At 46.5% G+C, this 72,089-nt stretch overlaps 1 protein-coding gene across 2 annotated transcripts; it reads right to left on the minus strand.

Annotated features, from left to right (window-relative positions):
* Window positions 1-6,806: 6,806 nt before the first annotated feature.
* Window positions 6,807-33,339, minus strand: MXRA5 (matrix remodeling associated 5). Of its 2 annotated transcripts, XM_059157710.1 has the most exons (8): window positions 32,666-33,339; window positions 31,444-31,618; window positions 30,479-30,694; window positions 24,721-24,850; window positions 24,112-24,502; window positions 16,833-21,785; window positions 13,312-14,212; window positions 6,807-9,857 (listed from the first exon to the last, which is right to left on the minus strand). In XM_059157710.1, the coding sequence occupies exons 3-8, from the start codon at window positions 30,664-30,666 to the stop codon at window positions 7,949-7,951; spliced, it is 8,472 nt and encodes a 2,823-aa protein (XP_059013693.1). In that variant the 5' UTR covers window positions 30,667-30,694; window positions 31,444-31,618; window positions 32,666-33,339; the 3' UTR covers window positions 6,807-7,948. The 2 variants fall into 2 exon arrangements, with proteins under 2 accessions (XP_059013693.1, XP_059013692.1); XM_059157709.1 differs by lacking the exon at window positions 31,444-31,618 and having other exon boundaries at window positions 32,666-33,338.
* Window positions 33,340-72,089: the final 38,750 nt, after the last annotated feature.

Raw genomic sequence — 72,089 nt, forward strand, 5'->3', positions numbered from 1 at the left:
AAAAATCTTTTAAAAAAGAAAATTTTAATATATGCCATGTTTAAACATCCACCTGCAATTTTTGACCTGGACTGCAGGCAATCTTTCTGGGACTCACAGAGGAGAGAAATGTGGGATTCCCCCCTCCCACCAGGAGTTCCTTGATCTAGAAGAAATCCTAAATGCTTAAAGTCCTACCATACATTTTAGATTACAGCCTGTAACAGAGTTTGAAAACCATGACTCATGTTTGCACTTGAGTTATCCTATCTACCTGTCAAAAGGATCATAATACCGGTAAAAGTCAGAGTAGCTGGTTTTTCCGCATTTCCATAGAAAGGTCTTTCCAAGTATCAGCTCATTTAAACATGGTGGTGTTTTTATGGTTCATGAGCTAATGTGGGGCTATGCCGGGGGTAAAATAAATGGTTTCATCTCTTTTGTGGGACCCTCCTATGGGTAGAATATACCCCAGGTTTGCAGAGGCATAAACCTAATAAGTATGGATCTCTGCTTTCAAGATGGAAATGGTTCTCAAGACCTATGGTGGCCATGAGACGAAGGATTTCAGAAGACAGGAGTACAACAGAACCTGCATGTTAGCCCATGCCATTTTCTAGATTTGTCTTATCATCTCTATTGCATCATTTCAGTCTGAAAAGGAAACACCTGATTGGTGAGAATTGGTCACATGATTGGATCTGGAGGCAAGGAAGTCTGGAAAAGGTGGTGTATCCGTTCTTCACCAGCTTAGACTGAAAGGAGACCTCTGATTGGTGAGAATTAGTCCCATGACTGGATCAGGAGGCAAGGGAGTCTGGGAAAGGCAGTGTATCCTTTCTTCGTCATCGGTTGAACCTGGAAGGGAGACATATCATTGGTGAGAATTTATGGTATGACCCCATTTGGATGCAAGGGAGTCTGGGAAATGTGGTCCATCCTTTCTTCATCAGCTTAAACTGAAAGGAGACACCCGATTGGTGAGAATTAGTCACGTGACTGGATCTGGCGGCAAGGGAGTCTGGGAAAAGTGGTGTATCCTTTCTTCTTCATTATCTTAGGCTGAGAGTGGGTCTTCATCATTGGTGAGAGTGGGTCACATGCCCCTATCTGGAGGCAAGGAAGCCTGGGAAATGTAGTCTGTGCCTGGAAATGGCACCTCACCAACAATATGCAATTGCAATATGACTGCGGATGCTTGACGCTTCAGAGATAGCTAATTACCTTCGTGGTCATGGAAATCACGTTTTTTTTTTTTTTTTTTAAGATTTTGTTTATTTATTTGACAGAGATCACAAGTAGGCAGAGAGAAAGGAGGGGAAGCAGGCTCCCTACTGAGCAGAGAGGCCGATGCGGGCTTGATCTCAGGACTCTGGGATCATGACCTGAGATGAAGGCAGAGGCTCAACCCACTGAGCCATCCAGGCGCTCCTGGAAATCACATTCTCATGGACGTCTTAACAAGGGAAGGGACTCAGAGACTAGGAACTGTGAGATAGATTCAGATCCAGGCTATCATCTGTGGTAGGGCTGCTTTTTAAAAATGCCTTTTATGTACCAAAATGGGAATGCCATTCAACAGATGAAAGGTTAAAGAAGATGTGGTCCATATATGCAATGGAATATTATGCAGCCATCAGAAAGGACGAATACCCAACTTCTGCTTCAGCATGGATGGAACTGGAGGAGATGATGCTGAGTGAAATCAGTCAAGCAGAGAGAGTCAATTATCATATGGTTTCCCTTATTTGTGGAGCATAAGGAATAGCATGGAGGACATTAGGAGAAAGGAGAGATGCAGGGGTAGACATCAGAGGAGGAGAAGAACCATGAGAGACTATGGACTCTGGGAAACAAACAGAGAATTTTAGAAGAGAGAGGGGTGGAGGGATGGGTCAGCCTGGTGATGGGTATTAAGGAGAACACACACTGCGTGGAGCCCTGGGTGTTATACACAAACAATGAATCATGGAACATGACATCAAAAACTAATGATATACTGCATGGTAACTAACATAACACAGTTCAAAAAAAAAAAAAAAAAAGAAAGAAAAAGAAAAGAAAATGGGAGTGACATACCAAATAAAATATCACCAAGATTTTTTTTTTTTTTTTAATTCATGTTTTCGGGATTGAAAATTTTTACCGAGTGAGGCATTCCCTCCTCTGTGTGACTTTTGAAATTACCCAACTCTGCACTTGGTATCCCATCTCTTCATTTCTTCATCTCTTAATATGTATTCTAAGAGAAAAAAAAGACTTATAAAATAAGAATGACTGAACCTATATTAAGATGTGAGAAAGGGACTGGATACCATTCAGGATTGTGGCATTTTATTTTGGCTTTTCACAGATACATAACACTTACCTGGCCAGATGAAGTACAGTCAGTGTGGCAAAGGGTCATGAAAGCTCAGGTATGATATTTTAGGAGCTGCTAGGGCATAGTGCACCCACTGTGAGATTTATGTGGACATTTTGGGTAGTAAAAGATTTAGCAGGAAATTTAAGATTTGATTTAATCATCTGTTAAAATACGAGTCTTTGAATCTTGAATCCCAATATAGCCATACATATATAATTTTATATTGATTTGTATATATGTTGTACATGTATATATTATATCCTCTATCTGGCCATCTACCTACCTCTCTCTCTCTCTCTCCTGCTTTTTTATTTTTTTAAAGATTTTATTTATTTATTTGACAGAGAGAGAGAGATCACAAGTAGCAGAGAGGCAGGCACAGAGAGCGGGGGGAGTAGGTTCTTCGCTGAGCAGGGAGCCTGATGCGGGCCTCGATCCCAGGACCCTGAGATCATGACCTGAGCGGAAGGCAGAGGCTTAACCCAGGCTCTCTCCTGCTTTTTTGTTTGCATACCTTCACTGCTTTGCTCTCACATCTCAATGTGTTTCTGATAGTCTAGACCAGGACTGGACTTTCTTTTTACACAATCAAAAGGTGTCATAGAGTTTCTAAAACAAACAAAAATGTATATTTATCTTTCAGATGATTGACACTACCCTAATATGTGGTAGGCACAGCTGCAGGATTTTTGTTTTAAATAGGAGTTTTGACCATTGTCCCATGATCTGCATGTTATCTCAGTGGTTTTCCTAATAATCCTATAAAATGAGTGATGTCATTGTCATCTAAAGGACAAAGAAACAGAAGCTCAGGTAGATTCCACCTAGGTTCTCATAGCTGATAAGGGACAGAACCTAAATTCATGCCCACCTCTCATTGATTCAAAGCCTTGTTTGTCCTGCTCTATTTTAATAAGCCTCATGGTTGAGCCAAGTCCAACCTAGTACATAGCTTACTTCTGTTCTGGTTCTGGTTCTGCTACATGGTTCTGGGTGGCCAGGTCACAGCCAAAGTTGCATGATGTGGGAGCGGACTATATCATCACTAAGAACTCTTCCTCAGAATTCAAGTCTTCCAACAGCGTTTGTGAAGCCTAAATTGAATATAGTGTGTGAACATGCTTTGAAAACCACAGCTAGTTTAAAATCTTTGGAAATAAAAGCACCAAGTATGGAAATAACAATGCATACCAAGTACGTTCAGTGGGTAAGTCTCTGTTCTAAGCACAGTATTTTCTACCTTAACAATGACCCTATAATGGTTAGGGTTAGGGTTAGGGTTAGGGTTAGGGTTGTTAAGGGTTTGTTTTGAGCTTCCTCTTTCTCTCAAGTCTGGAAACAGAAGCACAGAAGCTAAAACAATTTAACTTAAATAAATAATGAGGTTCGAATGTTTATACGCGGAGGACACACCCTGCAACTTGGTGGAAACGATCATATTAGATCACCCCACAGAGCGTTAAACCATAAGGAAATGCACGGTGCGCTGTGGTATATATTCACTGCACAAAATCCTGGGCTGTGGTATAAATTTTCCAGACCACCTGTTGCCTCTTAGCACTAAACCTGCCACTTGATGATCTCAAACCTTGACATAGACTATAGTCACAGGGGCTTCTCCCTCAAAGACTCTCGTTTAATTGGTTAAAGATATGGGTTGGTGTGTTGAGTTGATCGATGGTCCCACAAAAGATATATCCGCTTCCTAGACCCTGAAACCTACAAATCAATCTTATTTAGGAAAATAATCTTTGGAGACATAATTAGGTAAAACATTTCTACATGAGTTCATCCTTGATTAGCCAAGCGGACCCTGAATGCAATGGCAGGTCTCTTTATAAAAGACAGAAGAGGAGACACAAGCACAAAGAAGAAGCCATGTGAGGACAGAGGCAGAGGTGGGGGGAATGCGGCCACAAGCCCAGCCATGCCTGGAGTCCCAGAAACTGGAGGAGGCAGGAAGGAGCCTCTCTGGAGCCTGTGGAGGGTGCATGGCCTTGTCCCGCCTGGATCTTCCTGGTCTTGCCCCGCCTGGATCTCAGCAGCCCTGCCCCGCCTGGATCTCAGTCATCTGGTCCCCAGAACTGGGAGAGCATAAATTTCAATCCTTCTAAGCATCCTCCCAAATTTGTGTTGATCTGTTACGGCAGCCCCAGAAAATGATCACACCAGGACGTGAGGAATTTTTAATCCCCCCCAGGTGACCCCAACACAAAGTCAAAGAGGAGACCTACTGGCTTCTTAAGATATAACAAGGTTAACTGTTAAGAAGGCTGAACAGCCAGACATTTGGGATGTAGTCAAAATGACGTTGGGCTTTCCTTTCCAGAAATATCAGCTCCTCCTGGACTCCAGAAACTCCCACACCACCCGTCTGTTGTTCGGTCTTACTCAATAAAAGTGGAGGAAAGGCCCCCATGGGATGCAGCATCCTGTGGTCTGGATTTGGTCTGGTTTTAGTGGTCAGAGGGAGGCCTCCCTCCCCACATCTAGACTCCAGTCCTGCTTCCCTGGCATGAGAGCTGCATATGCCATTAGAAACCTAATATTAAAGAGAATTACCTGGGTTGGATTTTGTTTTCCAGTGGAACCCTGAGAGCAATCAAAGGTGGACGACTGAGGCTACTGAGGGTTTTGTTTCAGTGCACAGATTTACGAGCCCATATACTAGATGTGAGAAGTTGTGGAGGGCAGGGGTGGGGAGAGATGCACTCTAAGTTACTATATTATCTACAGATCATAATAGAACCATGAGCGATTCCAATTAATGATCTGGAATCACACACATCCCCTTTCTGGGCAAACTGATTTAAGTGCGTTTGCTCCTGGGGGACCAGTCCTTGTCTCCTACCCATCTCATTCTGCCCCACCACCCATCTTATGACTTCTCAGTCATAAAGATGTCCCTTACTCTTCCATCTGATGTGGCCTTTGAGTCCCCTAGAATCTGAAAGCTCTCTGAACCCCCTGTGATGATTCTGTATGTTTCAGGCTTGGAGTAAGCAGATTTGTACAGTTGTTTTACAACATTTGACAAGACATTGAGTGCAGAGGACCAAATGCCTCTTCATGCCATCCTATCTTGCCTACAGCAGGACATGACAAGTCTTTAAGGATGTACATTGAGCCCACCCATGAAAGTATGTCATCAATCCATCTATCATCTATCTATCCATCCATCATATGTATCTATCTATCTATCTATCTATCTATCTATCTATCTATCTATCCATCCATCCATCTGACAATCCTTATCTCCCTTCTTCTCTCCCGTCATCCATCCATCCATTCATCTATCCCTATATCTCTCATCCACCCATCATATCTATCTATCAATCATCTAACGACCCATTCATCTATCCATCCACTCATCTATCCTTATATCTGTCTGTCTGCCTATCTATCTATCATCCATCCATCCATCCATCCATCCATCCATCTATCCATCCATCCATCCATCATATCCATTTATCCATCTATCTATCTATATATCATCTATTTATCTATCTATGTATCTATCATCTGTCTATCATCTATCTATCTACCTACCTATCTGTCTTCTTCATCTTCATCATCATCATCATCATCATCCTTCACATTTCTAGCATCTTGGACACTGGTTCTGACCTGGGGACAGTTGAGCAGTAACATCTGACAATATCTGGAGCCAGCTTTTGGTTGTCACACCTAGAGTGGGATGTGCTACCTGCATCTGTTGGGTAGAGACCAATGATGTTGCTCAACACCTTATAGGGCACAGGATGCCCCACTCACCCAGATGAGTACAGACATTGAGAAGCCCTCTAGCCGAACGTCCATGTGTGGAGCATGAACTCTTGAAGCAGGATGTGTTTCCTACACATCTGGGTGCTTGCAGGGCTCCTCCCTGTGCCAGGCACATAGTAAAGGTTGTACTGCATGAGGAAATGTATGGGTTAATGAGTGAGACGTCCTCTGTGCATACCACAGCATCACGGAAAGTCACATACTCTGACTTCAGTGACTGCCATTCATCAAAGGTGGACAGCACTGTTCTTCTGTTAATGCTACCCTTCATGTATTTCCCAAAGCTTTCTCTTGATTTTTGTCTTTCTTCTTTGGGGAATGACCATTTTTGCATGTTTCAGGAAGGCTAGTATATATCCCCCAGATGTGGCTTTCCTAAAGAAAATTTCATGAGCGATTGCTAAGGAACCACGTTCCCATCTCCAACCCCAGACGGTCTTGCTCCATATTGGACCTGTCACGCTCCAGGACCAAAAGATACCACCGTATATTCCTATCAAATACATCTTTGGAGCCACTGCCTTTGCCTCTGTTTCCTTGCCTGCTACACCCTTGCAGAGAACAGAATAATTCTAATGTGGTGGGGGAAAAAGCAGTTTTTCAAGAATTGCGCTTTACCTGCAAAATCACTCAAAATGCTCTTGCCCTGGAAAATAGGACTATTATCATTGACCAGTTACTTGGAAAATATTATTTTATTATCAAATGTACATTTTATTGACCTTAAAAATACAGTAAAGCAGTCATGGGGATAACATGTGTCCTAGTTTCCAGGAGCACACATTGATAGGGGGCTGGATGGGGGAGATAGTTCCGGACTTTTCCAGGAGGCTTTGGATTCACCATGTAGGGTCACGGCTTAGCTCTCTCTTGCCCTCTCCCCCAACTTCAGCTCTCAAGATAAAACCACAAACAAGGAAATCCAGCATCCCAGCCTCCAAAACCATAGGGCTGCTGGGGAAGGTAGTAAAATAGCAGTTACTGAATTTGCTCAAGGCAGTATAGGGGATTTGCTTTTACAATTATATTTCCATGCCTGCTCTCGTGTATCCAAGTCTTGTAAAGACCAATAATTTATTATTTTTAATGAGACAGAAAGCATTGCTTTCTTTCTAGCCTCATCGTCTGATTAGAAAGAAAATATAAAATGTCTTTATGTAAGACATTATATAAAAAGTGAGTTCCAGGGAGAGTGAGTTCCATTATATATTTAAAAAAAAAATGAGTTCCGTATAAAATGGTAGCTGTATTGTATGGAAGTCGTATGTTACAAAAACATCAGTCCCTGCGGTTCTAAGCCCTCAGAGGGCAAGCTGGAGTTCTAAAGGAACAGGAAGTAAGTGAAAGATGGGTAGTCATTCTAGAACATTCTATCATGTTAAGACTGCAACAGGTTAGCTAGGGGACGCATCTTCAACAAGGCAGCAAGGCACCGGTCATCTCTATGGTTTATGTGCAGTGAGTGCTCCTTCGGTCAGCTACACACGCCCATATGGTGTCTTCAGGATGAGCCCAGCTCCTACGAAACGCCAGACGGGGGTAGGCATCCTGCTGTAAACCTGAATGAAAGTCCCCGGAGAGGCTAAACCATCCTTCCCATGTCTGCATTGCTTCCTTTTGCTGGCAAGCAGAGGTCAAAGTCAATATGAAACCCAGCTGAAACCCAGAAACCCTGAAACCCAGCCAGGGGCCCCCGTGCACCATGACAGATCAGTTAAGAGTTCTGACCAACAGGACGTGGTGGCTTTCTTACAAATGATGCTTTGTTCTAACTTCCCAAGCAATGGCGATGGAGTCCGTGTCCTGGGAGGAGGCATTTCAGTAGACGTGGATATAAGTAGTCTTTGAGTCAGTGCCTAGGATGTTCTTTGCAGTGCACTTGTAGAAGCCTGCATCTCTGTGCGTGGCCTGCTGGATGGTCAAGGAGCCTTGGGGGTGAAGGAATCTGTTCCCATAGAGACGGGCCTGTGCCCCGGCAGTCAGGTGTGATTTGTCTGGCAGGTCCCAGGTGATCTCGGCTTTGGGAATCCCCATGGCCATGCAGTTCATCTTGACGGTGTTGCCAGGCCGTGTGTAGATAACGGGTGTTGGCTCGCTGGTGATCCGGGGAGGATATGCTATCACAATAACTGGAAAGTTCATGACAGAGGGGCCATACTCAGTGTCCACCTTGCACATGTAGGTCCCCCTGTCAAACACGGAGGCATCACGGACCGTGAGGGTACCATTTTCCCAGAGGGAAAAGCGTCCCCGTGTTTGGGGGCCCTCTAAGAGCATGGTGTTGGGAAGCGTCCAAGAGAAACGAGCCGGCCGGCCCCTTGGAGGGACGCAGGACAGCTGCAGGGTTTCCCCGTTGATGATGCTCACCAGATTGTGGTACTGGTTGCTGACCTCGGGTTTCATGCCCACCTTCAGAGACACCAGCCTCTCCGTGTAGCCGGCGGAGTTCCGGGCCACACAGCGGTAAGCCCCGGCATCCATAGAGGAGAGGCCACTGATGTGCAACATGCCATCACCCTTATGGTAGAACCTCTGTAGCTGTTGGCCGCTCTGGAGCTCCGTCCCGTTGGGAAGGACCCACAGCAGGGTGGGCGTTGGGGTCCCTGCGGCCGAGCAGTTGAGACTGATGGTGTGGCCGGCCATGGCGGTGATCTTCTCACTGACTGGGTCGTGGAAGATGGGCTTCTCCACTGGCTCCAAGACCGTGAGCTGCACAATCAGCCTGGCTTCCCCACCCTCATTGCGGCCGATGCATGCCAGTTGCACAGAGTCGCTCTTCCTGAGACTCCTGATGTCCAACGTGCCATTGCGATGGATGGTGATCCGGTTCCCATAGTACGGGGCTGGCAGAACCACGCCCTCGGGAAAGGCCCACAAGACTCTTGGGGTGGGGATGCCTTCTGCCTGGCAGTCAATGAGTTTGCGGCTCCCGCCAGCAGCGATCTCCCGCACGGTGGTGATGGCGTTGGGGTGTCCATTGATGGTGGGCGACTGGACGTTGACGTGAATCCAGACGGTTTTCCTGTCCTCCCCGGCGCTGTTTCTGACCACACAGGTGTAATTGCCGCTGTCTGAGCGCTGGGCTTTCTGAATGAGGAGAGTGCCATCCTGATAAATCTGATACTTATCAGAGGAGGCGGGAATCAGCCTGTTGGTTGGAGAAAGCCACGTCACCCTGGGCGTGGGCTCCCCTTTGGCTTCACAGGCGACCGTGACCACATCACCGTAGGGGACCTGGACCACGGAGTATGTCTTGTTCCGGATGGCGGCGGGCTCGGTCACCACCTTGACCCGCACCCTCATCTCATCCTTACCAACCTGGTTTTCGGCAAAGCAGGTGTAATCCCCTTCCTCCCGCATGCCCACCTCATTGAAGTAGAGGGTCCCGTTGTTAAAAACCACGTAACGCTTGGTACGGCCACCGCCGTCATCAGACTGCATAAAGGAGTTGACCAGGCTGCCATCCGGGAGGCTCCAGGAGATCTCGGGGTTGGGCAGCCCAGTGGCCACACAGTCCACTTTCAGGTCACCCCCGTAAAAGACCTTGTGGTCATTCTCCTCCTTGTGCTCAATCTTGGCTGGTTTCATGACCACGTTCACCTTGAGCACGACAAAGTCATCTCCGACCTTATTCCTGGCAACGCACAGGTAGTCTCCCGCATCTTTGTCCGTGACGGATTTCACCACCAGGGTCCCGTTGGCGAACACCTTGATTCTGGTGTCAAAGCTGACCAGAAAAGAAAAAGAGAATGTTAGTCTCTTGTACATTCTATTCTGGCTTTTGGTCACTGGAATGAGACGAAAAAATATGGTTCTCAGAAGCTATCTGGATACATGGTTGCTACTGCAAAATGTCACATCGGTTCTGCAGCCTGACCTGGACACTGATTCCAGGATGTGAAATGCAGTCAAAGACTTCTACCCTGTTAGTGTGGGTGTACATCCGTCGCATATTTGCGTGGCGGTCAGGGCACAGCTTGTAGTAATGATAAAATCAGGCAAAATGCGACAGCCATGGGGAGAATGAATCTGAGTGAACCCAATAAAGAAATGCACTTCTCCCTGAATGAAACGGTTCAGACGCAATGTTCACCGTTGGCCATCTTGTATTATGTCATCTCCCATTATGAGGCAAGAGACTGCCAAGTGGCTACTGTATGCATCATGTGATTGGAGTTATTTCCAGAGTTTTAATACTAACATTGGGTTCTTGAGAACATGACAAGATCAGTGGGATGTGTTCTTCCCTAGAACTTGTACCTAAAGCTGGAAGACATTCACCAGCTAGCACCCCCAGTGCCGTTGCATTCCCCCACATGAAAAGATGACTGTGCACCTCTGGGTTAACTGAAAATTAAAAGATTTTCAGTTCAAAGGAGCCAATCATGGGGAGAATGATAGGAAGGTCTTCGTTATGCATATGACCTTTTTCTAAAAGTTGGGGTGCCCTTGAGTGTCAGAATTCATGTTTTGAATAAGAGGTGGAAAGACTTGGGAGGTTCTTCCTTTGTACGGGTCCTGATTGAAAAATCGGAATGACCCATCATTTATGACGGTGATATTGGGGAAGGAGGCGGTGGAATTTAAATCCACAAAGAGTTCCTAAACATTGCATTATTGGAACAGCATGGGTGGAACTGCGTTGAAGAGCTGCAGAAGAAAAAGGAGGAAGAGGAGGTGGAGGAGGAGAAGAGAAGAAGAAGTCGGCCTATGGTAGAACCGACCTGATTACTGTACCTAAAACACAAACAACTACGAACAATGACCACATAAACTGTTTTGTTGGTTGACAGTGCAAACCAGGTCCGCATGAATCAGTAGGAGAGGAGCAGACACAGATATTTCAATGTGTCTTAGCATTTAGGATCCAAAACTGTGTTCAGTAGTTCATGTCTGCCAGCGTTTTGAAACTTCAGAGTGGTGATTCCAGCCTGGGCTGTAGTCACTGTCCGTGGAGTGACCCAGCATGGCAGACGTGCCTACCCAACCCTAGGGATCGGCCTTCAAGAAAAGATCCAAAAATCTGTATTTTTAAAGAGTCCCGATGTGTAGGCACGGCATAGAGCCCACCCTTTTACAAAACCCACATGCGTGGTTTAATCACACGTTCCTAAGAATGTCATTAGTCAAAATTTATTAATAACGAAGCAGCAGAGACAGCGATTTATGACTTATGGGGAGTTACTAGCCGAAAGGCTCGCATTCGTAATGAGATCACATTCTTTTGCTGCCGTTCATTCAACACTGCCTGAGCCGTGCCAAGAAGAGCTGAAAACAGTTCTCCCGCACATGGCAGGACATCTGCTGAGCTGGGAGATGGTCCAGGGAAAACTGCGTACGTGGTATTCTGGACGGAGCCTGCGAGGTTCACCAGGCACCACCCAACTGTCTAACGTTACCACTCGGGCTGCGAGAAGGCACGTTTGCCTTGTTCCTGCATTCGGAAGAGACGGGGGAGGCCGGGTGCTGCTGCTCAGAGCCCCTGAGTGCTGGCTTCCCTCATTGTCTCCTGGGTGGGACTGATGTCCGCATGCATTCCTGCCTGAGCAGCTGAGCCGTGGATGCTGAAGACACAGCGTAAGCCAGGGCTTCTCCACCATGGCACTGCTAATGCTTCCGTGATTCCATTTTGCCAACCAATGTCTCTGTGCCCCATACCTTGAGACGGGTCATGGAGAGATGTTGGCTCTTTTGGACCTAGCCTATGGTTTCTCAGCCTGAGCACTGCTGACATCTGAGGCTGGATGACTTTCTGGGGTAGGGCATCTTGAGTTCCATAGGGTGCTGAGAAGCTGTCCTGGTCTCCACCTACCAGATGCCCGTGGCAGACTCCACTCTAGTGTAACCACCAACAATGTCCCCAGTCACTGACAGGTGTTCCCTGGTGGTGTATCTGTCTAGCTAAAAACCCCTGCGATAGATAGATAGATGGATAGATAGATGATGGATAGATGGATGTCTCAATAGATAGATGGATACATACATACATAGATAAGACGGATGGTTAGATGGATGTATAGATGGATATATATCTAGATATAGATACGTAGCTGATGAATGGATAGATAGACATAGATAGATGATAGACAGATAGGATGGATGGTTAGATGGACCTATGGATGGGTAGATAGATGACAGATAGATAAAATGGATGGATGGATGGATAGATAGATTGGATGGATGGATGGATAGATGGATGGATGGATGGTTGGATGGATGGATGGATGGATGGATGTGTGGATGGATGGATGGATAGATGGATGGATAGATGGATGGATGGATGGTTGGACGGATGGATGGATGGATGGATATATGGATAGACAGATGTATAGATGATAGGTCAGTTGTCTTTCCTGCTAGGTCAGAGGGTCTCAGCCTGGGCACTACCAACATTTGGGGCTGAATGACTCTCTGGTGTAGGGCATCCTGGGCACAGAAGGGCTCTAAATAGCATCTCTGGTCTCTGCCCACCACATACCAGTGGCACTCCCTCATTCCCTGAGTTATGTCAATCAAAAATGTCTCCAAACACCGTCCAAGGTTTCCTCAGGCCGAAATCGCCCCCGGGGGGTGGCGGTGAGAACTAGTGCGCTAGGTCCATACATGTGGGAAATGGAAAGCACTGGATGAGAATCTGACTTTCTTTGCAGCCAAAATAAAGTGTTAGAACTGGATGTGCCCAGCCGGTGTCCTAGTCATGCCTTTAACCTTTTTGTGTTCAACACTGTTTCATTCTTAAGCTAAAGTCCTTTTACGACAAGATGTGCAGCGGCCTCTCTGTTTGGTTGAAATCATGCAAGACAGAGAAGGCAACCCAAATGTTGTAGCTACCATGATCTCTTAACACACGATTAAAATATACTCAGTAAAACAAAAGTTATTGGTTCATTGTTTCCCCCACCCTGCGGGGTGGGAAAAAGAGAAGGTCAAAGTCCCAGTGTTTGTCCCCAGTTTATAAAGACAAGATCTCCGGAGGAATGTGCCCCTCTCCAGCGTGGCACACACGGGGAATCAGTTCTGTGCGTCCTTGTCTTGAACGCATATTCCCTTCTCTGACCCGCCCCGTGGAGAGGGTTCCCAGGATGGCCCCAGGCACATTTTAGGACGCGGCCCCCCGCACCCAAAGGAGAAGCAGGTGCAGGAGAGCAGTGGCCGATGGAAAGCCCGGAGCGGGCACCTACCTGAAGAGCGAGTCTATCATTCGCTTGGACGGCAGTCGCCAGAGAATGCGTGGCCAGGGGTCCCCCGAGGCGCTGCAGTCCAGGCGGAGGGTCCCGCCGTAGCGCACGTCGGTCCTCTGCGGGGAGGTGCCGGTGATGCGCGCGTTGGCCGCCGCGCGCTGCACGGTCAGCTGTACGGTCCTGCGCGCGGAGCCCACCAGGTTGGCGGCCACGCACTCGTAGCGGCCGCTGTCCTTGGGCGCCAGGTTGCGGATGTAGAGCGTGCCGTTGGGGAAGACGAACAGGTTCCCGTTGATGAACTGCGACGGGCGGATCTGGGTTCCATCCCACAGCACCCAGCGCACGCTGGGCAGGGGCGCGGCCTTGGCCGTACAGTGGATGTGGATGTTGAGCCCCGGGGGCAGCGAGATGTTCTCCAGCTTCTCCTGGTGGATGACCGGCGGCAGGGCCGCCACGTGGAGGCGGATGGCCAGGCTGTCCGCGCCCGCCGCGTTGCTGGCCACGCACTGGTACACTCCCCTGTCTGAGAAAGAGGCCTCTTTGATGGACAGGGTCCGGTTTTCGTGCAGCGTGATTCTGCCCTCCACGCGGGACACGGTCTGCCACACCCTCCTGTCCGGGAAAATCCAGGAGATTTGGGGAGCTGGGGTTCCCTTGGCCAGACACTCCATGGCGATAGTGTCTCCCAGGTACACGGTGACGTCCTGGTAGTGGGACGCGAGGATCTGGGGCTGCTGCACAGTGACGGTCAGCAGGACGGCCATCCTGTCTACCCCGTGCAGGTTTTTGGCGGTGCACAGGTACTGGCCTCGGTCCTGCACTTGCACCTTCCGGATGAGAAGGGTCCCGTTCTTCAGGACCTCGAAGCGCTGCACTCTGGTGTTGGGGGTCATGAGAGCGCCTGAAAGACAGAACAGGCGGAGTCAGGTTCTGCGTAGACCTACGCCTTTCAGGAAAAACCAAGAGGGACTGTTGGAAGGAAGCCGAATTCTCCCCTTTACGTCCCCAACAGCAACAGCAGAGACCAGCCCCACCTCCAACGTGGAGAAGACAGAACATTCCCCTGCAATATTTTCGGCTCTCACGCCCTTCAAGCACAAGGCAGCTGGCGTGGGTTTTGCAGAGTGTTCCAGAAGCTGCCGTGAGGCCCAGGCCTTCTGCAGGGGACCTCCTTCAGGTCCTAGAGATGCAGGCTTGCTTCCCTGGGACGAGTGTTGACCTCCTGAGCTCCCCAGGCCTGCAGCCACCTCCCACCACTCCCCGGCCAGGCTCTGGAGTCCAGCACGAGCCAGCACGAACAGGTCCGTCACTGCCCATTGTGGCTGCGTTGGACGCCAGCTTCTGCAGTCCGGGGCCTGGGCTCCTCTCTCTCCCCCGCCCCGGTCCTCCTTGTGTTGTATGACACATCTCCTTGGGGGCTCTGCCAGAGAGAAGATCTGTGCTATCCAAGAGTTCCTGATGCTTGGACATCTGGGTCAGGCTGACCTTGGTGGGAGCATGGCTCCTTCGAGAGCTAGGCAATTCCTATACTCAGCAAGCCATTCACCTTCTATATGCAAACCAAACAACACAGAGTCTACACCCCCAGTGCCTTGTCTATGGGGCTCTCCCGCATGCCCAGGCCACCATGCACCTGCCTTCATCCACCCAGGGCAGGTCCTAGGGAAATAGGGGATTGCTTGCGCTCCAGAGGCCACTGAAATCATTCCAGCCAGCCGGTGCTAAGTCTGCTCGCCCTGCCTCGCCTGTTTCTTCTCGCAGAAACCACAAAAAAGGTTCCTGTGCTCGTTTCCGCCTCTCCCTCTGCCTGCCGACAGACCCCCGTCCTCCCCTGTGTGGTCCCCTCCTCGCGGAGACGGAATAATAAACGGTCTTCTGTGGCAGGCATTTCCTGATGGGCTGGCCCAACCTTTCTGAAGAATAACAAGTCCCAGATTTAAAAACTGGAAAGCCCTGAGCTACAGCATTCTGTTCATCTCCCACGCAGCTGGGTTCCGGGGTCCTGCCTGCACCGCCAGCCATCGCGTGAGCTCTGGCCAGCTCCCTCGGCTGCAGCCGGCAGGAGAAGCTGACTCGTGGTGAGGCATATACATGTGTATGTCTCGTGAAGGGGCATGGTCCCCGATGCTCTGGTATCACACAAGATCGAGAAAACCCTACAGATTAATACAAACGGGATTGCCCAGTAGGAAAACAAAGGCACCATCCTTTTAGCATGAAAACCCCATGGTGTTCCCCACTCACCCTTCGAGCAACATTCCTTATTAAATCATTATGAAAACGTATGACATCAATGTCGAGCTGATCAAAGACGTTCATAATTCCCCGTGACCCAGAGCCTCTGCTGAACTTTGGAACATTTCCAACGGGGGTGAGATAAGCCTAAGCAAAGAATGCACAGGTCCCTCAAGTGCTATGAACATAAATCATCCCTGTAACACCAAAATGGAGAAGAAGAAGGGAGGAAAAAAACCCAAAAAACCCTCTGATCAGAATCCAGGCCTCAAGGATATGGCCGTGTTCATGGTGCACAAAAGAAAAGGAAGAGGGACAAGATAGGATTTTCACAGAGGCCGTGGCTTCTCAGATGGTACTTTCCACTGTCACCAGGCAGTTGTTTTGACCTTCCAGAGAGATGGTCATTTTTACAAAGCCAAGTGCTCTTTGGACATCCCAGAATTCCAAGTAGAGGTCATTGGTATGGGTTGAATGGTGTCCTGCCAAAATTCATACTCTGACGTCCTATCCCCTAGGATCTCAGAATATGACTGTTTGAAGATGGGGTCTTTCAAGTGATAAGGACATTAAAATGAGGTCACCAAGGTGCACTGTAATCCAAGATGACTTGTGTCCATATAGGAACAAGGAGTGAGGACCCAGACTGCACAGAGGGACAACTATAAAAGGACAAGGGGGAGAAGATGGGGTCTACAAGCCAAGGAGAGAGGCCTCAGGAGGAACCAGCCTTGGCCCCGCCTGGATCTCAGACTCCCAACCTCAGCCCCACCTGGATCTCACACTTCCAGGCTCCAGGCTGCAATGCTTCGTAGGGCAGCTGAAGCAAATTAACGGGAGCATATCCCTAAGTTCAAATCAAAGTGATGTCTGATGAGCCCAGAATAGGCTGCTTCATCTCTGGTGCCAGTGGAAGGGGAAGGGGGATCTGCTCACTCCTCCTTACCCTCATGGTACCCCACTGGGGTGGTGGAAAACTTTTGTGCTAGGCTTCGCTGGGAAAAGGCAAGTGGCTGCATCATGAAGCGTTTCTGAGCCTACGTCATTCCCTACCCAAAGAACCTATGACATGTCTCCATAGTCCCATTAAAATAGCATATACTTTAGAGCTGAAGGAAGAGCTCTCGGTCCTTACTTCCTATCGCCTTAAAGTCATATCCTTGTATCTAGGTTCAAATGTCTCCTTCAATCCCATCCATCTGTCCTTTGCCCAAACCCTATAGTTTTGCCTAGGAACCTCCTTCTACATGAGTTCCAGTTAAAATGCAGACATGTAAATGCCTTACCTGTAGAAACCTTTGTCCACGTAATGAAAGGTGTGGGTTTCCCCGTGGCCTCACATGGGAACACAGCATCTGTCTCCGCAGTGACAGACACGGTCTGAGGGGATTTGGTGAGGATTTGGGGCTTTTCCCCAACCGTCCAAAAGTTGGATGCAGGGGGCCCTGCAGCAGAGAAGAGCTTTGAGCTGCTCTGATGGAAGCTTCTGGAAGGCTGGCCAGAAGACGCCATGAAGAGGATGGAGCTCCGGGTGGAGTAGACCACAGGGATGTTCTGTAAGTTTGTGGAGGGTGGCCCCGTGGCCTGGGGCACGTGCGATAATGGAGGTGCCGGGGGACCAAAGTCCACGTGAATGACGCTCTGAGAATGTATCCTATTGTAGGGACCTGGGTTGACTTTTCTCTCTCTTATCACAGGGGTGGGAGAGGTAGGCGTCTGGGGCTTCAGAGTAACTCCCAACTGCGGGAAAGACAGAGTCTTATTGAAAAAGAAAGGGAATCTTCCATTGGGATGATGGGGAACTCTTGAACTTGGAAGCTTACCAACAGGGTCTCTGAGATCTGGGATGTTGTTGTTCCCAAACACTTTGGAGTTGCTGTTGAAATGGCCCATCCCTGGGTCAGTCAACTTAGTGGGGATGCCAGGTTTGGGCTTATGCACTGGAACAAAAGGAGTTGTCGTATTTGGTAATCTCGGCGTCGTCAACTGCTTGTTCTCTGGCAAAACCCTTGAAGGATACGACGTTATTCCTGGTTTGTTGGTCAAGTGATGGGGAGGCTGGAAAGTTACAAAGAATCTAAAGGAGCCTTCTGTAGCCGTATGTGGTGGTCTCACTGTCCCCCTAGGCAGGATCGGTTTGGCAGGAATTCTGGCTGGCTGGGGGAACATTTGGACTCTCCCATTCTGGTGGTTACCATCGTGGCCATGTGGAAGACTGTTAGGGGTCTTTCCATCCAAGGCTTCCTTTTCCAACGGCTGCTTTGGAGCTGGGTTAAATTTATCCTGGTTGGAAGAAGGGGTAGATAATTCATTTGGTGTCCATATATGTTGAGTTCCCTCATTATTCACGGGTGGTGCTTTGGCTTCTGGGATCCCCACGTAATTCAAGAAAACATTTTCCTTCGAATCTGTTGATGTTGGAGGTGTCTTTGAAGGAAGAGGTGTGGGCTTCGTGAAGGTCTGTACCAAAGACACAAGAGTGGTGGCCTGGGGTGGGGATTCTGTCTTCTCCATTTGAACAGGAGTTAGGGTGTGATGCCGAGGTCTAATTTCAACTGGAGTGCTTTCGTGATGATCTTGAGCACGGATGGTGGTTTCTGCCTTACTTGAAGATGGTTCTACTTTTATGCTTGAGACAGTGGTTGAAACAACCTCTTTTTCTGGTTGAAAGAGTGTAGAGGCTGCAACGGATGGTGGAAACTCAGAAGGAACACCCAGGTCCTCCACCTGTTTAAGAAAAGGTGAGTCTGTAAAGGTTTCCATGGAGCTGGCAAGAGGTTTGTCTGTCTGCAGCCTCCAAGGCTGGTGTACACTTGGGGTATTCCAGTGTGACGTTCCTGGAAAGCCAGAGGGAGCTGATTCCTCCTGAAATTCTCCCACAGTGGAGACCTCTGAGCCAGGAGGTGATGTCGCATTAGTGAAGGAGGAGTCAGGGACTGAGCTGTGGGTTTTATAGTCCTCGATGTTTGTGACACCATAATTCTTCATTTCTTCTCCATCCCATTCAGGCTTAGGGGTGACTGGAATCATCTCTTGGAATTTATTGGATGGTAAGTGACTTTTTGTGGTAGTGGTCACAGCAGCTCTCCCGTGAGGGTCCCCAGTTGTCAGGGAAATGGTTGTCGATGAGAGTACAGTTTCCAAACCAGGGGCAATGACATTTTTATGTTTGTTTTCCAGAGAAGGGCTGGGCGTGGTTGCAGAGGCTGGAGAGCTCACCGTAGAAGTGAAATATCGATGTTTATTTGGTCTCTTCCCGTGTTTCCTTCGTGGGGTCCCCTTGGATATGGGTTCTGCCTGCTTCTCCATCTCCAACTGCTTGGGGATACCAACGGTGCTGTCAACCCAAGATTTTGCTCCCGGCGTACTCCACACGTGGTCTGGAGCCTTTCCTTTGGGTGCTTGAGTAGGTCGAGTAGAAAACGCCTCCATTGGGGCGAAAGTCGTGGGTACAGTTTGTTTATGGCGGTGTCGGAATCTGTGGGGGCGAAATCTCCTCCTCCCATTGGGTCTCTTTCGAGAAGGCTGAGTGGTCAGCTCCAGAGGTGAAGTGGCCTTCTCGGTTGGCATCACTGCTGCTACCATGGTGGTGACTTTGTCAAAGAGAGGGCGGAGTGTGGTTTCGCTGGGATGTGTAAAGGGAGTGACACCATTCACTCCCAGGGCCGAGTCAAGAAGAGTGGTAGATCCGACATGCTTTCCCATACTCTCAGGAGTTTGGGAGTTTGTGGGGTCTTTCTCTGGCATATCTCCTTCCTGTAGGGCCTTGAAATTGTCCTCTGTGCCCTTTTCAATCACCAGGCTGCCTTGAGTGCTCAAAGCACCTTTCACAAGGTGTCTGTCATCTGTTTCTCCCTGTGGATGTCCTTGTGATAGAGCATCTGGCTCCCCCAATGTGAGCCCTCCTATGGGTTCCGATGTCCTGGAGTCATCAACCCATAAAACGGTGTTGGGCAGAAAAGGAGCGGAGGTCAGCTCTTCCAAGTTCTCTGCATCTGGTTGTGGGTTAGTCTCCAAATCTGGGGGCATATATGGTATAGTCTCGGACTCAGCCAAAGAGACGGCATCCAACGGAGACTCATAATCATTTGAAGTAGGCTCTGGAATGGATCCAGCATCTACTGGAGGCCAGCTCTTTGTGGCTGTATTTTCACCAGTGGACTCCTCAGAGACCAGGTCTAGGGTTTGCAGAGTAGGAGAAGACGCATGAGGCATGCTGGCTGTAGCCCACTTTGGGTCAACTTCAGCAGGAGCTGTATCCTCACTGTTAGAAAAGTCATGGTCAATGAATTCTTCCAGATGTGTGCTTGTCACTTTGGGATCAGAAAGAATTCCTCCATCCTGTCCACTTTCCAGTCCCATCTTGGTTGAGGACACAGTACTGGAAACCTCATCCTCCTCACCAAACAGAGATGCATCTGCTGAGGTTTCTTCGGTACTGCTTGTGGTCCATGCAGGAGATACCGAGGGAGGAGGAACAGCAGGCAGAAGGGGTGTCACTTCTGGACTCACGGATGGAGGAGTGGTGGTTTGAATGACCTGGGGTATTTCAGTTCCCTTTGGGAGATTTTTCCCACGTACTCTGGCTAAAATATCTGCCCAGTGCTCTGGATTAATCTGTTTGTTTGCCATGTTTATTCTTCGCCTGGACTCAAACACTCTGCGACCCTCTGCGATGTTCGTCTCAGGTTCTTTTACAGAATTCTTCCAGGGTTTGAGTTTTCTTCGCCCTTTTTTGGGTTTTTTACCTCCGGTGGTGGCATCATCTTTTGTTTTGATGAGTACCTCTTGGTCCTTTGTGTGTAGACCTCTCCTTGAAGTGTTCTCCTCATCTCCTATGCCTGAACCCCCTTCGTCCTCCACAACATCTCCTAGCACTCTGGAAAGAGTCTTCCCACCTGGGTGTCTGCCCTTTTTGGATGACCTGGCAGATCCTTTCTTGTTCACCGTGACTCCCACGGTAAAATGATCTGCCCCTTGCTGGTTGACAGCCACACATCTGTAGTAACCGCCATCACTGACTTGGACCTTTGGGATGGAAAGAGTTCCATTTGCCAACATGTATGCATGTGAGCTGTTGGCCGAAGTATTAATTATCCGTTTGTTTGGAAGAATCCAGCTGAGCTGGGCTTCAGGGATAGCCAGAGCGCTGCAAGGCAACATCACTGGCTCCCCTGGGTTCTTCTGAATTGTCACCATATGACCATTGGGTGGCTGTGTGGCAGGTGGTTGGACAAGGACCCTGTACACCATCCGGTCCATTTCATCCCTCACTTGAGCAATGCACTGGTACAAACCCGAGTCTGACTGCTCTGTCGATTTGATCCTCAGCCAGCCACTGGTGAGGATGGAGAACTTGCCATTTTCGTCCTCCATGGGTGCTTTGAGGACCGAGCCATCTGGAAGGACCCAGAAGATGGATGGACTCTCAGAAGCCTTCACGTTGCAGCTAAGCTGGCATGGGCTCCCTTCCAACACAGTCTGAGCTCTTTGCACGGCTCTATTGGGCTCAATCATCACCCAGCTTCTGCTCCGAGACTGCCTTGCCTCTTTGGTGGGTATTGTTAATGCATAGTGGGAATAATAGGACAGCAGCACCTTTTTGGCCGTACTCTGACGTCGGTTGAGCTGGAGATCTATGGTCGGCTGCATGACCCATTCCGGTTCTGCGACAATGTGGGCTCTGACGCCCGTGTAGTAGAGGGCATCATCGTCTACATCTTGCCTGTACTGGTAGGTGACCTTGGGGTCTTTGCTGAGCATGAGTTCTTGGTTCAGCCTCACAGGGACCTCACTGTAATAGGCGATGAGTTTCCACAGCTTCTCATAGTTTTCCCGAGTCATTGGACACTCAAAGTCCAAGGCAACCGTTGCATTTATGTCAATCTCTTGAGGGTCCGTCTGGTTCAAGTGAATTTTGTACAGATCCATTGGCTTCTTGATGTCGCAGACCAAGTTCACTGTGTTCCCGTGCTCATCGGTCATGTTCAAAGAGATGTTCCATGGGGGGAATTGGAACCCCTCCAGAGAAAGCTGGCTGTCACCATCCTCTTCGAGATCCTCCTCCTCCTCACTGTTCTTACTCGTGTTCTGTCGCAGAGGGGACTCTATGGAAGGCTTCAGACAAGTAATATCCTTCAGCTTGTGAATTTCTTGTTGGTGCAGTGTGGGGGGACTGGAGCACATGGCGCATAACTGACCACCCTCGTAGGCTTTGTCCTTCTTACACTTCAGAGTCCCTAAAACAGATAACCAAAAAACATCCTATAAGTTAATGAACCCCAAAGCGGCATGTCTTGTACACAACCAGAGGACAAAGTCTCTGTGTGTGTCTTTACATCCTCAGTGCATGGCCATCAGGATTTAATATCTTACATCTGTGACTTCACCAATGACCTTAAATCCCTTTAGCACACAGTGTGGCAAGGAACTACCATTTTTAGAAATACGTGGCAATGGATAATGAATACTTCTTTCTAAAGTGTTTTTTTTTTTTTTAAAGCAATTCTATTCACAGACATTATACAATTTACCTTCTCAAAAGGTCCAAGAGAATCTACATAAATTCAACCAATGAAAATAGTTCCGGGTTAAAGGACCCACTTTTGCCATGAATCATGTTGTATGTACCTTTTATAATTCTTTTTCTGTTGCTATAACTTTGCATTTCAGGCAGTATCTATAGTTTGGATTCACATTCTACTCTTGGCTTCCTGAACATGAAGTCTTCCGGAATGTTCTCCTAATCTGGTCATTGCTCTGTTTCTTTCACTGTTTTGTCTTTCTCAGTCCCCCGACCCATTAGTGAGTCAGTGTTCCATGACTTGGTCTAGACCCTGCTTGATCTTGTTGTACCCCATCATCCATGGCCTAACCCACGTGTAGGTTTCTGTCAACAGCCATGATCCATTGATGGCTGCCGTATGTGCTTCTCCACGCCCAATTTTCTACTTGATGTGCCTATTGCAGAGTCCCAAAGTCTCCTCTGACTAACATTTGCAAGACCAGATTATGTTCTCTCCCTGCTCCAGACCTAGATGCTCCTTCTATACCAATAAATAGGAACCACACTTTCTTGCATTAGGAAAAGGAGAAAACTACAGTCCTCTTGATATCTGTCCTCTTGTTTTCATTCCCACTGGGAATAAACCAGTCAAAGGGCCATCATCTATGACTTGAAGGCACATGACAGTAGGACATAAGGTGAGTGTGTAGGAAGGTCCTAGATGGGCACAAGACAAGACAATAAGTAGAAATTGAGGACAGCAAGACCTCTTAAAGGTGGTGATTTAAAAAAAAATTAAGATTTTATTTATCTGGAATTGAGAGAGAGAGAGCATGAGCTGGGAAAGGGACAGAGGGAGAAGCAGACTCCCCACTGAACACAGAGCCCCACATAGGACTCCATCCCAGGACCTCACGATAGTAACCTGAGCTGAAGTCAGATGCTTAACCTACTGGGCCACCCAGGCGCCCCAAGACAGGTGATGTTTTAACAAAGCTCTGAGTGCTGAAACTAAGCCAGACCCTGGAACATCTAGCAGATGTGTGGTCTTCGTGGGTCCAATGACACTGAGTGCAAAATAAGTTTGGAACGTGTAAGGAAGCAAACTTAGGTGTAAGGATTGCAGTGTGACTCCAGTGAGTGACTAAATGGAGGACTCTCGTGTTGCAGAAGAGGGGGCACAATTGTGTAGGAACTCCTACAGGATTGTAGGATTGTACGTTCCATCCCAGGATCAATGGGAAACCAGTGGACTTTCAGGTAGCAGTAGGGCAAGACCACATGGTCCCTGTGACAATGTGTTCTGACCACTGCTCTGTGTGGAGTTGTTGGAAGGAGGGGTCACCAAGGCTGCAAAGACCTGCCCAGAAGCCCCGACTCTCCTCCTAGAGAGAAGGAAGAAGCTGGACCCACGTTGGGGACCATGAGGATGGACATGAGCCAACAGACCTGGGATATGGTAAACCCAATGGAGTCAAGGATGGGTTTCAAGTTGTGGCTTGAGGAAGGGGATAAAGGAAAGATAAAAAAAAAAAAAAAAAGATAAAATCTTCCTTATTTTGAATCAAAATCTATTATTTTGCAATATCTACACATCACTCCAGGTTTTTTTTTTTTTTGTCTGGATCAAGGCAGAACATCTCTCTCCCCATTCTTAAGAGAATAACGTCATAGCCACTGCTGGCTTTCCCTCTTCCAAACTTCCTTGAACACCTCCTCATAGGACAGGGATGCACAGAAAGACCCCCATTTAGCTGGAACCCAAAGCTGCTTATGGCACTCCAGATATCCAACCAAAGACAATCATAGTCAACTGTATATAACTGATTAAATGATCTTGACTTTAGATTTCGTGGAGGGATGATACATCTATTATAGAACAGGAGTGTCTTAACATCAAGGTTGTACATTTTGCATAAATGTCCCCCCCACCCCATACTGATTTGGTGATGTGCCCTTCACAAGATAAAGCAACGTCAGAACACCAGAGAGCAGAACATTTCCAGAAGGGTCAGGAATGTGCCGTGGGGAGCCACGTTCGCTCTGCCCTCCTCTCTTACCTTTCCATTTGGCGTCCCACTCCAGAAACCACTTCATCTCACAGTCGCATGACCACGGGTTCCCATGCAAGTAAAGATTCTCCAGGAGTGGCATGTTCTGCAGCATCCCTGTGGGCAGAGTCCTGATCATGTTGTCTGCGAGGTAGAGGTGTCTTACGGTTGAGAGTCTGAAATAATCCAGAAACGTCAACGTGGAGAACGTGCCGGGATGCAGCTGGTGCAGCATGTTTCCCTCTAAGTGGAGCAGCCTCAGGGATGTTAAGCCATTGAAAGCTTGTGGGTGGATAAATTCGATCTTGTTGTGGTCGATGTGCAGCCTCATTAAACTCCAGAGTCCCTGCAGGGTCTGCCCTGTGATCACACGCAGCTTATTGTAGCTGAACTTGAAAACCTATAGAGACAGGGGTGGAGTGGAAAATCCTGTTTATAATTTACAAAGCCACAAGCAGAGAAAGAAACCAGAACTAAGGGCAGGGAATAATGACATGAGGCTGGTTTTTAACGCTCTTCCAAAAATGGCAATTTTATTAATCGTTAGGGAGCATTAGGTCATACCCACTCTTCATTAATGGTCTGCTATTACTGGTGCTCGTAAAGATGTGGGTTTACCTGGAGGGAACTGAGGTCTCTTAAAGCCCCATCGGGGATGCTCGGGATGTCATTGCCGTGAATCATGAGGAGCTCCAACTTGGTCAGTCCCGCAAATGAGGTTTCTGACAAAGCTTGTATACTATTAAATCTAAAAGAAAAAAAATGATAATAGTAATTGGATTAAGAAACAGTGAATGCTTAAATCCCATATGGGAAAGATTCTATAGCCTGCCCAGGAGCAAGTTAGCAAAATGCTAAAATGAGATCTACCAGTGCCCTTCCCAAAGTATGTTTGTTGCTCTGTGTCCATGTCTGTTGCCAGGATCAAAAGGGAAGTGACACTTTTATTCACCTTCATTCCATTAAGGAATATTTTCTGGGCATTTTGACTAAGAACATGTTCATGGAGCTAGAGGCGATTTTAGGGAAACAAGTAGCATTCAGATTCTAAAGGAAGTTGGTCCAAATTGCTCTTCCTTGGAAACTTGCACTAGAAAGTGTCAGCAATAATGAAATGACACATTTGTTGAATATAGAGAATTAGCATGAATGCAAAGAGGTAGCTTGGGAAGTAGCTTTGTATCATAAAACAACAGAAGGAGCCATTCCAGGCTATAAAAGACCAAATGAAAGAGCTGACCACCCAACACACCAACACTGTATTTCACAAGCACAAGTGGCCATTTCTGAGGGATTCTCTACATTATTTGTCAACTTTCTGGTGTGTTTTGGGTTTTGTATTTGCATCCACATGGGTTAAAATGTTTCCTTGACCAATCTGAAAACTCTTCATTGCTACATTATTGGTAACACAAGGGACTTCCCAACGTCAACACCTGCAGAAGGGGTTGTGAGGGGAGTGGAGGGTAGTTACTTTGTACCACTCCTTCTGCTGAAATAGAACACATCTCTATCCTGACATTCTGTGTGACCTCTCCCTGTCCCCTGGATGGAAGGAAACAGACCTATCCATCCATGTATCATCTATCTAACTATCCATCTATCCATCCTCTATCTAACTATCCATTTATCCATCCATCCACTGAGACCCCCATCCCTCCATCCACCAATGTATCAATCCGTTCATCTCTCTATCATCTATCTAACCATCCATCCATTGATTGACCCATCCATCCATCCATGTATGATTTATCTATCTATATATCCATCTATCAGCTTATCTCTCCATCCATCCATCCATCATCTGTGTACCCATCCATCCATCCATCCAACCATCCATCCATCCAACCATCCATCCATCCATCATCCATCCAACCATCCATCCATCCATCCATCTATCCATCCATCCATCCAACCATCCATCCATCCATCATCCATCCAACCATCCATCCATCCATCCAACCATCCATCCATCCATCATCCATCCAACCATCCATCCATCCATCCACCCCCCCATCCACACATCCATCCATCCATCCAACCATCCAACCACCCATCCATCCATCATCCATCCAACCATCCATCCATCCATCCAACCATCCATCCATCCATCATCCATCCAACCATCCATCCATCCATCCATCCAACGATCCATCCATCCATCATCCATCCAACCATCCATCCATCCATCCAACCATCCATCCATCCATCCATCCAACCATCCATCCAATCATCCATCCTTCCATCCAACCATCCATCTATCCATCAATCCATCCATTATCTGTGTACCTATCCACCCATCCATTCATCCCTCATTTATCTATCCATCCATCTGTGCATCTATCATTTATCTCTCTACTTGGCCATCTATGTATCTATCTGTCCATCTATGTTAGTGGTCTCTATCCAACTGTCCATTCACCCATCCATCCATTCATCCATCCATCATCTATCTATCCATCCATCCATCCATCTATCTGTGCATCTATCATTTATCTATCTACCTGGCCATCAACTTATCTATCTATCCATCCATGTTAGTGGTCTGAACTAGGTGGTTTTGCCCCCCAGGGAACATTTGGCCGTATTTGGAATCATCTTTGGCAATCACACCTGGGAAGCTGCTATTGGCATCTAATGGGAAGAGATCAAGAATGCTACTCAATATCACGCAAAACAGGACAGTCCCACATCAAAACTACCCTCTGCAAAATGGAAAAAGTGCTCCAAATACCAAGTAGACTGAAGCTGAAAAACCAGAGTCTAGGTCAAGATGGGAGAGTCAATGAATGGAGGTAATGTCCCTGTCACTTACTATTTAGGATTCCACAGTGAAATCTGTCTGGGATGGTGAACCTAACAGGGCATGAATGACAGAATTGAAATCCCTTTCCATTTCTTGATGCCTGAGAAACCATAAGTAAGGGGGAAAACAGTATCAGGTGAGAGAGGTTGGTTTGGGAGGCACCGGGCAGTCTAGGAGCTGGGAGGCATTGGGAAGGGGAGCTCTTCATTTGCTCCAACTTCAGTGGAAAATGACTGGAAGGTTTTAAGAAAAGGTGCAACACAAAGGAAGGTATGTGTGAAAACAACAATGTTCTACTGTATGTAGAGGGAATAAGTAGGATCACCCGGGAAGACCCCAAAGGTAAGAAAAGAAGAAAGACCAGAAGGAGGAGGCAGGTCTTGGGGCAGAGGAGGTGAGAGTCAAAGTCTCCACAAACAAGTGAGAAAGATGTTGATGTTTTTCGGTGCTTCTTAACAAGTCCTAGAGTGCTCTGTGCTCACTCGCGTCCTTTTGCATCTTTGTTCCCCCAAAACTCTGACTTCCAATTGGAGAGTTGGGTATAATGGTGGTTGCCAAGGTGCAGGACAGGACTGTGTTTGAGGACAGAGGAACAGCCCTGTTTGGACACCCTCACACCTCCATACGTCGTCCCCTATCTACGATGGGGGGCATACCAGCAACCCTGGCTTACTGTATCCTCTTGATGCTTGTTTTTAACAGACATCAGAGACCAGCAGATGCACCTGTCATTGGTCCCAGAGCTGTGAATAGGGAAACTGCCTCACCGATACTGGTGTGTATCACAAAACAAATTTTAAAATTTAAAAAAAAAAATTAAAAGGGCCATGTGGGCATTTGGGAGATTCAGAAAGAGGTCATTAGAATGAGTCTTTTCATCAAGGGGGACAGAAATCTTTAGAGCTTTAGAGGTCTAGAAGTATGACACTAAGTGGATGCTTTTTTTTTTTTTTTTTTTTTTTTGGTTGTTGTTCACTTAAAAATACTTGGAAAGTCATTTTTGAAAAAGCTCTGTGGCTTTCCACATGGTAAATAGCAGATCTCTCTTTCCATGCTGACCAAGGACCCAGACATCTGTGTGGGAATGAAAGATTGCATTAGTGCTTTGCCAATAATCCCTCATTCCTTAAGTGTTTCTTCCTCCTTCCAGATGGCTGGAAGGAAAAGCAGACCCCGAGTTCTAGCTGTAGTAGAAGTCACCCATCTTCCCCAACCCTCAGCAATGAAATGCCCAATGACAGCCTCATGCACTTGGAGATTAATTATCAGAGAAAGTCCTGAATACAAGGGTGATGGTATTGATTAAAATGAAAAAGTGCCATATGAGTTCCTGTTATCAATGAAGCCAGATGGAAGTAATATATGTGGGCACAGCGTGGGTATTCCTTAACTGGTTTTCTTTTTGCTTTAATATCACACAACAACATCTCAAAGGACTATCGCCATCAGTAGGAAGAGAAAGCATCTTGATATCTGCGTTCTGGTCCCATGGCAAAGCTTTTGGGGAGACCATAATTTGTAGACTTTACCATTTAGAGTTGGTTCAAATGCAACCCATGGACACTAGGTTCTCACTGAGAAATGAAGTTTCTCCTGTACAAAAGGTTTCCACGTAAAGAGGAGTAGAGGGAAAACATCTCAGAAATTGTAAGGGTAGTATATACGGCTTGACAAGCCATGGTCCAGTGGTGTTGCTAGGATCAAGCCATCGCATCCTTAACCTTGTGGTTAACTTATGGAGATGTGTGGCATCTTTCCCACCACGGTTCCCAACATGACAGCCCAGGGAAAATGCTGATGTCTTCGCCCTTGCCCCCTTCTAGACCCTCAAAACACAACAGGTGGTAGATTCATGTGTTCTGGGAGGGACACACAGTGGGAAACCTCTCTCCTCCAACCCTATTCTCACACTTTCTTAGGGACCTTACGAAAGCCTGTTGGACTGTTCCTTCAACCCTGTGCTCTGCTAAGAAGTCAGGCTTGTGGGACACAGTGACGAATCACAGTCCTATGGGACAATATGCTGACAGTGGTTCACGAGACCAACAATCCCAAAACAGAACCACGTTGCACACCAGCCGGTGCAAGAAAGAAGAGGAATGCCACATGAATTTCATTTCCCTTTCTACAAATGTAGCACGCTGCGTCCTGCCCTGATTCAAATCGGTCTTGGGTCCTTTTCTTTCCTCTCTCTGTCATTTCACAAGTCGTGTGCCCCCATAGAAGTGTAAGGCTGTAAAGGGAACCTGGTTTAGGATCGATATCCCCTCTACTGGCAAAGATGAACTGCTTCCCCAACTGCCCTATCCTTACTGTGGGTTGGATTTTTAGATAAACCAATCGTAAGGTCTCTGAAGATTTTATTGAGGAAACTATGTGATGATCTACTCCTTTCAATTAGGGAAATTCTTATCTCACTGTCTTAATTCCCATTCTCTTCTTCTACTGCTACTGGCCTTTAAAAATTCAAGAAGTTTTTTTGTTTTGTTTGTTTGTTTGTTTGTTTTTTTGAAACTCTGTGCTACAAGATGTCCAAGCATATATACAATTATCTGTTCATTGATTCAGGTTTTGCCATTTCATTTCACCCAATTTCCCCATCAGGAGCCAGTCATCAAATTGTAAATTATTTTTGTTGTTTTGCAGGGGGTAGAAAATGGCTTCTGCATTTTGTGGAGGAAGCCCTAATGGTTGTTGATAAAGTTACATGTGTGTACCTTTAATTCATCGCAGCTAATACTGATGTGTAGAAATCATTTCTGCATATGACATGGAATTTTAAAATATGCAAGTTCTGCCTGAAATGTTGCATAAAAATGTCTTTTAAAATATATTCGTATTTTAGGGGCACCTGGGTGGCTCAGCAGGTTAAGCCTCTGCCTTCGGCTCAGGTCATGATGTCAGGGTCCTGGGATCGAGCCTCGCATCGGGCTCTCTGCTCAGCAGGGAACCTGCTTCCTCCTCTCTCTCTGTCTGCCTCTCTGCCTACTTGTGACCTCTGTCAAATAAATAAATAAAATCAAATAAAAAAAAATAAAATATATTCGTATTTTAAAGAGGCAAAATCTGCCGGAACTCTCTCTTTCCCCCAAGGTCCCGATTGCATCATCCAGATAACTTACAGAATATCAGAACTGTGCGATTTATTTTTAAATTATTTTAATAGCTTCTGAAGTCTATTGCAGTAAGCCTACTTATATATTTCCATGTGTGTCTGATGCATTTGTTCATAGCTACTATGTGGAAAATTACTTATCGAGGAAAAATCTTTGGACACCCTATAGTTGTGGATGCTTGGTTATGAGGCCTTATGAGAGTGGTTGCAGCTGATGGATATATTGAGAGAATCGCCCCCCGCCACCCGCCAAAGGACTACATGGAGTAGAGCAAAGGCCCATCACTTCCCAATTGTGCCCATCTCGAGGTACACATGCTCAATAGAGAGACCCAGAAAGGAATAAATACGTTTGTATTTAAATCCATGCAGATCCATGTATGAAAAACAAAAACAAAACAAAAAACCCACCACGCAAGCAAAGAGGCCGAAACTGTTAAGAATGTGGTACCAACCCCAGATTGATTCTTTCCACATGTTTAGAAATCCCAGCGGGCACAGAAGCCAGGGAGCGGAACGTGCAGTGGACCTCGCTCGGAACGTAGCAGGTGCACGAGTGAGGACAGGCCAGCGTAGGTCGAGGACGCCCCCAGAGCAGGATCAGCACCACGGAGAGGGCTGGCCAATGCGCCTGCGCGGGCATCTTGTCCCGGGGCGTGGTGCCTGGACACCTGTCGGGGAACCACACCAGGAAACCCGATTATGGCCAGGTAGCTCCTGGGCTCCGCAAACGTGGTTGCAACTGTGCGTTGTGATTTGGACCTTCCCAAGACACCCCGTGGTATCCTTTAGGGACACCAGCGATCCGAGCCACCCACGAAAATTCCTTTCCTCACCTCTCCCCGTTAACTTTAATCATCACATAGGATGCCACTGCGAACTGCAGACTTTCACACTAGGATTTGGAGATCTCCGTCTGCGATGAGCGACGGTATGGAATAGACACACACACACACACACAAAAATAAATATACATCGGCCCGTATATACCTATGAGTGGATACATGTGTATATATGTGGGAAGGAGAGATACATTTAGGTTTCCATAACAATAAGGTAATTAAAATAACTATGTATCCACCTCCAATGTCAATTCCGAGCCGTTACATTGTGTATATATTTGAAAAAAAAAAAAAAAACTTCTCAAGAGGGTCATTATTAACAGTATTCCCTTTTTTTAAAAGATATGAGTTAAAGTTTTCACTATATCTTCTGAAAGTGTTTCAAGAGTTTGCATTCCCTAACCGGGAATGCATTCCATTATAAGCGGGTTTCTATACTATCCTAATCCTTATTATTATTATTATTATTATTATTAATTTTTCTTGGAAGAACTACAGGTTTGCAGTGATACAGCGCCGTCGTTCATCGGGGACACACATTGTAAAATCTGATATTAAAGGGCGAAGAGAGGCACTACCTGGTGACGTTATGTTCAGGCAAAGGAAAGCAATCCGTGAAGTCATACACAGAAAAATGGGAACGCTCGGATATGTCCAGGAACAGGCGGCCTCAGCGGTCTCGTTTAGAATACCCGCGGCTTTTTCTTTTTCTCAAGCACTGGCCATCCCTTTGACACCTTAGACGCTTGTCATCTGTTCAATGAAGTTTCCTTAAAAATAGCAATGCCGGTGGAAAGCAAAGTGCGGGCCACAGAAACGCGGCTGCCCTGGGCCAGTGCTAAGGGCTGGTATCAAAGTCATCCCCGCACACAGGCTTATGGGTCGCCAAAGCCCGGAGCTTTTCCATCCACGAAATACCTACGCGCTGAAGCCCGCGTGCGTCCTCTCTCTGAGCGGACCGTGCAGGCAGCCCCGCGAGAGGGAAATCCAGGCTCCACCTCTGCGCTCGGGGGCGAGAGGGTTCCTGCAGCCCAGCCGACTGTAGCCGCCTCGGCGCTGGGCTCCCCCGCCCGCGCCCACAATACGCGCTGCGCCCACCGGTGGCCTGCGCTCTTGCCAGGTCCTCCCCGGAGACCGAGAGCGCGCGCCCCACGGAAGCCCAGGCCTGGTGCCGCAGGAGGAGGCTCCCTGAGCCGGCGGGGCGGCGGGGGCCCGCGGGGAACCCGGGGAGCTTGGGCCGGGAGTGAGTTAGCCGGCGCCACGGCCATGCGCCCTGGCCGGGTTCCAGCGCCGCTCCAAGGGAAAGATGGGCATTCCCCGAACGCAGGTCGGGTGGCCCTGCTGGGACCCGCACACCAGGAGCCACCTCTCCCGGTTGGTGACTTCTCCAGCTTCCGTGCGGCTCAACCCCTAGCGGGCTTACGGTCTCCCCTCCTTTGCAAGGGGAAGAGGAGGAAGGGGGTGAACTTCAGCGCCGGGCGCCGAGGAACTCAGAGGAGGCCCCGCAGCTGTGCTGTCCCCTCCAACGCAGGGCTGGCTCGCTTTCCCTTGGGGGTCTCCCGGGCCCCTCCCTGGAAACCGGGTCGGAGCGAGGTCGCCAGGTCAGGGAGGGAAAGGGTATGGGAGAAAGGAATCCACCCGCAAGATTTGGCTTCTCTCCTGCCTCCGCACTGGCCACTCAGCTTCAGGGCCAGGGCCAGTGCCAGGCGTCTCTTCGCCTTCTCGCCGCTGCCCAGCCCCTGCCTAGGCCGACCCCCAACTCCATCCCCCCCGGGCGCCCAGGCTGCCCTTGGTCCTCACCTGTCCTCTGGAAGCCGCAACACACGGGAGCGGGACGCCCTGAGCATCCGAGGGGCCGGGGCGCGCGAGTCACCTCCGGGGGTCCGCCGGGGCCATGCCCTTCCCGGGCCGGGGGCGAGGCAGCGAGGCTTCCCAGCTCGGCGCGGCGAGCCGGCTCCCTTTTATTCGCGTCGCCGAGAGGCTTCCCCGAGTCCACGCCTCGGCCCACCCCCACCCTGCCCTGCCCCACCCCGGGGAGACCGGGCGCGGGCCCGAGCCAAGGGACCCTGGCCGCGCGCGCTCTGCGCTCAGCCCTCCTCGCGCCTCTTCATTGCGCCTCGGCCCGGGAGGGCACGCCTCGCCTCCTCCGGCTGGAAGAGCGGCCTTGGCCCAGCGCGCACGGCTTTGGGGGGAGAGTGTTCCTGGTCCCGGAGGCAGCCCGGGGACCAGGGGCAGGGGGAGAGGCGGGGAGCGCGCGGCGAGCTGCAGCACACGGTCCGCGCCCGGAGCACGCTTCCTAGCAGGGCTGGGAAGAGGCTTTCTTTCTCCCGGGGAAGCGAGAAGGAGCAGGGTTTGCACTCCTCCGGGCGCGACGGCGTTTTGTCTGGCAGCTTCCCGGCACCCGTGTGCAGGCGGGAGCCGGCAGCCCCCAGCCCCCCGCTGCAGGCCGGGCTGCAACGTGAGACCCGCCGCCACGCCCTCCCGCCTCTCCTGTTGCTCCTGGACGCCGGCCCCTCTGCAGCCGCCAGGGCCCTCCTGCCAAAAAGGTGGAACCGCGCTCCTCTCGCCAGAGGAGCCTGCGGGGGCAGCGACAGGGCGCGGAACTGTGGGGAGCCTGGGGGTGCTCGCTGGGGGACGTGGGAACGACCTGGGGAGAGCGCAAGGAACAAAAGCGGCAGAGCGTGGTGCGCCTGTAGCCCAGAAGGGGAGGGAAGAAAGGCCATCTGCCTTTCAGAAGGAACCAGACTGGAAGGAAGGGCTCAGGTAAGAACAGCCTTCAGCGGAGGACCCCCGACCGGCCCTGGGGCAACAGGACGGAGCCACTGAGAAGAGGACCCAAAAAAGGCTGCCCAAGTGCCAATAGCCAGGAACGGAACATTCCAGAGGTTGTGGCAGAACCTGACGCGCGCCCTGCGCTCTGCTCAGGGCTATTAGGAGGTGGCCCCAAACGAGCCTGGGGCTGAGTTGCTTCGGATGCACGGAATCTGGGCTGCCTCAGTTTCTCCTAACAAGCCCAGTGTCCAGAATTCCTCTCCGCCCCTTGCCCAGGGTGGCGCCCACGCGGTAGGTAGGTCCGCAGGAGGCACTGTTTCCTGAATGGGTTGATCGCCTTGCTCTGTGGTGTTCGTTTTCAGCCATGTGCGTCCATATGTTTTTCAGGGAGTCGTTTTAGGGATTCTCCTTCTGGGTGTGCCCCAGGCCCACTGACTGGATTTGTAAAAGCCTTGTCCCCAGTATTTTCTCATGGTATTGTGGTCCCTCTACTCCACTGAAGGGGAAACTCACATCATCCTCCCCATGGGTGTCCTCTGTGGGACCTCACAGTGAACTTGGGACCTCGCCAAGTCAAGGGGATCCTGACGCAGACGAATGGGAGGGCCCCCACACCCAGCTGTCTCGCTGCCTTATTAGGGTACCCAGGCCTAGTCTTCTGGTACTTCTGCCATACCTCTGGTACTTCTGGTACTTCTGCTCCACCAATTCCTCCTTTATTAAATCTCCAGTGGGTCACCCAAACGGGGACAGTTGTCCTCCTCATCAAAACAAGTTCTGAAGTTGGATCTGAAGTTGGTCCCAGTGATGTTGCATCTGCTGGCAGGCCTGATTTTGAAGGATCGGTGGAGATCCCATGGCCTTCTCCTCCCCGTGTTCGTGCCTGTTCTCTTCTTGAAGTACTTGCTCAAGTCCATTCTTTGCTGCCCAGCTTCGTGTCATAGCATTTCCCAACATCCCTGCCCTGTGCTTCTAGCCATTTACCTACCTGATGACGCGTGTTCAGGCAAAAGGAAGCAATCAGACGTCTCCTAATTAAATGGTAACACAGTGAAACCTGGAAACTGGCATGGAGATAAGCATACCTGAGGGGCTCAGTGGAACTCACTTGGAGCTTGAACAGAGTGCATGACCAGATGACGTTCAATTCTGCTAAGAAACGTGTACGTTAACTCAGTCCACGACTTGTCGAACAAAGGCAGGAATATATCATTATGGATTTTCAGTGATTCCATAATTTAAAAGAAACAATACCTCGGTGCATTTAATCCTTTTGTTTTGACTTTGGTGTTGGCCTCACTGCCCGGGTCGTTGGTGGCTCACCCCATGGGCAGGACCCATGTTCTACCTGTTGAGTCTCCACGGATGCCAACAAGTTTCCTCAAATGCAGAAGGTTTAGAGATGCATGTCGGTTGAGATAAACTCACCTGTTTGCGCGCTCTTGCACCATAGAGCAGGTCGGGGAGGGGAACGGATGAAGGGTAGGTCAACAGGCTAGGAGAGCTTGTAGCTACCTCTAATGTGCTTGGAGCAGAGGAGTGGTATTGACCTCAATATTGGCCAGAGCCCATAAAGTCTTCCCACTAACCACATGCGTGGAACTCAGTAGATGTGTGACCCCTCTACAATGTATCAGTTATTACCTTTCTGTGTTCCTCCATGAACTACCAATTCTTGCCTTAAACCAGAATTTTGACAAAAGGTGTGCTACGGCCTGGACCGTCGCCTCCAAAGTCGTTGTGCAAGCCATACCCCTCCACAGGATGGTATGACCAAGTGGGGCCTTTCGAACGTGATTGGATTGAGATGAGCTCATAAGAATGGAGCCACCATGATGGGATTCGTGCCCTCATAAGTGGAGGAAGAGATCTGAGGTCCCTGTCTCTCTCCACCATGTGAGGTCACGGAGAGAAGACAGGCATCTGTAAGCCAGGAAGAGGGTCTTCTCTAGGAGCCAGATCTGCCAGGTTCTTGACCTTGGACTTCCAGCTTCCAGAACCACGGGAAAGAGATACTTTGTTCTCTAAGAGCCCCACCCCCCAGCCTAGGATATTTTGTTACAAATGTGTAAGCTACAGCACACTTGGTCATAAACTCTTGCCTAATGTGGTCTTTGATCTGTCTACAAGAGACATCTGTTGGCACAAAAACGTGCTTTTTAGAGGCCCCGTGATGCCCTTTACGGGGGCAGGGACTCCTGGGTGCCGAGAGGCCCCATGGTAGGCTGGTAGCTGGCAACGTTTGGGACGCGGTACCTGGAAAACACATCACTGAGATGTGTGCGCTCTTGAAATCCAATGCTCGGGCAGCTGGGCATTCAGATGGAAATCCTGATGATGGCTTTCCCGGACCAGTCCCCCGCCCCCCCCCCCCCCCCCCCCGTTCCTGCCCTCCACCACACTTTTCTCTTTAGGAACAGGGGCATCCGAAACGCTCCTGGCTCGGAAATCCCTACTGTCTTGTGCATCGGGGGACCTGCCGTCCGCGAGGCTCGTATCATGAGAACCTTAGCACTGTTCCTCTTGGGAGAAGGGTATGGACGTTCCCTGGAACGGCAGAGCAATTGGGAACGGAGTCGGACTTCTGGGCTCGAGCCACCCCCATGCTCTTTCCAGACCATGCCATGAACCCTCCCTAAAATCAGCTTTTCTGAACATAAAAGGAGGGAAATGACATCCATCTGTCAAGGGTAGGGTATTGACAATCGGGATAGGGCCCAGAGAGAACCCAGGAGCTGCCCCGTGTTAGTGTCGGCCTTTGGGCGAACCTGTCCTCACTTGTTTTTGATGCATTCTTGCAGTTTTCACCAACTCCCCCTCCCCCCCGTAGTCTTACCCCAAGGCGGGATCCCTGGGGGATACAGTGGTTCTTGAATGACGTGAGGCTCCTAAGGGGAGTGGGTTTCGAATGGGAGAGTTTAATACTCCAAGAGGCGCCGCCCGTGGCCAGGGCATGACGTGTGCAGGGCATGACGTGGCTCTTTGCTCAACAGGGACTTTTAAAGTCAGTTATGAGTCCCGGGAAGGGACCCCCTCCCTGCTGCTGGCAGGGCTGACTCTCCGTCCTGTGGGATGACCCAGAGACAGAGAAAAATGTTGACCCAGGAAATGTCTACTTGCATAGCTTGGGAATCCAGGGTAAGCCTCCTGGGTCGATGCAGGCTACTGGCGATGTTGCCGAACACAAGGGGCTATTTTTGCTGTTTGCTCAGACGGACTAGAGTCAGAAATCGCCTGCTCGGTTGCATATACTAAAAGGCTTCGAGATTTTCTCAGTAGCGTATTTGAAGGGGCACAGGATGCCCAGGGAAGGAAAGGTGCCCGTCGCAGACACTCTGCGAATCTCCCCAGCATGGCAGAGTTACCTTTGCAAAATAAGATGGAGAAAATTCTGCTCCACGCGTAGGGCCTCAACGTACAGAAACCGATTATCGTGTGTGTCGATGGGAAGTCTGCGGGGCCCCTTGTGGGGGATGCGCCCAAAGGGGTTTTGGGGCTAGAGGAAGGGCGTCCATCCATCACTGCCCCTTGTCTGAGCAAAAGCATCTTGGGAGAAGGAAAGTCATAGGCAGAGGCTCCCTCACTCCGGTTCTCCAAATTGTGCTTGGTGGAAAACCACGGCAGGGGGATGAGATCATGGAATTAATTCTCCCTCCTCCCTCTGCACAGTGCCCAGGCTGGTGGCCAGCCGGCCGACGGGGCCAGGCAAGGAGAAGTCAGCGCACCCTGAAGCTTCCCCTTGAAGACCTCAGCTCCGGATGGCCCTTTGCCAGGAACCGAGATCCGTCGCACTTTTCAACATAAAAACTGCCAAAGGTCTCCACTTGGAAATGGTCATCTGAGAGAGATGTCCTCTGCATGAGGACTATTCAACACTCTCTAAAGGTACTGTGAAAACTTTTCTTTCTTTTTTTTTTTTTTTTTTTTTTTTTTTTTTTTTTTTTTTTTTTGGCCTGCATTCGTGCCGACGCTAGGAATACAAACCAAGTCCCTTCAAGGTCATTTCTTTCAAGGGCATTTCCAGAGGAAGCTGATCTAGAAGGCAGAAGGACAGAACGTCCTGTACAATTCCCTTGGAGCTCTGAAGGCTGGTGGGACCCGGCGTCTTGGCGGGTCCCCCGAGGAAATTGTTCAGGGGATTCCTGTCCCCTGCGGATGTATGAATTCAGGACACCAGGTAAGGCTCCTGATTTTCGGTGACGTCAAGTGGAAGAAGTAGCCTCATTAGTGGACAGAAAATGCATTATAGAGTTTAAGTCATTCTGGAAACACAGCAGTAGGAAAAAACCCTCGTGCCCAGTGTCCCTACCCTTCATGCCAGGAAAGAGAAGAATGCTGATTTCCCCTGCCGGGCAATGCAGGGGTGTGTTTGTAGGCACATCAGCTTAGAAGTCCAAACACAAGACAAACCAAAACAAAACCCCAAACTGAATTTCAAAGTTACCGACATGCTTCCGTGGTCTTTAAAGACCTAAATAGAATTCACTTGTGAAAAAAGTGGAAGGAACGCATGACTCAAGTGGCTATAAATGTTTTAGAGGAGAAAATGTCACTCCAACAGAAGGCACTGGATTCTGAACCAAGGAGGAAAAGGCGAAGAAAAGATGTCGCTGAAGCAGAAACGGTTTCTAATTAGGATTCAAACTCGGATACGACCTGCATGAGTTTCCTGGGGCTGCCTTGACAAATTAGTGCCATAAACCAGGAGTCTGAAGAACCTGGCAAAAGAATTCATCCCCCTGACCCCATCTCTGGAGACCAGAGTCAGGGATCCAGGCAGGGAAGCGATGCTGAGATCCAGGTGAGGCAGGACCACTGAGATCCAGGTAGGGCAGGGCTGCTGAGATCCAGGCCGGGGAGAGGTGCTGGACAGGTGCTGGACATGATGCATTCCTGTGCTCAGCTACCCCTGTAGAGAAGACAGGCTACTTCCCCTCCCCCAGCCATGCTATTACTGCTGATTTCCTGTTACTGTTGGTGTCCCCTTGCTGTCTCCAGATGTCCCTTCCTACAGGGAGCCAAATAACTCAGCCTTACGTGGTCGTCCTCGCCATTCTTTGCCAGAACAACCTGGGTGTGCTGGTAAGCACCTGTCCACCTTCCCGAAACTTCCAGGAAAACCTGCCGATTCCCCCAAAGCAGACCTCTGCTGGAGGCCACTTTCTCCTGGTCTGAAAGAGAACACAGTTGCGCATCTTCAGAAACCAACAGTTTCACCAAAGTTTTCTCCGTTCTCTGACACCTTTTTGTACCTTGGTATATAGAGAATATATAAAGGCTCCAGGACCTTTGCACGGACTGTGTCAGTTACCAGATTTATTTGCCTGCAAATCCCTCCATGATCTCTTCCAGCACCTTGACCTGGTCTTGGCTCAGTGGTTCCCTTTTGGCAAGTCTTGCCCTGACCATTACCCCTATACTTTCCAGGCTTGCCCCCTGCTTTATTTTTGTACAGTCTGGGGCTGTGCAGAGGCAGGTGGACCCTAAGAGAGGCAGACGTGACCAGCAGCTTCAAGTCAAAGGTTAGCATCCCCGGGGACAGCACAATTTCATGATTCCCAGAAACATTAACGGGACCTTCTCAGTGTCCCCTTAAACCCATACACACCTTCTTGCTTTTCCGAATTTGAGCTGAGTTGGCTTGCTGTTGTTTTTTAACGTCCAGTGGGGTAAGTTCTCCATGATAGAACAATCAGGTTCAGATATAAACCCAACTTTTAAATAAATAATTAATTAATTAATTTGAAAGAGAGAAAATGAGTGTGAAAGACAGCATGAGCAGGGGGAGGGGGAGAAGCAGACTCACCGCTGAGCAGGGAGCCTGACAAGGGAGGGCCTTGATCCCAGGACCCTGGGCTCATGAGCTGAAGGCAGACACTTAACCGACGGAGCGACCCAGGGGCCCCTAAACCTAACTTTTATAAAATGGTGTCATTTAGGAGAAATGATCATGGAAGACCAAGCACTTTCTAGAGCAACAAAGCTAGGACGACCCCGTTAAGGGAATGTGCAAAAGAAAGCATATGTTTGCTTTCTTTTCTGTCTTATGTTGTTTTACTGTTATGATGTACAACGAGGTCTCCATGCGTCTCAGTTCTTCCTGAACATGACCACCAAGAAATTTTAAGATATTTTAAGCCACGTTTCATGTGTTCACGGTGCCGTGCGACCATCGTGACTACGGAACTCCAAAATGCTTGCAACCTCGTCAGAGAAGACCCGTGATGTGGTCGCTGCCCATCCCTCACACCTGCGTTCAGACCCTATGCATGAATGTGTCTGAGACGCCAGTGCAATCACTCAGCACGTGGCTTTCCTTGGCCAGATACGCATGGCCTCCTGCTCATCCGACCGTCTACAGGAGGCCACACATTGGATCGTTGCACCCTCCACTTTCATGACTTTCCCTTCAAACCCTCTCTGACTCTCTCTAGGTCTACAAAATAAATCAATACAATAAAGGTATTTTTCAAAAAGACACAAAGTTAACAGCATCATCGGAGCCCCCGCTACGTCGAGTCCTAGGGGAAAGGGCAGAGCGTGCATGAATTAGGATCTTGAAATACGAGAGAGACCCGTGCTGTGAACGACCTGCCCACCGTCTCCCCACGTGTCCTGCGGGAACAGGGAAGAGGCACGGGTTTGGTTGACTGGGCTGCCTGACCTGGATCCTTCAGGGATGTTATGTAACCGTTTCCAGCGGAGACTAAACATTTCAGGACTGTTAAGTAAGTTAAAAAAGCAAGGGAACATGTTGATACATAGCCTCAACCCTGGGGCCCAACCACGTATTAAACACCTGGAAAATTATATCTTGTGTGTGTGTGTGTATGTGTGTGTGTGTGTGTTTAAGAAATACAGATACAATGTACATACCTCCCACATATGGAAACAGTATCCTGCATATGTAATGCAAGTGGCAGAATTAATTGCAACTAAGGACACTCTTGCAATGTTGGGAGCATGACCTTGGTGGCGGGAATCCAGACGTCAGGGGACCTGCGTCCTTTCCTAGCTTTGGTTGCTAAAAGCTCCATCCGGTTTCGGAAATCAGAGCTGTTGAGCTTAACTCCAGAATGACTGAAGGAGCAGAAATCCTTGGGCTTGCAAAGGAAATGGAATGCCGTGGAGACAGCTTCCTACTTGGTTATATGCCCCCATGGGATTTTATGACCTCGTCGGTGGCTAAATTAGTTGCATTACCTCCTTGCCAGGTGCCTGGCCAGCCTTAACGGGTTGACTCTGCACGGTGATAGCAGCTTCTTTCAAAGGCGGGTGTATTCTACATTCGATCAGCCCCATGACCCTAAAACCCCCGTCTGTGCACATGCCATGGGCCACAGGTGCACCCCGAAAGGCCAGGTGGGATATGTGTATGACCTCATCTACACGGAGCCTTTTGAATGCCACAAAGAAAACGTTCCCCTTCCTTCCTCTGCATTATTTTCCTTAGAATAAATGCATGCTTCTACCTCTTCTGGCTGAGAGAACTTGAACCAACCTTCACTTATCTACATGCTTTCCAAAGGAAGCACCCGGCTTTGGTGGTATCCGGGTGGGGGGGGGGCTCTCATCCGGAAGACTGCAGGCTGTCCCCCGTCAGCTGATACAGAATATCAATTTATAGGTCGGAAGTAAGACATCCACATGGCGCTTTACAGGAACGAAAACGTAATTTTCTTTGATTCGAAACCAGCTCCGTTTTTTTTGGCTGTGCGTCCAGGCATGAAGGGGACTGGAAGGATTTCTGCTGTCCAGGACGGTCGTCATGGAAATTGAACAGCGTGAAGGAAAAGTTAGTGGGTAGGTTGCAGTTGCCTGTTAGCTCCCAAAGGGAATGAGGGTGGTTCTTTCCGTGCAATGTCATCCTCAGGAATGCACGCCATCCCGTTCCCAGAAGCCACCTCGAAAATGATGGGATACCCCGTCCCCCGAGACATGCAATGCAAACAAAAGTTTACATGCTTCCCAAGGCTCGCCAGGGTCTCCACTCCTTGTCACACACCGTGAAAACACCAAGGAGCCATTGAAGACTATGTGGGAAGGAGCATTGGACCCCCTCTGAGGAACCCCATGAAAGAAACATGCTGGAGAGGCGAAGGGAGCATTCTGTAATGGACACAAGGCACGGGGCAGTAATTCTTCTCCTAAGAAATACCACAGAGAGAACAGCAGGCAGAGATTATGTCGCCTTCATATGGGACGAGCTCTGCAAGCTGTGTGCACACCATCTCTACATGTCCCCAGGCCACAGACAGATGGGCTGTAGATGTGGCCCTGAACATGGGACATCCCTTGAACTGAATGGTTTGAGGACAGTGGTCCCAGTTGGCTCAGCCAACCAGCATTGCGCCATGTTTCCTGTCCTCCACATGAAAGGCTGAAATGGGTCGTGCCTGTCTTGTGTTTCAGAAGCATGTGGCCGTAGGAACGTCCACTGAGACAAAATGGGAAAATGCTATGTAAATAAGACAACCTGAAACATGTAAGAAGAAATGTCTTTTCCCCTCCTTCCTCTCTTAGGTCCTCTCTTCTTCCCTTCTGATTATACAAAGTATTCCCTCGGACCTGCCTGTCTGTCTCAGCTCATGATGTCTTCTCTTTGGCCCATAATGCCTTCTCCTTGACTCAGCCTTGCAAGCAAGCCAGCGATGTTGGGTCAAGCCTATCTAAGCACCCACATCTCTGGTTCCCTATCTTCGGCTTCCAATTCCAAGCTTGTGAGCTCTTGTGGTTCCATTGGGCCCCCCTGTGTAACCCGGGACCATCTCCTCATTTTAGTATCACTTGCCCGGCAACCTGAATTACCTCCATTACCTTCATTCCCCATTGCCATGAAAGATAACAAATTCCAGGTTCCAAGGATTAGGATATGGACAACTTTTCCAGGGGGAGCCATATTCTACCTGCTTCTTCCACTGATACTATTAGAGATTTCCCTTCTAAGAACAGGTCTCCATCCACTGCACCATCTTCTGTTGGGTTTCCTCTTTGTTTTAATCCACATCCCTTGAATAATCTAAATATTAACCTCTTGTCAGGTTGATATGCCACGTGAGGGTAGCTGGAGGGGGATACCTTTCTGTCTAGTTTGTACATTCCTTCTTTTCTCAGAATCCAAATGCATCACCATGATACATGGAGGCACACTTTTTTTTTTTTTTCCAATGACTTTCATCTGGGAGTCATCAAAAACCAGATGGCCACAATGTTCCTAATCATCTAATAAAACAATGTTAATTTTGTCAGTGTGAGGAAAGCACAGTTGATTCCTTTCAAAGAAGTTGATGCATTCCCTCGATTCCCTTCATCATCCCAGATTTGATTCTGTAGGCATGAAACCATCCGAGGACGGCTCAGAGGAGAGCTGGAGGCCAAGGCTTCTGTGCAAGTCATTGACTTAGGGATAGAGGGCCAGGAACACAAGTTCAGGAAGTGGAGGGGGGTGAAACGGAGAATGAGGGAAAGCCAATTTGAGGACACGTTAGTGACTTAGCTGTCAGTGCTGCCAACGGGAGCTGGGCCTGCAGGTCCTTCTGAGGATTTAAATATCAGGGCTCTACACTAGGAGGATGAGAGGGTAAGTTCTTTATCCGTGTGCTCCTATCCCCCTCATTGGCCCAGGATGGCTCCCCCTGCCTTCTGAATGTGCCTGCCTTCAGTCTTCCAACAGCTGAGTGCCTGCAGCCAGGATGGATTCTCGGGAAGCTGGGGAGGCAACAGTAGCTGACATTGGACCTGGTGGGCACCTTCTGATACGATGGATCTGATGGGTCCAAACTTCCACAGATTGGATAGATTCTGAAAGATTGGTAGGTAGATTCTTCTGATTGGCTCTTCCATAGCATTTAAAATTACATTAATGCAGGGCACCTCTGTAGCTCAGTTGGCTGAATGACGGTGTTCAGCCCAGGTCATAATCCTGGAGTCCTGGGATTGAGTCCTGCCTGAGGCTCCCTGCTCAGCAGGGGGTCTGCTTCTCCTTCTGTCCTACTTCCTTGCATACCTGTTCTGTCTCATTCTCTCTCTCTCAAATAAGTAAAATCTTTAAAAAAATACATTTTTTGTACAAATTACAAATTTTGTGCAAATTACAAAAAAACCAATGTCAGCCATAATAGTTATTATTCTTAGTAAAAGGGTCATGTACATACATCACTACTGCTTGTCTACTTTTGCTTTTCCACAATGCAATGACCTCACCAACGCTCTGGAGCAACATTATCTCTCCTTCTTCAAAAAGGAGAAGAAAATAAATGTAATAATTTCTGCATTCAAGAATGCTAGATTAAAATCGGAACCTTACCACTGAAAACAGATGTGGCAAGGGTTGGGGATATTGGCCCTACTTGTCTCAATGCAACAGAGGGTTTATAAGGAAAACAAAGTTGAGTAATAACCTAGGGTCAGAATATGTGGGTGGTTTGGGATGGTGTGTGTGTTTTTGTGAAAAGAAAGCAATAAAGATCTTGCAAACTGAGTGGGTGAGTGTAGCCAGGTTAATCCATGTGGGTAGGTGCATAGATCGATGGAGAAATAGGTAAGATGATTGATAGATGGATAGATGGATGATAGATAGAAGGATGGATGGATAGATAATGGATGGATGGATGGATGGATGGATAGATGGATGGATGTATGGATGTTTGGATGGATAGTTGGATGGTTGGATAGATGGATAGTTGGATGGATGATAGATAATGGATGGTTGGATGGATGGATGGATAGATGGATGGATAGATGGATGGATGGATGGATGATAGATAGATAGATAGATAGATAAAAGATGGATAGCTAGAAAATAGATGGATAGCAACTAAAATAAATGCAGTACCACATGCCAGGCAAGTACTACACATAATGCTTTAGGAAGAGGAAAAATTCTCCACATTAGTCAACGTTAATCATAGATTCTCCACATTGGGGGAGAGGGTGAGTCAATTTCATATGAAATCCTCCTGCACTGACGGGTCAACTCTCCTCTCAAAACCAGCTACAACCCACATGACATTGGCATTGTGTCATTAGCTTTGTGGGGAAAAAGGAAGAAAGGGGACGTGGAATGGCAAAGAGAAGCCAAACAAAACCGAGAGAGAGAGAGAGAAAGAGAGTGAGCGTGTTTGCAGGAATAGAAGTTTTGTTTTGTTTTGTTTTTGTCCTTAAACTTTAATTTGCTCAACCACGAAGAAAGTGAAGAGTGAGGTTTAATGGGGCAAGATTGGGTGACAAAGGATCATCTGCTCTCAAGGACAAGTTGGGCAACAGGTGTTTATGGGACAGGAGGGCTTGGGACTTCCAGGTGTAAAGTTGTCAATATGCCTTGTTCTCAGGAGCCCCAGTGAAGAGTAGGATGTCCTCGTGAATTCATTCTGTGGCCACTGTACCTTTAGCAAGGGGAGAAAGTAGGGCTGACTCTGTTGGAATGGTCCCAACAGCAAAGCTGCTTCAGGACCAAGTGATGGATGGAGCAGAGTTTCCCAGAATGCCTTTCTCCCTCCTCATAGCAACTGACCCACACCTGTTGCATCTCCTACCTGGAGCTCTACATCGACAGACAGCAGCCCAGCCCTCCTCCCTGGGTGGACAGTCTTTTCCCCTGCTACTTTCCAGGGCAGTGCAGATACAGAGTTCCCCAGACATAGTGGGGATTGCATGATTAACTCCAAGACCTCAGTTCCATTAGATTTTCTAATGAATAATGTTTCTCTTATAGCATAAGGATATCCTACATATATCAGGGGTTACAGTTAGATGAAAAAAATCACCCATCGTTAATCTGAAGCCCCCCCTTTCGCTGAATGTTCTGCGTTTTTATCTGCCAATTTTGGCAACCCCACCACTGGCTATTTGCATCCTCAGAAGAAAAAGATGACAAAGGTGTTGGTCATCTTGATCATGTTGGTCATCAGCAAATGATGATGATGATTGTTTCTTCTTGTTACTATGTTGGTTGCTTTGGGTGGAAGAACTTCCCATTTTGCCTCAAATCACACTGTGCTAGGGACCCTCTGTGGTCTCCATCGGAGGTGAAACCTGGTTGCCGAGTCATGTCCATCAACCCTTGGGTTCCTCCTCAAGGGCGTGATGTTCACCAACAAAGATGAACCATGATACCCAAAGAAGCGGAGCCTTTTCTTTGAAAGTAGAAAGGCGGTCTGAATGTATTTTTTGAAAATTCAACTCCGTATGCGATACTAAAGTATTAATTCTACTCTCCTTTGATCACGCCCGCCTCGTGCCTTCTGGGTGTTTCCAAAGGATGTTCCTCACATTTGCAAACCATTACATGACCAGCATTTGAAAATAAAAGTGACATCAGTTCAAAAGACTGGAACGTCTTCATCCTGGTGCTGGAGTCAGCAGTAACCTTTGATGATCTTCAAACCCTTTGGATCTTTAATCCAACTACATCCAAAAACGGGGAGGGGAGAGTTGACGTTTCTAGAAATTTCCACTCGAACTCTTCTTAGAGGGACCACAGCCCAGAAAAAAAAAATTTTTTTTCCACGATTTTGGTGTAACAGAATATAGCATCAATGCAAAATGTAACACGTCTTAACTGAACGATGCCTGTGGAGAGTATCCATTACACGTGGAAGACAGACTCATGAAAAAGAGGATAAACCATGATCTATGGTATGTCAGTGCCTGAAAGGGGGGGAAAAAAAGATGTAGCTTCGTAAAGAGAAGCAACTGCATCTACTTATATAATTTTGGCAAAGGCCTTGAAAATTGCAGCCATCTATGGCGCACGCACATTTTCAGTGTTGTTAAGCAGGTAGATTAAAAGGAGGGAAACATGGTGGCCAGAAAAATAATTTGATCAGAGGCGTTTCCAATTGAATGAAGCAGATGGCCAGTGTCTATCCGTTACGTTGCTGCACATCTTGGAAGCAAATGGAAAAAGGAAGCCAATTTCCAAATTAAAAAATAAAGCCTGAGCCGGAAGAACGTCTCATTTTCTTTTTCCTTTCTTTTTTTTTTTTTTTTTTCCCCCTTAATTCTTTATAAGTAACTCCTTCAGTGACTGCTCATCTGGGGACGTGCGGTTGCAAATTGTTAACATATAATTTGTTTCGAAGACGCCACATGGTGCCCTACAATTGGACCAGATGCTCTTTTTGGGGTTTTGCTTTGGTTTGGGGGCGGGGGAGAGCAAAAGATGAGCTGTTGTAGGGCTCTTTCTCAATACTGTTTACTTGAAAAGAGGTTTAAGATTCCTTTTTGGCTCACAATTTATCCTGCATAAAGTTAAAGGATGGTGAGAACAAATCTCTGTTTAAGAAATCCTTAAAACGTTTAAAGTGTAGTTTTCCTATGGAGGTATGTGGACTGTTCTGGGGCGAATGGGTTTCTTGGAAGCCTGGTAAGAGCTTTTTAATATAAAATTGGTACTTTGTAATTCAGTCTATGTGATATTGTGCGGACCGCTTTGCAGTGAGGAGAACCAAAATACGAGGGTCTGAGAAATCCTTTTAGAGCAGTGCTTATAAACATTTAATGGACATAGAAATGGCCCAGGGTTCTTGTTAGAGTGCAGATTTGGAGTCCTGGTAGCAGGTCTGCAGTGGGGCCCCCAAATTCTGCATTTCCACTGGCTCCCTGGTGACACTTTGGCTCAGGAACCAGACTTGGAGAAGCAGACCCATGAAGGCAGAATTTCCCAGAGCAGAACCTAGCACTGGACCGGTTCTTGAACTCCCCAGGTCACTCTCATATGCCGTCAAGGTTGAAAACTATAGATTTAACACCAATGTCCCTGTTTTCCAGAAGAGGAGAACAAAATCTTATGCCCTCAGGACTTATAAGGTTCTGTTCACAGGAGCACAGAATGGACTCAAGGAACCACCACCTGGCAACCTGCTTCTCAGTTTTGGACCATCAATTCTCCATCACCCTAGCAACTGGGATCCAAGGAACTTTGAGTGATCAAGAAAATTTTATGGGGGGGTGGGAGGTTGGGGTACCAGGTGGTGGGTATTATAGAGGGCACGGATTGCATGGAGCACTGGGTGTGGTGCAAAAATAATGAATACTGTTATGCTGAAAATAAATAAATTTAATTATAAAAAAAAATAAATGCAGCCACTGGAAAAAAAAAAAGAAAATTTTAAGTCCTAAAGGCCAAAAGGGTCCACACATAATACATTCTATCACTAGTGGGGTCTTTCCGTCACTCCTTTAGTGTTGATGTTGTGTATCAGGTAGGAAGAGACTGTGCCTGTAGAAGGAGGCACCATCATGGCAAGGTGTAAGGTAATAGGGCTCATGAGGGAGAAGAGAAAAGAAACAGGTGGTTGAAACAGAAGGTCGACCAGCACTGCATGGGGCTTGAGCCTAGGCAAGAAATAACCCTACAAAATCATATCGTCCACTGGGATGACACAGCCTTTCTGGATACATCCACGCTGCTGCCTCTGAAAGACACTACCATTAGTTCTAAATATGTGCTTATTGTCTTTTTTCCCTACTAAAACTAATTTCCTACAGAACCACTGAAGCTCTATGGGCAACCACCACACAGTGCCATCAGCCTGAACCCTCCTTCCTCATGAGAACATTAGCAAGACACAGCAGACTGGCCACCGTGCAGAGCTACGGAAATGTAGAACAACCAGGGGTCAAGAGAAGAGAAGCCTAGAGCTTCCACCCATGTTGCCCCTGGTGCAACTGAACCATGCAGGGTAGACCCAGGGCTGCCCCAAATTCTGTACTTCTAGAAACACATTTTGACGGTGACGAGGGCTCCGGGAGAACATGGGGAACAGATCTGCTCAGATTTTCTTGTTGAGGAGTTTCACGTTCTCTGAGAAGTATCCGTTGGCCCCTTATAGAAACCGCCAGTGAAACCTACCTCGACAGAAGTCATCCATTCCAAATTCAGAGGACGGGGGTGGCTGAGAACTGGCTTCTCCTACGGCCGCAGTCCTGGTTTGTGTTGGAACAAAATCACAAGGGTATGTAGTATCTTCTTACGCATAATAAGCTATTCCTGCTCGAGCGGGTTCACCATTTTTTCCTCACTTATAATCTTCTGCTTGGACAGACATTAAATAGAAAAAGCAAAAAAAAAAAAAAAAAAAATTAGTGAAAAGTTTCTGTTTCACCAAAAAATAAAAAAAAATAAAAAAAAATAAAAATTCCCTGTTTATTTATACTTTGAAAGGACTCCAAGATCCTGATGTGAAAAGAAGAGTAAAACCCACATATAATGATTATGCAGAGCCCCGAAATGCTCTGTTGTGTAGACCAGCGGTTAGGAAGTCCAAGGCTGAAGCCAAACGCTGAGTTCAGACGGCAGCTCCCACTTGGGGAATCACAATCGTCCTGACTCACTGGTTTCAGGAAGATAATGTCTGCGAAGCAATTAGCACAGGGGTTAGCACACAGAAAACATCCAACCAATATTATCCTGATGCTTTTACAGCATTTTGCTTTCTTGACAACAGAGGAGTCGGTTCATGTGTTTCTCCTTCTTCTTTTTTTTTTTTTTTTTTTTTAATTTATTTATCTTTACCATCTGGAAAATTAGCCCTTTCTTTTATGTCTTTGCTATTCCAGACATGTGAACAAGACCTAGGAACAGGATGCTGAAGCCATGAGATAATTTAAGATTTGTGTGCAGAAGGACGTAGACCATTAGGCCATGAAAGCGTCCCCCAGGGAATCGCAGAATAACACATGCAAACGAAAATGACCAGCAATATGGAAACCGGGAAATAATGATTTATCATAATCCGTTGCTCTTGCCAAAAATGATCTCAGCAAGCAGGGTTTTAGGTAAATAATACGTAGGAGGTTTTTAACTGAAGATAGCCAATGCACCCATTGAAATTCCAAAAGGCAGTTCATGGGCGGTAAGTCATATCCTCTGTGCAGCAGAGAAGGGCCCGGGCTGTGTACTCAAAGACCTTGGGTAGACCTCATCAGCCCCCTCTATCTGCATGAGCAAAGCCAACCCTTTGCCAGGCCTAACTCACTGTCTAGACAGAGATAATCTGCTGATTAGACCCAAACATGGAATCTTTGTAGGGATGCCAGTTGCAAGCGTCAGGTGCCAGATTACGCCCACCATATCTCACCTCCAGGAGACACCGTGATCCAACTTACAATGGCTTCTTTTGAAGCAGGAAACTTTATTCCACAACCGGGATATTTTCTCTTGGAGCAATGAGTCGTGTGTGTGTGTGTGTCTGCATGTTTGTGTGTTGTCTTCTCCTCCTGGCTTATTTCTCTGGCCCTAAGAAACACTTCACCCTGTATGGGTGATTGGGTAAATTTGACAAAACTATGAATATATGCAGGGTTTGAACTCAATTGATTTTGCTTTTTATTGGGATGATCTAAAAATGCTACCTTGTTCGTGTTTATGTTCTTTGTGTACCAAAAGGGCTCATGACTTAAGAGTTTCCATGAACCTATTAAATAAAGGGAGACACACTTCTATTAAAGAGAGACACACTTCTTTTTTTTTTAATTTTTTATTTTTTATAAACATATATTTTTATCCCCCGGGGTACAGGTCTGTGAATCACCAGGTTTACACACTTCACAGCACTCACCAAAGCACATACCCTCCCCAATGTCCATAATCCCACCCCCTTCTCCCAAACCCCCTCCCCCCAGCAACCCTCAGTTTGTTTTGTGAGATTAAGAGTCACTTATGGTTTGTCTCCCTCCCAATCCCATCTTGTTTCATTGATTCTTCTCGTACCCACTTAAGCCCCCATGTTGCATCACCACTTCCTCATATCAGGGAGATCATATGATAGTTGTCTTTCTCCGCCTGACTTATTTCACTAAGCATGATACGCTCTAGTTCCATCCATGTTGTCGCAAATGGCAAGATTTCATTTCTTTTGATGGCTGCATAGTATTCCATTGTGTATATATACCACCTCTTCTTGATCCATTCATCTGTTGATGGACATCTAGGTTCTTTCCATAGTTTGGCTATTGTGGACATTGCTGCTAGAAACATTCGGATGCACGTGCCCCTTTGGATCACTACGTTTGTATCTTTAGGGTAAATACCCAGTAGTGCAATTGCTGGGTCATAGGGCAGTTCTATTTTCAACATTTTGAGGAACCTCCATGCTGTTTTCCAGAGTGGCTGCACCAGCTTGCATAAGGGAGACACACTTCTTGATCACCCTTCTGATTTACTCTGGAATATTTTAAGTGACTAGACATTGCTGTTACTAAGAGTTCAATAAATATTTGTTACAAGTTACTAACAAATGACAGTTTTATTGCTAATGGGAAGAGAAATACACAAAGTCCATTAATTTATAAAAATTGAAACTCCTTCCATGAACTCTCTGTGCCAAAGTTTCAAAACCCTATAAACCATTGTTTTAAAATAAAGATTTACATGATTTAAAGATCATGTCTTCTGCCCCCTTTCGATTGGATTATTTGAGGGTGTTTTGTTTTGTTTCGTTTTGGTGTTCAGTTGTATATGTTCTTTATATATTTTGGATACTAATCCTTCATCAGATATGTCATTTGCAAACATCTTCTCCCACTGGGTAGGTGTTCTTTTAGTTGTGACTATTGTTTCCATTGCTGCAATAAGCTTTTTATCTTGATGTAGCCCTGATAGTTTATTTTTGCTTTTATTTCCCTGGCCTCAGAAGACATATCTAGAAAAATGCAGCTATGAGAATGTCAGAGACATTATGGCTCTGTGCTCTCTTGTAGAATTTTTTTATGGTTTTAAGTCTCACTTGTAGGATTTTCATTCATTATGAGTTTATTTTTGTTAACTATAGTGGAATTAAAATGAAAAATTTAAAAAAATATAAAGATCATGAATCTAATCTGAAAATTGGGGAAGGAGGGGGAGCTTGAAACAAATACCTGGAAGTAAATGGCCCTGGTTCTCACTGATGTTGAAAGACCAAGGAAGATGGGCTCTATCTACCCAGTTCAGGTATGGGCACAATGCAGACAGGTATAAATGGTGTGATGGAAAGATTGCCATCTACTTGCCAAGGAGGGAGGCCTCAGGAGGAACCAGTCTCAGCCCTGCCTGGAACTCAGACTCCCAGGCTCCAGGATGGTGGGAAATCATTGCCTTTTTGTGTAATCCCCCCAGTCTGTGGTTGGTAGAAGATGAAGATGCTGTTGCTTTGTTATGGCAGCCCTAAGACCCTAACACACAGATGGATGTGGGCGTTCAGAGCCGTGTCCTAAAGCCCTGAGATTGATTGCTTACTGAGTCAAGATCTCTGAGGTCTGGCTCTCGCTCTAAATGGATTCATCATCTCATCCTTTTAACCTTTTACTGACCTGCAGAAGCAGCTCTATGCAGCTCAATGTGAAAATCTGCCTGGCATTAGTTGGGGTCACAGGGAGACCCACCCTGAGTCTTAGGGAGGTGGGGGAATGCCTTCATGGCTCCATCAAGTCCACCAGAATGTGGCTTCAGACCAACAGTGTGCTCATCTGTCCCCTTCTGGAAGGTTGCAGAGGGGACACCTCTGTTTGCAGGGTAGAAGGGTCTTGGATGCAGAGGCAACGTGTCTTGGGAGAGACCATGGGAGAAAAGAGAATGAGGGGTCAGTCAGCTGAAGGCCACATCTTTCTCTGGGACTGGGGGAAAGCAGGAAAGAGAAGGCAGGTCTTTGGGGGAAATAGTGTGGGAAGAGGGAGTGAGGGAGAAAGGGAGGACCCAGGAAGTGGACACTGAGACAGAAGGGACAAAGCAAGGTACGCAGGGACCCTGGTCACCCTGACTGCTTTGCTTGTAGCTCTGCTCTTCCCATTGGCCACCAGTCCTCATGCTGTCTCCCCTCAACCTGGAGCTGCTGCTTCTCCTGCTCTGCTCCAGAGTCTGTCTCCAGAAATTTGTTCCCACAAGGAGCAGCTAGACTCTGACAACATTTCCCATGATTTCCACAGAAGACATTGGTATAAAATCCCATTCCGTCCAGGAAGAGAGCAGGGCCTCCTAATTGGGCTTCCTGGACGATGCAGGCTGTCTCCTGTCCCCCTCAAAAGGACTGGCTGCTGGCCACACACTGGCTACCCCAGAAGGGGGGGCAAAACATCTGGATGAGAGGGACTCCAAAGACGTCCAGCCTGGTCAGCAGGTGAGGCATGGAAATCGCATTTGCTGAACACACATTTCAACCCAGGAAAACAGAGCTGCTTCCCACTGGACAGATTTGGGGGAAGCCGTCGCCTTCTGACTCCTTGTGGAACGTATCTTACTTCATTAGTGAAGTCGTGAAGACACAGCTTCTGGAACAGTGTTCTGGTTTTCCTAGACTTGGGGAGTTTTGGAACATTTACAAAAAAAAAAAAAAAATAGAAAAAAAGAAAGAAAAAGAAAACAAAACAAAATCTGCCTTTTGGCAACTGGCCATGGCCTTAATGGAAGATCTGCGCATGTTAATATTTCTGCATGCTATTGATTTTAGTTTGAAGTTTCAAAACCCTGCAGCATGTCCTCAGCATGTTCCCTCTTATATCTCATTAAACTCATTAAGACCAAAAAACAAACTTCTGCTCCAGCCTGGCGGGTTGGGTTCCATGAGCCGGGGACCTAGAGGTCTGCATGTCACCTGGTCTGAGCCGTCACCAGCCTCCCCGGGTGGCCGTCATTTGTCTGCATCTTTGCACGGCTAACACGGTGAATCTAGTATAAACAAACGATCATTGATTCTCACCCGGACGGTATATCTACTCTTTAACTGAGCACCCCGCAGATGAATTCTGATCCGTATTGCTTATGCCAAAGCCTCTGTGATGTTTACAAAATCCCCCTCCAGTAGACACAGCCCTGCGTCTTTACTTCTTCTAGCTGCTGGCCATTGCTTCTACAATGGACACTACCCTTGGTGTGCTGTCCAAGACTCTAAGCTCTGGCCGTTCCTCTGTCTCTGCTTGCATGTCTCACCTGTGTCCCCTTTCCACGTGCCCTCCAGTCACCCTGGCTCTCTCCCACTTCCACTGCTGGACAAGTTTGGATGGACCGTGTCTTCCATAAAGAGCCTAGAGCAGAGTGGATCCATGTATGACCTCCTAGACCAACCCACTCCCTCTATTATGTTCACTGGAATGATATACGTGTCCATCACCACACCTACCACGGTCTGCCATGATGCCTCCACTAGCCTGACTGTTTTTTATTCGTGTCTCTGTCCTCCAGACTGAGGACTCCATGACTACACTCGCCGGATGGTGTTCACTCCTTAATCTCTACCACTGGGCTCCATGCCTGGCCAGGAAGAAGCAACTCCCCGTCAGCAGATGGAGAGGGATACGGGTCCTGTGCTACAGACCTATTTAGAGACTGAGCTACCAGAAAGCCTGTGTTGGCCGGGAAAGTTGAACAGGAAACCCGGTCCCCTAGGAGTTGTTCCTCTGGCTCCTCCTGATGATACTGAAAAGCAAAGAATGTACTCGGGGAACTCACACAGCAGAGTTCATGAGTATGTTCAAAGATGTTCCTTGTTTAGCTCATGACAACAAATTCTGTTTAATATGGTTTGCCTCCTTAGCTTTCTTTTACGTCTAAACTTTGGAATTCCAAGGGTGAGGACTCTCCATGAAGCATTTCTTGCCTCAGATCGTACTAATCCTCTTAACTGCTGGATTGGGGCAATGACCCCAGGCAGAGAAGCTTATTGTTGATCTGTTTTCTCCAGCTGCCAGGACTCAGGTTCAAGATGTCTCGTAGGGAGTGAGGCATTTAATGAGCAAACGACACATGGCATTCCTTCTCCAGAGAAGATGGGCTCATTAATTGGGGAAGGAAGGTGACTTTCATCAACCATTGACTTCTGGATCTATCCCTCGCTTGTACAGGTGACCCTTGAAAAATACCAGAGTTTGGGGGCCAATGCCTGCACTGTTGAAAACCCATATGTAACTTTTGATTCCCCCTAAAATTTAATGACCAATAACAGCTTACTGTTGACTAGAAGTCTTACTGAGAACATATGTAGTCGATTCACATGTATATGGTATGTTTTATGTACTGTATATTGTGTTCTTACAATAAAGTAAGCTAGAGGAAAGGAAAAGTCATCAAGAAAATGTTATGTAGGGGCGCCTGGGTGGCTCAGTGGGTTAAGCCGCTGCCTTCGGCTCAGGTCATGATCTCAGGGTCCTGGGATCGAGTCCCACATCGGGCTCTCTGCTCAGCAGGGAGCCTGCTTCCCTCTCTCTCTCTCTCTGCCTGCCTCTCAGTGTACTTGTGATTTCTCTCTGTCAAATAAATAAATAAAAATCTTTAAATAAAAAAAAAAAAAGAAAGAAAATGTTATGTAAAGGGTGTCTGTGTGGCTCAGTAGGTGAAACATCTGTTTTCGACTCAGGTCATGATCCTGGGGTCCTGGGTTCAAGTCCCATATCGTGCTCCCTGCTCAGCGGGGAGCCTGCTTCTCCCTCTCCCTCTTCCTCTGTATGCATTCTCTCGCTTTCTGTCTCAAATACATAAAATCTTAAAAAAACTAAAATCATAAAGAAAACAAGTTGTATTTATAGAAATGTGTTGTATTTGTTGAAAGAAAAAATTCCTGTATACGTGAACCCATGTAGTTCAAACCCATGTTGTTCAAGAGCCAACAGTATTGTATTTTTTCCAGTTGCTGCCATGACAGTATTTCAGAGACCCCTGGAGGTCTTCGGGTGTGAGAAAAGGGAAAAGCGGTAGTTTGTGTATACCAGTATATGGAATCCCACCAACATTAGGAGAAAAGAGGATGTCTACGTTTGGTTTTGACAGTGCTCTGTGACATGAGAATAGACTCACTTCATCCCGCCATGGTACCTTCTCAAACCCTAGGAAACACACATACGAGGAAAATTTGTGTACAGACCTTGGGCAGAGTCCTTGGCTTACGGCATCTGACTGAATCCTGTCCAAAGCCCCAACAAGGTGCAAAGATGGTTGATTAGATATAGCTTCTCAAGAATTGAGGTCAACCAGTTGGCCAGGCCTTGCTTCATTGGGTGGGCATTAACAGTCTCCAACTCCGGGTTTTCTCCCTTTCGGGGAGCAGGGCTGAGAAGAAAATTCACCCAAGTTGAGAAATGAGTGCCTGGAATTCAACTCAGCTGGTTCAAAAGATTCAAGCTTTAAAAAAAAAAAAAAAAAAAAAAAAAAAAAAAAAAAAAAGAAAGAAAAGGTCAACTCTTAAAAAAGAAAAAAGAAAAGGTCAACTCTTTCGACAACTACTATTTCTAAGGTCATGGCAAATGGAGAAAAGTATTTAATGGGCATGAGGCAAATCGGCTTCTTTTAAAGTCTTATTTTTTTAAAGATTTTATTTATTTGACGGGGGGAGGGTAGTGAGCGCACAAGTATGGGGAGGGGCAGAGGGACAGGGAGAAGCAGGCTCCCTGCTCACACAGGGCTCCATCCCAGAACCCCGAAATCATGACATGAGCCAAAGACAGATGCTTCATTGACTGAGCCAATCCAGATGCCTCTTAAGTCTTACGTTTCAAGAATAGTTTTAGGTTCACAGCAAATTGAGAGGAAAAGTACAGGAAGTTCCTCTACAACCTCCAGTCCCCAATACAGGCACAGCTTCCCCCCATCCACATTCTCCATGAGATGGGACATGAGTTGCAAGTGTTGACCTCACATGGACAAACATAATCACCCAAAGTCCAGTGTCCATGAGGATTAACTCTTCGTACTGTGGAGTCTGTGGGTTTGGGACTCTGGTATGTCCACAACTCCACAGTGTACATTGGATTAACTCCTTGTAATGTGGAGTCGATGGGTTTGGAACTCTGATATGTCTGAAAGTCCACAGTGTCCATGAGGATTAACTCTTCGTACTATGGAGTCTATGGCTTTGGGACTCTGATGTATCTGAAGGTCCACAGTGTCCATGAGGATTAACTCTTCGTACTGTGGAGTCTATGGGTTTGGGACTCTCATATGTCCACAAGTCCACAGTGTACATTGGATTAACTCTTTGTACTGTGGAGTCTATGGCTTTGGGACTCTGATATGTTCGAAAGTCCACAGTGTACATTGGATTAACTCTTCGTACTGTGGAGTCTATGGGTTTGGGACTCTCATATGTCCACAAGTCCACAGTGTACATTGGATTAACTCTTTGTACTGTGGAGTCTATGGCTTTGGGACTCTGATATGTTCGAAAGTCCACAGTGTACATTGGATTAACTCTTCATACTGTGGAGTCTATGGGTTTGGGACTCTGATATGTCTCAATGTCCACAGTCTACATTGGATTGACCTTGGTTTTGTGCAATCTCTGGGTTCAGACACATGTTTAATGATAGGGATTCACTAAATTTGCTTTCTGACTGAAAAGCATGGGGTTTACACAAGTTTCATGAAGCGAGTAGATGAACTGATGTGAAGTCCCAGATTTAATTTTGTTCTCTAGGTAGATAGGGACACCTTTCATGTGCCATGGCATCCTAAGGATGCTTCCAAAGGTGTGAGGGGTGGAAACCAGGAACATTCAGCCCTATCGGAGTCAGCAACCAGCAGGCATTAAAAAAAAAAAAAATTGTAGTGAATTAACTAGCTGATGAATGAATTGTTTCATACCCACAGCAAAGTTTTGCAAACTTAATCAGGCATTGGAATCCTGTGGAGATCTTTAAAGATACTGATGCCCAGGACCTAGGCTAGATACTCCTCTTCATTGTCCAGTGGTGCATACTAAGTGTTAGGGCTTTTGAACTCTCACTGGGTGATGCTGATGTGCACCAATTTTGGGACCCTCTGTTCTGTAGAAGGAAAGAACAGAGAGACCCACTGATGCTGTGTGTGTATGAGGCACTAGCAAGTTGAACCTTACACATGGTGAAGTCACTGATGGCTTGTCATCAGCATTGCCGAGATTAACAGCACAGAGATCGGCAAATGTCCCACGTAGAGAATCTGGCAGTCCTTGCAGGACTGGGTTCCTCACGCAATCAGGATCATGAATCCCTTGATCCTAGTAAACCGATGGAGAAAAGAAGGCCAAGGGGTCACCATGGAGGACATTTGAGAGACCGAGGCTGGCTGGGCAACTTAGGACAGAGGGTCAGAGGACAAAGGCTGTCCTGGTGACCTGAAGCACCAAAAGCCCATCACCCAAAGCTCATCTTTAATCTCCTGCTCACTGCTTATCCAAAAGGCATTGAAATCATTTTCTTAGAAGGTTCAGAACAGGGATGCCTGAGTGGCTCAGTCTGTGAAGCATCTGCCTTCGGCTCAGGTCATGATCTCAGAGTCTTGGGATCGAGCCCCATGTCGGGTTCCCTGCTCAGTGGGAAGTCTACTTCTCCCTCACCCTCTGCCCCTTTCCTGCTCATGTGTGCATACACTCTCTGTCTCAAACAAATAAATAAAATCTTAAAAAAATAAAAAGAACGTGCAGAAGAGCAGAGAGTAGGCAGGATGCCACACATTTTTCTTGATTTTCTTTTTTTACCCGAAAAACCAAAATAACCCAAGTTTGCCGCTATACCTATGGGGCCCCACTGAGGTTCTCATTGGTTCTAGCCAAAATCCAGAGCCAAGAAGAGATTTACCAAGCCTACACGTGTGTGTACGTACAACGCACATCCGTTTTCTGCATTATGTATGTGCGTCTGTCTGTAGATACGCTTCCGAAGTCTTTCATGTTACAAGAAGATGTTGGAGTGAGTATATATATAACAATAACAACCAGCCTGTTTCAGTTTATCCCACTATTTTTAAACCAAAAGGTCCGCCCACAGTTCACATGAAAGCTACAAGACTGTTCTTGCAAAAATATCTATTCCAATCCTGTGGGGACGATGGAATGCGGCCAAATCATTTTATCTTCATCAAAGACGGATTTTTTTTTTTTTTTTCTGCCCAGACATTGACCCGGTAAAAACCAACTGTTTTAGAACGTGGAGCTTGCTTTCAAGGCAAGACGCGTTCCCATTGTTTGTTTTCGATTTTCCGTGCTGAAAGGAGTGAACTTTTCTTGACAGCCGCTCGGGGCAGAGCGGCACATGGGCAGATGGTGCCAATAAGTGAGTCAAATAAATGTAAGTAAATAAATGAATTCATGCAGGAAAATCAGGGTTTGTCACTATTCTGTGTCTTATCTTATACACCCTCGAAGGATTACCTGAAGGAGGTGTACTCAGTTGGTTTTTCTGTAGAACTTAAATAACACTGTCCTCAAGTCATATGGCTGGAAAGATTTGGAGTGTCAGAGAAGTCAACCTGTAGAGTTGAAGGCACTGGTGTCTCAGAGGAACGTCTCCCCAGTTCCCCTTCTGCTCCATGATGGTGGCCCCTACTGGGACCATGAGAACAAGGAGCTTCGGAAACGCATCGTATGCTTGTGTCAAGGTATGCTCAAGGATAGTTCTCCTAAATCAACCAAGACACATGGGAAAGAGTTTCTCCCAGTACCAGGTGATTTTTATTTTATATGATGGACACCATGTTGTGTTTTTCTTAACAGATCATGATTTCCTTCTAACTTTATCAAGATTTGCAAAGGAAAATCTGGCTCGTCCCCCTAGCAAAAGCACACACTTGTACACCTGCCAAAACTGCGTGTGTAAGGCAGCATTGCCTAGTGGTGACTAAACAAATCTACTCTTAAAGGCAGAGTCCTCTTGCTCCAAGGTCAACACGATCCACATTCATTTGAGGTTTGCATACACGTGTGTGCGATCATGTTTGTGTATTCCCGGTTCCTGAGATGCTCTGAGTCCATAAATCACCAACTATCCAAAGCCTCCCTTTAATTCTGTGCTCTGGTGACACACCTTTAATGGCTATTTCTCTTTTCAGGGAAATTTGGCGAGCAAACTTGTAAGTGTAAAACTTTACACCCTGGAGAGTAGTGAATGGAATTTCAAGTGTATATCATGAACGTCGAGTGAGCCTTTTCTAGGAGGAGACTCAACATGGAAAATAGTTTTTTGTAACCATCTTTTATTGTTCCTCTAAATATTGAATTTCCCGTGAGCAATGTTGATGGTTTATATTTTCTGGTTGATACTATTTGCATGACACGTAAGTCTGAATCCCAGGTTTTAAAGTAAGGAATCAAGTCACTTAAAGGGAAGTGTTCAAAGCGTCCATCGGTTCCTTGAGTTTGTAAATAACCTTGAGCAATTATTGACTGCCTACGCAATTCCCATTTTTCTCCCCCGTCTTCTCCCTCTCTTTTGCCCTCAGTGAAAAGTTACCCCAAGTAGGACAGACTTGATTCTGAGAGCTAAATTGGTTTTGAAGCTGTCACATCTCCCAAAGAGAACGTCCCAAAGTGTGAGTGTAAGGTGGTATAATGTGACCTCCTGGGTTGTGTGGTTAAACGTTCAACAACTAATCAACATTTCACGTAGCAACAGGAACGTAAGGAAATCAGCCAATGTTAGCCATGCAACGGAATGGTATTTCCATCTGTTCTACTACACTGCTTCTCCCATTGGCTGTTTACTCATGGTCGCCCTCCAACTCATTCTTCCCTTGAAGCTACATTTCCTGGGAAGGGTAGAGTCGAAACGCTAAAGAAAACTTGCTCTGCCTAACCCTGCATGGCCGTGATCTCAGGAAGCTGAAACAGTAAACCGTAAGGACGGTGTTCCTCCTCTCGATTCCCCCATTAACGGCAAGATCTTGATTCTCATTGACATCATTGTTTGGGGTCCAACAGCCCTCTAGAGTTTTGCGGTATTTTGCTAAGGCTGGCACAACAAAATGCCATCATCTGGGTGGTTAAACAACACATGTTTATGTCTCAGGGTCCTGGAGGGTGGGAGTGTGAGATCCAGGCGGGGCTGAAATTGAGAGACTGTGATCCAGGCAGGGCTGAGGCTGATTCCTCCTGAGGCCTCTCTCCTGGGCGTGTAGACCCCGTGTTCTTCCTGTGTCCTGACATGGTCAACCCTCTGTGCTGTCTGTGTCCTCATCTCTTCTTATACAGACCCTAATCCCATGGGTTTAAAATGCATCCTAGTGACCTCATTTTACCTTAATCCCCTCTTTAAAGACCCCATGGCCAAATAGAGCCCCATGCTGAGGTCTGGGGGACTGAGAGTTTCAACATAGGGATTTGGGAAATGACATAATTTAGCCTTTCAAGAACGTTTTCACCATATATATTATGGTCCGTGCTTCCTTTATTTCCTTGGCCCAGAACTAAGATGTATGCACCCACCGACCCACACCTCCACCCACACACAGAGATGGAAACATCCATAACCTCTCAAGTGAATGATTTTGTTTTTAGATTTGAATATTCTACCTGGTTTCACCCCTGGGAGACACCAAGCCCCTAAGAACATCTTGATTTAAGATGGTCAGCAAACTATTACCACTTGCCAAAAGAGACTTTCTTTGCCTCTTTTGTGGAAATCTTTGTAAGCTTTTTGGCATATGTTTTATGATCTTGAAGTTAAAGTCATTTTAGCTCTCCATAAATTCCACAGAAAATGAGAATAATCATGGGAGCAAGATGTTGATGAAAAAAATCGTAATAGTAGGTACACCTGTTTCCCAGAAGACACTAATTCTGCTTCTTCCACTCTTGGGTAACATTTTGCAGAAGGAGAAACATTCCATTAGAATAAAAATGTATATAGACTCTCTCTGCTTCTTGGAGTTCCTGTTTAGCAGGTCAGGAAATCTGGAAAACCAATTTTCTGGCTGTTCAATTAATTATTGTGACAGAAATATGCATTTGTGCCTCTCGCCCCATCCACTTTTCAGAAGACAATCCAGTTTTTGAACAGAAATTTAAGCCAAGTTTTGTCATTACTCAATATCCAAGTTAAAAAAAAAAAAAAAAAAACACTCTAGGCTTTGAGTACAGGCCATTGCTAACTAACTTGATTTTCAGTATGTTAACAAAGATAGAGTACCTAAGTGGCTTTCCAATTTTAAAGTTTCTCAGGATCCTACTAAGTTTTTAATTTAAGATCAGTTACTTTATTAGGGCACTCTCCCCAAGGTTATTCTGATTCCTCTTTGGAACTCCCAGACAGTCTGGGCTGGAATGGGTAGCTATGAACACTTGTGTCTGAGACCCCCCCCCTTATTTTATATATATGCTGCCCTGTCAGTGACCTGGTAAGAGGTCATTTGCAAACTTTTGCACTTTTGGTTTTCAAAACTAATAGCATCAAGAAAGATGAGATGAACTCACTCAACTTAGTAGTAAGAAAGCAAACAACCCGATTAAAAAATGGGCAGAGGACATGAACAGGCATTTCTCCAAAGAAGACATCCAGATGGCCAACAGACACATGGAAAGATGTTCCACCTCACTCAGCATCAAGGAAATGCCAATCAAAACTACAATGAGATACCTCCTAACATTGGTCAGAATGGCTCAAGTCAGCAACACAAGAGACAGCAGGTGTTGGCAAGGATGGGGAGAAAGGAGAACCCTCCTGGGCTGTTGCTAGGAATGCAAACATGTGAAGCCACACTGGAAAATAGTATGGAGGCTCCACAAAAATTTAAAAATAGAAATATCATACAACCCAGTAATTTCACTCCTGGGTGTTTTATCCTTTGGAATTTTATCCAGAAGAAACAGAATGTTTATGCCAAAGAGATATCTACTCCCATATGTTCACTGCAGCATTAGTCACAAGAGCCAAGACACAGAAACAACCTAAGTGTCCACTGGTGGAGGAATGGGTGAAGAACATGGGGTCCATGTGCACGTTAGAAGATTATTTGGCCATGATAAAGAAGGAAATTCTGCCATTTATGCAACATGGTAGACCTTGAGAACATTTTACGAAGTTAGAGAAAAACACATACTGTATGATGTCACTTAACCTGTGGAATTTAAATACAAGTGAGACTCATAGAAACAGAGTAGAAACATGGTTACCAGGGATTGGGAATTAGGGGGGGGAAGGAAGATTGGACGGTATTCGACTCCCAGTTCTAAACCTCGTGGAAAGATTTTTCCCAGGCTTTCTGTTGGAGGTGAGCCTTTTCTCACTCTCAGAGAAATGGTGAGGTTTTTGTTCTCTGTGGCAGAAAAGGAGGCGTTTTCCATTGAGGAAGGTGTCTTAAGTCTTGCTCTCCATCAAAAACAGAGCCCCAGCCAGAGACCTGGATGAGGTAGTTTATTTTGGAGGTTGTCCCAAGAAGATGGATGAGAGAGGAAGGAAAGGAAAGTGACAAAGGGACAGCTGGGCTTCAGTGCCCCCCGGGGACTCTGTCAACATTCTTATAGAAACACGTATCAGAACTGGCCCCACAAGCATGGGACATCCATGTTCCAAACACATTCCTGTTGGTTATTGATAAGCCAGAGGGCGTTCACCATGGTCTCCCTGCAAATTCTGAGCTTTGCACAAGCCCTGAGATGAACATGGGTGGCAACAGGTGCTGTGGGTAGTATGTTGCCTGTGTGTATAGGAAAAGGGACACCATCTGACCCTGGAGTTGGCAGCCACCGAGGAGATGTGCCATGGACAGGGTATACCAGCCCTATGGGAGTTTCCAAGGGCATAAAATGAAGACAGAAACATCAGCGTCCATCTAAACATTTCTTTCATGTACACTGGAGGCAACCAAAAGAAGGTTGATGCCATTGCACAGGGAATGGTGCATTTGATAAAGGAAGTCATGGTTGATGCCAACTGATAGAATTTATGTTTTCTAGAAGGTTTAAGGAGACATCATTGGTTTACACAGCAGCAGGCATATTGGGGTCTTAGCGGGAAGGGGACAAGATCGAAAATATTAATTTTGGAATGGGATGAGAAGGGTCCTGAGGCAGGGGTGTGCAGAGACTGGTACCACACAGAAATGAGCCTCATGCTCTGGTTTCCCTCCAGCCACAACCAGATCAGTGGTATTTCCAGACTGGGTTTAAGCAAGGTTACTGTGGAGTCCCATCACCAGAGTGAGAATTTCTGAGCTAAGGGTGTCTGCCAGGTAGTAACCACAGCTTCTCAACCATGCAACTGAACATGGGAGGTGGAAATAAAAGCAGGTCAGTCAATTTACAGGCACGGCAATTGCATGCAAGGAGTTGCCTAGGAGGAATGACCCAGACCTTGAGAGCTTGAAGATCTGCATTCTGGAAGCCAGTATTTCAAGCTGGGATTGGGTCTGACCAATGTCATGTGACTGCAAACAAGGACAGTTCAGACAGGTGAAGGAGAACAAGGCTTGGGATGCACTAGATCAAAGCCACGTGGGACTTTCACAGACTTCACAAGTATTAGAATTGTCATTATCCACCTCAAAGATCCCTTGCATTCCGTCATAGTAAGTTGGCTCAGAGAAACCATAAAAATAGCGGGATGCATTTCTAAGTGACCAGAAAGAGGAGAGTCTGTTTTCTTCATTCCCCCAGCTTTGGGGGCAGGTCTCCTTTTATATTTAACTGTAAGCCTCTTTTCCTATGCCTGTAAGATGATATATTTTTCTTCGTGAAAATACATAAATTGAGGACGACGGCACTGACATCTGAGATCACAAAAATACTTTAGGAAGAGAAAGCTTGCTAAATTATTACTTTTTGGATGTGCCTTTGGAACTAAAAGGTGGGGGTGGGCAGGGGAGATCAAGTCAAGCCAAAAGCTAAAAAAAATAAAATAAAATAAAGGAGAAAGGAATGATGAAAATTTAAGCATTTGGACTCCATTTACAATAAATGAAGGCACATGCCTTTCAACAAATCCAGTTCTTAGAGAAATTACTTTCCCTTTCAGAGTGTTTTTAAACAGAAGGAGCAAAAGGCAAGAGTGTATGCATTGTAGGGTCACTTGGGATGACTCTACGGTTGACCTACCTGCTCAGTCTTTGGGAGTTCAATGGCTTCACATGATAGAGTCCACATGAAGTGTTATTAAAAATGTAATCGCGGTAAACATATTCTCCTGGTACATGGTAGTTACACCTCAAAAGGACCAGAAAGTCTGCTGCTGTAGGCACAAATGCCCTTTGAGGTGCTGAAGGGTGCTTAATGGGGAGCCCTACCCACCTAAGGTGCTTCAGGGAGGTCCCACAAAATATATCATTTTTCCTTCTACCAACTTTCCACCCAACCATGCATGGATGGATGCCACATGCAGAACCAGCCTGGGCCATTGCCCAAATCTGGAGATCGGTCATCGCCTTTGGGACTACAAAGTGAGTCCAGTAGGAGTTTGAAACTCTCTGGTCCTCTTCAGGTATGGACCCTTCTCAGTCTTGTTCTACACAAAGCAAAGCCATCTGGGCTCCATGGCAGATGGTGTTGTAGTCTGCAAAAGCCGCAGTAACAAAGCTGCATCTCCCCGAATGGGGATGAAGATAAGAAAGTGATTTCCTGGGGTGTTGCTATAAATGACAGATGACTCCTAGAGCTTTCGGAGCATGATAGGTGTTCAGTAAAGGTTTGACGTCGCTTGGTAGAACGGGAATGTTCTTTTCTCTCCATAATCCCCCCCCCACCCCGAATATCCTTGTCAGATAAAACTGGGAGAAGGGATTTTAAAAATTAAATAGTTTAGGGGCGCCTGGGTGGCTCAGTCGTTAAGCGTCTGCCTTCAGCTTAGGTCACGATCCACAGGTCCTGGGACTGAGCACCACATTGGGCTCCCTGCTTGGCAGGAAGCCTGCTTACCCTCTCCCTCTCCCCCTGCTTGTGTTCCTGCTCTCACTGTCTCTTTCTCTGTGTCAAATAAAAATAAATAAATAAAATCTTTAAAAACATAGTTTAGTCTGAGGTTTTCTTCAATGGTAAGCTTTGCCATTGGCTGTGGGCGGGTGTGACCCAGAGCTGGCTCAGGAGTATTGGTAAGAAGCAAAAAGAGCCATTGTGTTGGTGGCATTTTAAGGATGTTTTTCAGTGGGTGACAAGAGAGAGGATAGCATCATGCACAGATTGCAAACTGACAGTCAGTCTTAAGGGGCTGAGTGGTAAGTCCCATGTGGGGAGGTTACAAGATACAGGGCTGCCAATTAATTGTGCAATGTGCCAGCAGGGATCTGTGCTAATGAGGACAAATATTTGAAAATATGACACGTTAAACTCTGCTTGTCAGGGGCTTGTGGGGACGTGGCTTGCGGTGCATCTGGATAGAAAGGGGATTTTCCTTCATTTCTGACAAACGTCTTTCAGAGCCCTGCAGACACCTGGATGAAGATACAATGAGGATAGTCATTTGGTAAGAAAGAAACTCACCATGTGTTTTAATTTTTTTAAATTTGATTTCATTTCACGTTTATTTTGTACAACTCTTTTTTTTTTTAATTATTGTGGGAAAAATAACACAAAGCTGACCATTTTACCCACTTTGGAAAGCACAGCTCAGTAGCTTTAAGCACCTTTACACCATGGCACAACCTTCCCAACCATCCATCTCCAGAACTTTCCATCTCACCAAGCTGAAGCTCTGCCCCCTTGAACACTACCTCCCCACCCCTGTCCTCAGCCCCCAGCACCCGTCCTTCTACTTTCTCTCTATGGATGCAACTCCTCTAGGGACCCCACATACACAGAATCACACAGGATTTGTCCTTCTGTGTCTGACTTTTGTCACTGAGCACCATGTCCTCAAGGTCCATCCATGTTGTAGCAGATACTGGATACCTTTCCTTTTCAAGGCTAAGTCATGTTCCATTCTATGCATGGACCACATGCCATATATCCATCCATCCACCCATCCATCCATCCATCCATCATCCATCAGTCCATCCATCCATCATCTTATCTATCTATCCACCCACCACCATCCATGTATCCATCCATTCATTCATTCATCCATCCACCATCCATCTGTCCATATCTATCTATCTATCTATCTATCCATCATTCATTCATCCATCCATCCATCATATGTATCTTCTATCTATCTCTCCATCTATCCAGCCACCCACCATCCATCCATCCATCCATCCATCCATTCATGGACACTTGGGTTTCTTCCACTTCTGGGCTATTGTGAATCCTGCTGCTGTGAACACAGGTGTGCAACATGTGTTAAGTCCCTGCTTTCAACTCTTTAGATAAATGCCCAGTCCTGGAATTGCTGGATCATATGGTCATTGCATGGCATAAAGTACTCTAAATAAACTTGCACCAATATGCTTCTTGATAAATTATGTTTTCGTGGCTCCAAGTTTAGGATTACATAATTCCGAATATTTATAGCAGGGACCACAGAACTCTGTTCTTTCCTTCACAGCTGAGCAAAAAGACATATTCATCCTTTCTTTTTTTCATAGAATATTTATTGTTTCTTAAAATCTATATGGAGCTGAGGTCAAAGTCAGGTTTTATTAAGGGAGGTATTAGGCTTACTAAAAAGGTGGTCACACAGACATGGGAGAAACAGTGTTTAAAGGATATAGTTGAATGAGGAAGCAATTTCAGTTATCCACTAATGATTCCTGTTTTCTTCCTCTTCTTCTTCTTCTTCTTCTTCTTCTTCTTCTTCTTCTTCTTCTTCTTCTTCTATTTCCAGAGACTTCTATACAATCTTGTGAATGTCCTCTACCCACTAAAGGTCGGCCATCAATCCCCCTTTATGAAAAGCCAGTCTGCAAAAAATCCCCTGTGGCTGAAATTTTGACATGGGGTAGCATGTCTGATCCAAATATGTTTCATGTTCTTCCTGGCTACTTGGTTACATATGAAATGGTTATTTTCTCACTTTGAGAAAATAAGCCAAGATCCCTTTCATGAGGAGATCAGTGGAAACAAAGCTCAACATCGTTATCCCATTCATGTCCACCACCCTCCACCTCTGATATCATCTACAGATGATCTGGTAACTTGTGGGTTCATTTTTATTTATTTTTATTTTTTTAAAGATTTTATTTATTTATTTGACAGACAGAGATCTCAAGTAGGCAGAGAAGCAGGCAAAGAGAGAGGAGGGGGGAAGCAGGCTCCCCACTGAGCAGAGAGCCTGATGCAGGACTCGATCCCAGGACCCTGAGATCATGACCTGAGCTGAAGGCAGTGACTTAACCCACTGAGCCACCCAGGTGCCCTTGTGGGTTCATTTTCAAAGGACTGACATTGTGACAGATGATAATTGGATGCATTAGTTATAGCACCCTTGACCTCAGAGGGAGGGATCCTTTATCTATGAAGACATTTGTTTCCTCATCTGTGTTTTCCTACTGTCTTGATGTCAGCTCTCTTCAGGTTAAAAAGAAAAAGGGTCAAAAAGTTACAAAATTTAAAGAAAATAGAATTTAATGATGGGATGCGGGGAAGAGTTCAGTCTTCTGAAACAGTAGGTATGTGTGTTCTAATCCCATGGCCAGACTCCAGTGGGATAAAGTCTTAAGTAAGCTTTACTGTCATCACCTCTCATTGCTTTCTCTATGCCATAGAATGATCATAAAAGTAATAGGTGATCAAGCCGAAGGGTTTTTGGAGATTTTTTAAATGTGCTGAAGTAGATGGCACCTGTGTTTACTAATTTTACCTTTCAGCCCTTAAAACACACCCAACAGCAGAGGCTGCCCTACCACATCCAGAACTAGCCTGCTTAGAATGAAATCTTCCTTTCTAACTTCAGTTGAAGTATGTTTCAGAATATGTAAATGGATAAAATATCCTCTAGCTAATCCCCCTCTGGTTTTTTTTTTTTTTTTTTAATGTCTTCAGGTAGAACCAAGAAATAAGAATCCATCTCCTAGGCAAAAACATCAGGATGAGAACAAAGAAGACTCAGAACCAAAGTATATGTGGATTACCATAATAAAATTAGCCATTTCTTGGAGGGAAAACAGTAAGACATATGCATGGAATGTCATGGATTTTATAAATGGTGGACATCTGTGTCTGGAATCAAGAGCCAAAACGCTCCTTGTGTTTCCAGTGGGAAAGTGCTGTCTCTTCCCTTGACTGATAGTGCAGGTGAATGTGGCAGACCGTATTTTCCTGTTTAGGTCTTCCCTATACTGACATGTGTTTGAATTGTGTCTCCCAGCCTATTATAATTTTGGTAAAATATATCAGACAGGATTGTAAGGTGGAGAACTTGGAAGTTCAATATTCCATAAGGCTAGGAGGCCACAAGGATAGGAATAAAGCAAGTGAAGGATAAAGTCCGAGACACCACCACATTTTTGGTTGGCTTTCTTTGTTTAGGACAAAGCATCTAGCAGACTTTTATGATCTGGACTCTCTGCTTCTCCAAGTACACACCTAGAGCTCAGCCATAGTGTTTTTCCATTTTTGTACCCAAAACAGAAGAAATGCAGGTTTGCATGCTGTCAACACATTGCGTTGTTTGAAACTCCTTCCAAAGTAGAGTGGGAGTGTCTGATCATCTCCTCCATGTTGGTGTGTTGCAAATCCAAACTGGTGATGTACCTGTTTACTGACACTCAATGGGAATCTTACAGAGGCACTTATTTGAGAGTGACACCTGCACGTTGTTGTATGAGGAAAGAGGGAATCACAGTCATTTCCCTGGGTGACCAGAGGAATATGTTCGTAAGCAAATGAGCTTCACAGAGAATGACAGATATCTGTATTAGGATCCTTACCGTAAGGATCGACCAAATAAATTTATGGCTTAAGGTATGCTTATATTTTTTTGCTCATGGTGGATTTTTTTGTTTTGTTTTTGTTTTTGTTTTAATGTGGAGCTGGAATTCAGGATACTGAAATCAAGAGTGACGTGCTCTACTGACTGAGCAAGACAGGCATCCCAAAGTATGGTTGTATATATATTTATGGATATACATATTCAATACATAAGTTATATATAAATGAAATATTAGCAAACAATTATCTATAGTTTAATGTGTGAATATATGTCTATATTTAATCTATGCTTATATTTTAAATGTGGGTTTTAAATAAACCTTTAAAAGGTAAAGGGTAAAGTGAGCAGAATCTTCAAGAAAAAAAAAAAAACACCTAGTCTTAGCAGAAGCCAGGAGCAACATAAATTGATTATTCAGATGTCTTTTCTCTTTTACCTTGGCACCGACATTGGATTTTATGAAAGACACAGCCCGGGAGCAACAACCGCCAAAGGCATCCCTTTCGTTGTGTCTTTCCACCAAAATGTCAGTGCTCATCAGTAATATAATTTGTGTAACGGGATATTATATTATAAACACACTATCCTGTGGTTCTGAAAACCACAAAGTAAGCTCAGACTCCTGTCCAGGGAGAGGAAGGACGAAGCCCAAAGAGTCCAGGTTGAAAGGAGTTAGTGTTGTTTTGTGGCACAGTGTGCTTTACATCTTCATTCACCAGCGGAAGCTGCAAAGGTGAGAGCCTTACCATGGGATTGTCTCCACCCTCCCACGCTAGTGATGGAAGGGAGCCTTGTAGTTTCTAGTTCTCTCCAACTCACATGGCAGCTGGGCATTTGCTGATTGTCTCCAGGAAGGGAGGTGTGCTTCCAGTACTCATGATGACCACCTCTAAAGACTGTATTGACTAGAAGGACAATGACCTCTCCAAAGATCTACCAAGGGTACACACATGGGCATGAAGAGGCCACCAAAATCTCACTCCAGGACAGAGCGGGAGACAGAACAAAGTCAAAAAAAACCTCAACCCAGGTGGCTCTTCATTTCCACGTGTATGCAGAACAAAGCTGGTTCTCATATTGGCAACTCCTTGGGGAGAAAGGCTGGGTGCTTGGGTCATTCTCTTCCAATCTGAGTGAGTTTTCTTCATCTACCCAAGTCAGATGAAGTCAAACTAAAAATACAGGAAGAAAAGTAAGCTCCGTTTCCAAACTCAAGATACCTGCTTCCTTTAAAGACCATGGGCAGTTGATAAGCTTAGGATTGGGAAAAATCACTAACATTTGTAGTGTTGAGTCCCATGGGATTAAAGTGGATAATATCTTTGTAGTACCTTTTGTTCTCAAGTCATTTTATATGATCTGAATTAAGGTCACTGTAGTGTGCCTATGGTAGACTTAGCATCATAAGAATTCCCATCTCTGTCTTTCTGTTCTTGAATTTTGTCAAGTTCCTGGATCTTCATTGAGGATGTGTGAGTGTATGTGTGTGTGTGTGTGAAGAAAATAGTTAACAGAACTTTGTTGAGGGCTTTGCTTGAGATAGAGCAAAAGGCAGTTCCTAAAATCCCAGCGTATGGTGGGTCCTAAATGAAGGTTAGTTCTCACTCCTTTCTTACAGAACTACTAAAATGTGTGTCTGTTGTAAGAATGGAGAAAGAGATGAGACTCAGCAGGAATGTGTATACTAACATGAGTTTATCAGATCAGCCATTGTGCATTTGGGATGGGTTGCCTAAGGCAGGGGAGGAAAGGGCATGGGTCTCCCCTCTGCATCACAGGACAGGAAGTGGGCACCTCACAGTATGTTGCCAGCAAAGAGAAAATCAGTTTAACTGGGGGTGGCTTTAGAGAAAGAAAAGTGGGTCCCATGGGGTCCTGGATGGAAAAGGGAATGCAGATATGGAGTAAGTTAGAAGGACCCTGTTCAGGATGTTAAGAACTTAAAAGCAGGAGAGAGAAATCTAGTGAATTGGAATGCCTGGGTCTAGGCATGGAAGGAAACATGTAATCCCAAAGGGTTAGCACACAACCCTTGCTCCAAGCTCTGCTTTTACAGAATCCAGAGGGAGTCTGTCAGTGGTAGCCAGCACAATCCATCATTCTTAGGATTCCTTGAGATCATAGACACATACTGCTTCTCACCTGTCTGACCCATTATAGGTCCTCAAGATAAGTTGGGTCACCAGAAGAACCTAGAATCCATGCACGAGAATTATTTGACTTTTATGAGTGCCTTTCAGGATTTTCAACCATTATTATGTTATGACCATAGCAACTGGTTGGGAAAGTTCTTTGCCAAGGAGAGGTCATTTGAAGGTGACAAGGATGATGTTTTGAGGATTCTAGCTACATTGACAGAAGTTCCTGTGGGTAGGAAAAGGGAAGATAAGGATGTCAAAGCAGATCCATATCCAACTTGACTTGCTTTGCTGTGTTGGTTTTGGCCCTACTTGGGGTTCCTGGAAGAAATTCTAAAAACAGAGGAATTGTTACTAACATATTTTCCCAACCTATTTCTAAGCTTATATTTTTCTAAGATATTTCTAATGTATTTTTCTGAGTTATTTCTAAACTTATATATTTCTAAGCTATGAAAGAGGTGACATTAAACCACAGAGGTCCTGGGCCCGTAATATCTTATATACAATGGGGAAGGCTGAGTACAGGGCATCATGGGTCACTTGAAATCGGGTTGTTATGGAATAATCCTTTTATATGGCTGTAGAGGTCCCAACGACCACATGGGGGAATGTTGTGGACTCTACTGAAGTCAGTGCCAGGAATGTCTGCACTCCAGAGACATGGAGAAGAATAAAACCAGAGAAGAAACACCACTGTAGGACTCCCACAGCCTGAAATTTTTCATCATCGTGAACGTTAATACATGAAGTAAAGCAAAACAAGACAAAAGAAGACCCTAGTAAGATAAATATATATTTGACCATAACCACTGAATACATGCTTCTGATCAAAATTAAAATGATTTTTGCCAACAGGT

This window comes from Mustela lutreola, chromosome X (genome assembly GCF_030435805.1).
Source record: "Mustela lutreola isolate mMusLut2 chromosome X, mMusLut2.pri, whole genome shotgun sequence".
Lineage (NCBI taxonomy): Eukaryota > Metazoa > Chordata > Mammalia > Carnivora > Mustelidae > Mustela > Mustela lutreola.

Excerpts from the sequence above, each read along its gene's own strand:
- MXRA5 (XM_059157709.1), bottom strand. The coding sequence starts at position 32,712 with ATGCTCAGGGCGTCCCGCTCCCGTGTGTTGCGGCTTCCAGAGGACAG. Across the intron at positions 14,213-16,832 it reads GTGGACAAAGGTTTCTACAG|GCGCTCTCATGACCCCCAAC; the intron begins GTAAGGCATTTA and ends TCTGTCTTTCAG. Across the intron at positions 9,858-13,311 it reads ATGATAGACTCGCTCTTCAG|CTTTGACACCAGAATCAAGG; the intron begins GTAGGTGCCCGC and ends TTTTCTGGTCAG.